Genomic DNA, 72,089 nt, shown 5'->3' on the forward strand with positions numbered 1-72,089 from the left:
TACGGCAGTTTATAATTTGGTAAATATCGAATTATCATATCGAAATTAAAATTTTTATTATTCGGTATTCGATATTTTAATATTTGGTTTATGTTTAAAAACAAAATTGGTATTAGGTATGGTATTTGATATTTTAAAATAAAATACCGATACCGTACCGAAATATATATTATATTACACAATACATATTTTATTAATTATAACATAAGTATAAGAAATCTAAAATTTTAGTTTCCTTTATTCTTTAAGTTCATCAATTAACTCTAAGCAAGTAACAAAATATTTCTCTAAGTTTTCTCTCTTTAGGTTGGTATATGCTGGTTTTGGACAAAACTTTTGTCAACAAACGTTTTTAGTTTTGTACTTTTGAGTACTTTAATTAAGAATATTACCGTCTATGACTCTATGCACTAGTTAGTATTCAAACCGAATAAACCGAAATCGAAAGGAGAAAAATCGAACCATACCGAATTTAATTAGGTACGGTATTGGTATAGCATTTTACGAAACCGAATACCGAACCGAAATGTCTAAATACCTTACCATACCGACCGACCAGAGGCGGCTCAACAACACTTGGGGCCTAAAGCCAAATTTTAATTGGAGGCCCTTCAATAATAATTTTAATAGATATTCTTATTTAGGATGTATTTTATAACTTTTTGAGGTGCAAAATTATTAATTAGTTTTCTATAATCGATTTCTTCTAATCGGTTTGTGACTTGTTCATCTAAAAACACTCCCCTATAGTTTCGAATTTAGTTTTTCTATTGTTTGTGAAAAGTTTATCAAGATCTCTTTTTTAGATTGTATATTTCAACTCTTCTCCTTTTTTTTTAGAATAACAAGATTTATATTTTCTAGTTGTCATATTCAAATTTTAATAAATATTTAAAAAAATATACCTATGAAGTAAAAATAACAAATATAACAAATATAAGATAAAAAAAGATACTGAAAAGTTAGAATGAAAAAACTAGATTCAAGAAATATGAAGACTTAATTCCAAATTTCGTAATGTTGCTTCAAATATTTCTCGCAAACTTTAAACGTGAGAAAGAACATAGAATGAGACACAATTTAGTATAAGGAAAGTAATTTTAACTATATTTTTAAGAAGCAACATAAATTATCGGAAGTTTTGAATAACAAATAGTTCATCTTAGAAAAAGTAAGACAAAGTATGTAAATTGATGGAAAAGATGAAATGAAAGATTGTAGCTCTTGCCTAAACCAAGAAAGAGAATGTAAAGGCTTAACCCGTCACTTATTCACATAGCTAAAATGTTGGTTTTTCTTTTATAAGAAAATTTTCATTTTCTTCTAAATAGTACTCAATATTTTTCAAATCATAAATAAAATATAAGCCTATTATTATAGAAAATGGGGCCCCAAAATTTGGGGCCTAAAGCAACAGCTTTAGCTGCTTTATGGTTAAGCCGGCACTGCGACCGACGAACACCCCTGCTTCTAACATAGTCTGGTGATTCTTAACACGTATTAAGAGTTGATTCGTCCACATGGTGAGTCCATTTCTTTACCAATAACTTTTGGAATATTCTCTAATGTATATTCGAAAAGTGGTAAAAAGCTTTTGTGGGAATTAAAAGCGTTTCTGATACGTATCATTCCCCTGCGAACATGCCCCTTGCTTTCACTTTGCACTCATTCTTCCTCAAATTCATGGTCTACACGTATCATTCACTCTTGGTTTCAAACCGCAATTGACCTCGTGATAGAAGATCTTTACCGTCATTTCAATGTTTGCTTGGCCCATATAGCCCCAATTGTGTGGAGGGTCGTGCCATGCTTCTGTTTATTATCGAACTTGACTTTGGTAAATTTCACTCTTCGTCACCTTCGTTATTTTTATTCTCCTAAATTTTTCTGTGCTGGTGTGTTATACTTAACAACCGTGTAAAACGTGTTGTCGTCGACCCCGAAAATGACTATCATCGTGGGTGGTACAGAAGGTTCGTGGTCATACCTACTCGTGAGTTGATTTAATACGGCGATCATCCATTCCCTGAGAGTGGAACTTTGTCCATAAGTTTTATTATCACCTCTGAAGCATCATTTTTCTCTTATTTGTTGTTTTCTTGTTTTATATCATCTTTCTTGTACCATAGCTACTACATAGATAATTGGAGAGCACTACTAGAAATCAGGTGATTTTCGTCTAAGACTTTCCGACCGAAATCGGTCGGAAAAAATACCGACTGAAATCAGTCGGAAATAAGAGTATTTGGTCGCAAAAGTCAACAAAAATTTTCTGACAGCAAAAAAATAAAAATTTTGATAGATTTCGGTCGGAAATTGGTCAAATATTTGATCATACTTGTATATAATGTACAAAAATAATTATTTATTAAAATTTTTCCAAATTTCCGACCGAAATCGGTCAGAAATTGGTCAAATATTTGGTCATACTTGTATATAATGTATAAAAATAATTATTTATTAAATTTTTTCCAAATTTCCGACCGAAATTGGTCAAATATTTGGTCATACTTGTATATAATGTACAAAAATAATTATTTATTAAAATTTTTCCAAATTTTCGACCGAAATCGGTCGGAAATTGGTCAAATATTTGGTCATACTTGTATATAATGTACACAAATAATTATATAGTAAAATTTTTCAGAATTTCCAACCGATTTCGGTCGGAAAGTTTGAAGTTTTTGTTTCCCGCCCAAGACAAAAATTATATATATTTAATTAACCAACCTAAATAATTATAATTCAATATTTCCGACCGAATTCAGTCGGAAAAACGCTTTTATACAAATTAAAATATAAAATTAATAATATTAGTGCGTGTAAATAATAAAGATCTTTTAAATAAACAATATTTAATACTTATTTGATATATATATATATATATATATATATATATATATATATATACACACACACACACACACACACACACTATACTATACTATACTATACTATATAGACATCTTAATATAGCTAATGTTATATCGGATATAGCTTATCTACTATACACATAGTATATATATATATATATATATATATATATATATATATATATATACAAAAGAAAGATGCAAAGCAAAAACGATAAAAAGCAAAAACAAAAATGATAACTAGTAAATAGGTCTGACACTGAAACGCAAAATAGTAAGACACGACATTGCCTCTAGCTAGCTTAGACAAAAACCCTACCAGACTAGTCTCACAACGGTACGAAATAAGACAAGACTCAACTACCTCCTAACCTAGAACCCTAATACTATACTATACTATATATACTATATCTCTCTCTCTCTCTCTCTCTCTATATATATATATATATATATATATATATATCGAATATAGCTTATATATATATACTATACTATACTATATATATATATATATATATATATATATATATATATATATAGACATCTTAATATAGCTAATGTTATATCGAATATAGCTTATATGCTATACACTTAGTATATATATATATATATTATACTATACTATACTATATATATACATAGACATCTTAATATAGCTAATGTTATATCGAATATAGCTTATATGCTATACACTTAGTGTATATATATATATATATATATATATATATATATAGACATCTTAATATAGCTAATGTTATATCGAATATAACTTATATGTTATACACTTAGTATATATACTACATTATACTATATATATATATATATATATATATATATATATTATACTATACTATATATTTGTGTGTGTAAATAATAAAGAGCTTTTAAATAAACAATATTTAATACTTATATAGCTTATATATATATATATACACATCTTAATATAGCTAATGTTATATCGAATATAGCATATATACTATACACTTAGTATATATATTATACTATACTATATATTTGTGTGTGTAAATAATAAAGAGATTTTAAATAAATAATATTTAATAAATAAATAATATATATATATATATATATATATATATATATATATATATATATATATATATATATATATATATATATATATATATATATAATATATTACTTATAATAAATAATAAGTAGTTAACTAATTATTAAATATAACTAAACATTTCCGACCGATTTCGATCGAAAATTTTCAATTTAGATCTATCAGGGCCGGGCTTCTTCCCCATTTCCCCATTTTCTCTATCTCTCTTACATTTCTCATCTTCTTCTCTCCAGTTGCATTTCCACCCAAAACCACACCCAAAATCAACTCTTGTCTCCCTCCTCACCCAAAATCAAAGCCCCTCATCGTCTCCCTCCCCTCCCTCGCTACTGTTCGGCCGCCGGCTGCCACCACTGCTTCCTCCGCCACCACCATCCACTACTTTTAGCACCCAAAATCAAACTCCCTCTCTTCTCTTTCAAGGTTAGTTATCCACATTTTTTAATTTAAGTAATTTTAATTCTTCTATTGTATAAACTAGCGTTTAGTTAATAATTAATTAGATTTAGGGTTTACTCCTATTGATTATGTTTATGCTAGCATTATCTATGTTAGAATATTATTATTATGCTAGGGTTAGATAATTTTATAGCTTTCAATTATATTGATTATGATTATGCTAGGGTTTAATTCTTTCAATTATTTGTTTTATTAGTTTAATTATGATTTATGATTAATGCTAGCGTTTAATTCTCTTAATTTAACTAATTTTAATTATGATTAATTCTAGGGTTAGCTAATTTTATTTTATTTAATTATATTTCCCTTTAATTTTATATTGATTATGATTATGCTAGGTTTTAATTCTTTCAATTATTTATTCTATTAGTTTAATTATGATTTATGATTAATGCTAGAGTTTAATTCTTTTAATTTAACTAATTTTAATTATGATTAATGCTAGGGTTAGCTAATTTTATTTTATTTAATTATATTTCCCTTTATTTCATTTATTTCATGTAATGGTGTATTTCATAACGTAGTTGTTGGTGAAAGTAGTAGGTCGGTGGGGAATAACGTTCAACATCCTAGATACCATGAAATGGTTGCGGATGCTTTTGGGATGCACTTCGATTTTAAAACCCATAAAAGTGTTGAACAACCTCCTAACGAAGAGGCAAAATATTTTTATGAACAATTAGAGGCCGTTAGTCGTCCACTAAGGGAAGAGAATAGCTACTCTTATTTATTTAATGTAATTGCTATGTTGCAGGTTCATTCCTAATCATCAAGTTACAAAGATAATCCCTGATATTCTTGGCAGGTTGTATAATGCACCCTATCCGACTTGGAGTGACTTTCCAGAGGATCTCGTGCAATAAATATTCAACCAATTTAAGGTTTTAATACAATTCGTATCTATTTAAGCATTATATTAATAATATTTTTATCTAACATTACATACTTTATTTGCTGATTAAGTGTGCTTGGGAGGACCGGTATAACCGTGAAATTTGTGCAAATTAGGAGTAAAAATACCGTAAGAGACTCTAATTCCTTCTGCTCCGGTCGAAAGGTTAACAAGAAGCCTTCATGGGTTCTACTGGATTTATGGGAGGATCTGCAGAGGTAACACGTTTTATTATATTTGTAGGAAAAAAATATGGGATGAAGATGAGTCATGATGAGTTCTTCATGGAGACTCACATCCGGAAGAAGAAGGCACCGACAGATCCAACTAGATGGGTTGAGAACCGGGCGAAGACTAGACATGTAAGTTTCATAACTACTATAAATGTTTATAATATTATATAGTTAGTAATTTTCTATCTTATAAATAAAGGGTCGCTACAAGATTAATGTGGAGGAGTACACTCAGAGCTTGCCACCGAATGAGTAAGGCGAGCTACCGCCCATTTCATACGAAAAAGCGCAGAGGATATAGTTGGATGTTGTCGATGGTCCTAAAAAGGGAATAGCATACGGTCTTCCAGATAAATCATTTCGGCACTACAGGGCTGGATTGCAAAGTACAGGGATTTCCGCCCAAGGCGAGGCGATTGATAGGTCAACTATATCATCTATGGAACAGAAGATCGCAAAGATGACAGCAGAGCTTGAAGAGACAAAGGCTAGAGAAAAAAAAGAGAGATGAACAATTTGGTACCCTTCAAGTTCAGCTAGAAAGGAGGGACGAATAATTTAATCTCCTTCAAGGTCAGCTGGCCAATCTTCTTGCTAGTGGTGCTTTCCCCATTCCCCGGTCTCGTGAGCCTTCCCCATGTGCCGACGATGAAAGTTCTAGGAGTAAAGATGGAGATGATGCTGGATAAAAAACTCATTGAATGGTGTGTATTGCTAAACAAAGTATTGAACTTGTCAATATTTAGTTGAGACTAGTTTTGAATGATGATTATATTGTTATTTTGTTATTGAATATTTTAGCAGTTGTTGTTGTGGTTGTTATTAGTTGTTGTTGTTGTTAGATAATGGTTATTAGTGTTAGTTAATAGTTTTTGTTAGTTAATTATTATTGTTGTTGTTGTTGTTAGTATATTTATTATTGTTGATTAATTATGGTTGAATGGCCGCAATGTAATGCTGCCATTATAGGATGGATATTGGTTATAATTGGCAGGTGGTGTAGCTCAAAAATAGGCATTTTCTGCCCAGTTTTTACCCAGATTTTTGGCCGAATTTGGTCGGAAATTATGAATTTATATTTATTTTTTAAAATAAATTAACAATTTATTACAATTTACAACTAATTATTTAATTAAATAAAATTATTATTTTTTAAAATTTCCGACCGAATTCGGTCGGAAAATGAAAATTAGAAAAATAAAAAAATTAATAGTTTCCGACCAATTTCGGTCGGAAATTTGAAAATTAAAAAAAAAATTATTTGTTTCCGACCGATTTCGGTCGAAAATTAAAGTTTGACAGTCAGTCAACGCTTTGATGTTTCCGAACGAATTCGGTCGAAAATTTCCGACCGATTTTGGTCGGTACACGTTTGCGACCATCGTTTTCTCGACCAATTAAAATCGGTCGGAATTCGGTCGGAAATAGCGGATGGAATTAAACTATTTATTAGTAGTGGAGGTCTCGTAATTCACCGGTTAGGTGGAAGCCATGTTGTTTTCCGCCTGTATGGAGCAAAGGAATTGGAAATACATCTCCAAAGTTTCTGGAGGAAAGCTAAGAAGCCTAGTGAGTTTTCAAGATATGTGATATCTGCTCGTATGCTTTCCCGTATAAAATATTATCTGTAATGCCCGTTGTTGTAGGACTTGGGTCACGGAGAACTTAATCTAGAGTTTTGCTTGATAAACTGTCACGACCCAAAATCCCACCTTAAGGATCGTGATGATACTTAGCCTCTAAGACTAGGAAATCCTAACACATAATGAGATTAACAGAGTTAAAACAATTTAAATCATTAATAGAAACTGATAAAACATTACTGTGATGACCCAAAAGGTCATCTTATGCTTTAGAATTTGAATCTGCACTCTTAAGCCTTAAAAATCTCATTTTTACCCTCTTCGATTTGCGTGCGCTGTCCGGACAGGTTTCCGGAAAGTTTTTATGTTGAAAACTAATAAAAATAAGAATTTTTGCCTTAAAAGTTGATTTTAGTTGACTTCGGTCAATATTTTTGGTAAACGGGTCCGGTCCGTGCTTTGACGGTCCCTGTAGGTCCGTATCGAATTATGGGACCTGGGCGTATGCCCGAAATCGAATTCGGAGGTCCCTAACTTCAGTTATGAATTTTTGATGAAAATTATTTGTTTTTAAGAATTGATTGATATTTTGCATTGTTAGTATCGGATCCGTATTTTGGTTCCGGAGCCCGGTACAGGTTCATTATGATATTTAAGACTTGTCAGTGAAATTTAGTGAGAAACAGAGTTGATTTTACGTGATTCGGACGTCTAGTTGAGAAAATAGAAATTTTAAAGTGTTCTTGAGAATTTTATTTGATTTGGTGCTTAAATTCGTAGTTCTAGGTGTTATTTTGGCAATCTGATCACGCGAGCAGGTCCGTATGATATTTTTAGACTTATGTGCATGTTTGGTTTGAAGCCCCGAGGGCTCGAGTGAGTTTCGGATAGGCTACGGGGTGATTTGCACTTAGCAAATCTGAGATTTTTGCTGCAGCAGCTGTTCTGGTGTGCCCTTCTTCGCGTTCGCATAGGTAGTGTCGCGAACGCAAAAAGTAAATGGGGGCGGGGGAATTTTCTTCTTCGCGAACACGAAGCGTTGGGGGTGGTACCCTTCGCGAACGCGATCTGTCTCACACGAACGCGATAGTTTAAGGGACCTGGGGGAGGGGGTCATGTTCTTCTACGCGAACGCGTCCACTGGGTCGCGAACACGAAGGCTTGGGGGGAGCTGCCTTACGCGAACGCGTAGAAAGACTCGCGAACGCAAAGGCCTTAGGCCGCTGTGCATCACGATCGTGACAGGCCTTTCGCGAACGCGATGAAGGCCTATCCAGTGATTTAAAACAGACTCCAAACACGGGTTTAAGCCATTTCTTCTACATTTTTCAAGAACCAAATGGGTAGAGGCGATTTTCAAGAGTCATTTTCTTCCCCAAAGTGTTGGTAAGTGATTCTAAACCATTTTCTTTCAATTACCCATTACATTTTATGAATTATCAACCTAAAATCTAGAGTTTTTATGGTAGAATTAGGGGTTAGGGTAGAAACTAGGGAATTTAAAAATTTGAGGATTTAGACCCCAATTTGAGGTCGGATTCCAAAACTAATTACATATTCGGGTTCGGGGGTGAATGGGTAAAAAGATTTTGGTCCGAACCTCGGGTTTTGACCAAGCGGGCCCGGGGTCAATTTTTTGACTTTTTAGAGGAAAATTTGGGAAATTTAATTTATAAAATATAATTAATTTCTTTAGCAATATTTGATATTATTGAGTCATTTTTGAATAGATACGAGTGGTTTGGAGGTAAATTCCAAAGGAAAAGCTGTGATTGAGAATTAAGTGGCCTTCGGAGCGAGGTAAGTGTCGTGTCTAACTTTGGCTTGAGGGAATAGGTATTATGTGTTCATTTGCTACGTGTTCTGTTATTAAATACGATGTATAGGTGAGGTGACGAGCATCTATGCATCGTTGTCGAGTCATAGCATGCGAGTGAAATTCTATTCTTGTCTATTTTGTAGCCTTAAATTCTACTATCCATGCTTAGCGGGCTATTTGAAATGTTGGGTGACTCATATCTGGTTTCACTGAGATTTGGTAACTTTCGAATAATTATTCAAGGTTGAGATTACATTGTACTATTGATTATGGGTAAAATACTGGTTTCGTTGTGATACTCTTATCTATCCATGTTTATTGATTCTGTGATTGGTGAGGAGGAGTGTAAAGCACGGAAGGTGATGCCGTGCATGCATTATTCATATTGTGAGGAAGAGTGTAAATCACGAAAGGTGATGCCGTGTCGTTCTATTTATTTATTTGGATGAGGTTGAGAGTAAAAGCACGAAGGGTGATGCCGTGCCGTTCTATTTATTTATTTGGTGAGGTTGAGAGTAAAAGCACGAAGGGTGATGCCGTGCAGTTTTCCTTTGCTGTTTTAATTGCTCAATTCGTTTAAGGATTTTCTGTTTAATTCTGTCTTTTCATTATTCTCATTCTTTATGTTGTATTCCCCCATTGTATGTCCCCTTCCCATTATTTCTGCGTTATTGCTTTATTTACTGTTGTTGCCACTAGCATGATTATACTGTTTAGGTTATATGTAGGTGTCTTGTCAAGGCCTCGTCACTACTTCGCCGAGGTTAGGCTCAACACTTACCTGTACATGGGGTCGGTTGTACTGATGCTACACTTTGCACTTTCTGTGCAGATTTTGATACCGGCTCAGGTTGATCGAGATTTGCTATTGGTTCGCTGTCCGGAGACTCAAGGTAGATCTGTCAGCGTTCACAGACCTTGAAGTCCCCATCTATCTTTTATGTCCTACTGTTTTCTTTCATGCAGACAGTTGTATTTCTTTCAAGCTATTACTTGTAGTAGATTCTAGAATGCTCGTGAATTGTGACTCCAGATCCAGGTGGTAGTAGTTAATACAATTTTATGATATTCCGCACTTATTATATTTCATCTTGGTTAATTATTGTTAATTACTGAATGGGAATAAGGAATTGGTTTAATGATTCTCTAACGTTGGTTTGCCTAGCAAGTAAAATGTTAGGCGCCATCACGGTCCCGTTGGTGGAAAATTTTGGGTCGTGACAGTTGGTATCAGAGCACTAGGTTGCTTAGGTCTCACGATTCACGAGCAAGCTTATTAGAGTCTGGAGGATCGGCACGGAGACGTCTGTGCTTATCTTCCAGAGGCTATGAAGTTTAGGAACAAGTTTCACTTCTATTCTTCTATGTCGTGCGATTTTGCTTTCTCAATACTAATTGAACTCTTCTACTCTTATTCTCTCGTAGATGGCGAGAACACGTACCGCTTCCTCCGATGAGCAGCAGCCAGAGCCTCTAGTGACAGCTCCTACGCGGGGCAGAGGTCGAGGCCGAGGCCGTGCCAGAGGGCGAGGCAGGGGCAGGGCTCAGCCTAGGTCCCGAGCAGCAGCCCCAGCAGTGGAGCCTCAGATAGAGCTTGACGAGAGGTTCCAGTCCAGACTGTTCCTGCTGGACCAGCTCAGATTCCGGAGGGGTTTCATTGCTACCCTAGTACTTCAGGATGCTTTGGTCCGTTTGGTGGGCCTTATGGAAAGTGTAGCCCAGACTGGCGCATTTCCCATGGAACCTGCAGTCTTTCAGGCTAGAGGAGGAGCCCAGACTCCCACCACTCCCGCTCCAAATCAGATAGCTCCCCAGTATCAGGATCCAGCAGCTCAGCCAGTCGGATTAGTTCAGCCGATTATTGTGGCACATGTCAGAGATGGGCCAGCTATGTCTTTCGAGGCTTTATGGAGATTGGTAGGTTTATCAATCTCTTTCATATTCACTTCAGTGGTGCTCCTTCAGAGGATCCCCAGGAGTATCTTGACAACTGTCATGAGGTTTTACGGAACATGGGTATAGTGGAGACCAATGTGGTCGATTTTGCTGCATTTCAGATGACTAGATCCGCCAAGAAATGGTGGAGAGATTATATGTTGACCAGACCAGCTGGGTCGCCTGCTCTTACTTGGGACCAGTTCTCTCAGCTCTTCATAGAGAAGTTTCTGCCTATCATATTGAGAGAGGAGCGTCGCCGTCAGTTTAAGTGTCTTCAGTAGGGCAGTATAACTGTTACTCAGTATGAGACCCGTTTTGTGGATTTGGCTCGTCATGCTATTCTTCTGCTTCCCACCAAGAGAGAGAGGGTAAGGAGATTTATTGATGGACTTGCTCAGCCTATCAGATTGCAGATGGCTAAGGAGACTGGGAGTGAGATTTCTTTTCAGGCGGCTTCTAATGTCGCCAGATGAGTCGAACTGGTTCTTACTCAGGGAGGTCAGGGGTCTGACAAAAGACCTAGTCATTCCGGTGAGTTCAGCGGTGCCTCACCTAGAAGCAGGAGTACGTTTGGTAGAGGCCTTCCTCCCAGGCCATTTCATTCAGCGCTCCAGGCATCCCACGGTGCCTCAGGTGGTCATGGCGCTCAAATGCATTATTCCGACCAGCTAGCCTACAGTGCACCACCAGCTCCTATTAGTGCACCTCCACTCCAGAGTTATCAAGGTAGTCATTCAGGTTGACAGGGTCAGTTTCAGGTTCAGCAGTCACAGCAGCCGAAGTTATGTTATACTTGTGGTGATCCGAGGCACATTGCTAGATTTTGCCCTCGAGCAACGGGCAGCTCACAACATCAGAGTTCATGTGCCATGGTCTCGGCACCAGTTGCTGCACCATCTGCTCAGCCAGCCAGAGGCAGGGGTTAGGCAGCCAAAGGTAGAGGCCAGACTATTAGAGGTGGAGGTCAGGCCGTTAGAGATGGAGACCAGCCAGTTAGAGGCCGTCCCAGTGATGTAGTTCAGGGTGGTGGGGCCCTGCCCCGGTGTTATGCTTTCTCAGCCAGGCCTGAGGCTGAGTCATCTCACGCTGTTATCACAGGTGCTGTTTCAGTTTTCAATAGAGATGCTTCAGTTCTATTTGATCCGGGATCTACTTAAAACTATGTGTCATCCTATTTTGCTTCCTATTTGGTTGTGCCCCGTGATTCTTTGAGTGTTCCTGTGTATGTGTCCACACCAGTGGGAGATGCTATTGTTGTAGATCGTGTTTATCGTTCGTGTGTGGTCACCATTGGGAGTCTTGAGACTCGTGTAGATCTCCTACTTCTCAACATGTTGATTTTGATGCCATACTGGGTATGGATTGGCTGTCACCTTATCATGCTATATTAGATTGTCACGCCAAGACAGTGACCTTAGCCTTGCAGGGGTTGCCTCGATTAGAGTGGAGAGGAAATCTTGGCCATTCTGCCAGCAGGGTTATTTCTTTTGTGAAGGCTCGGCATATGGTCGAGAAGGGGTTTCTAGCTTATTTGGCTTATGTCCGCGATTCTAGTGCTGAGGTACCTTCCATAGATTCAGTGCCGGTTGTTCGTGAGTTTCTAGAGGTGTTTTCTGCAGACCTGCCGGGGATGCCACCCGACTGGGATATTGATTTCTACATTGATTTGGCTTCGGGCACTCAGTCTATTTCCATTCTGCCATATCGCATGGCCCCGCCAGAGTTGAAAGAATTGAAGGAGCAGTTGCAAGATTTGCTTGATAAGGACTTCATTAGACCTAGTGTCTCGCCCTGGGGTGCACCTGTATTATTTGTAAAGAAGAAAGATGGATCGATGAGGATGTGTATAGATTATCGAAAGTTGAACAAAGTCACAATCAAGAACAAGTATCCATTGCCGAGGATTGATGATTTATTAGATCAGCTTCAGGGTGCCAAGGTGTTTTCAAAGATTGATTTGAGATCTGGCTACCATCAGTTGAGGATTAGGGCATCCGATGTTCCTAAGATAGCTTTTCGGACTCAGTATGGGCATTATGAGTTTCTAGTGATGTCATTTGGGCTGACAAATGCCCCAGCAGCATTCATGGATTTGATGAACCGGGTGTTCAAACCCTACTTGGATTCCTTTATGGTTGTGTTTATTGATGATATCCTGATCTACTCCCACAGTCGAGAGGAGCATGAGCAGTACCTTCGGATCATTTTTCAGACTCTGAAAGGTAGCCATTTATATGCTAAGTTCTCAAAATGCCAATTCTGGTTGAGTTCAGTTGCTTTCTTGGGTCACGTTGTATCAGCAGAGGGTATTCATGTGGATCCTAAGAAGATTGAGGCAGTCCAGAACTGGCCTAGACCCATCTCAGCTACAGAGATCCGTAGTTTTCTGGGTTTGGCGGGCTATTACCGTCGATTTGTGGAGGGGTTTTCACCCATAGCAGCCCCATTAACCAGATTGACCCAGAAGGGTGCCCCGTTCAGGTGGTTAGACAAGTATGAAGCGAGCTTTCATAAGCTCAAGACAACTTTGACTACGGCACCGGTATTGGTGTTACCCACAGGTTCAGGATCTTATACAGTATATTGTGATGCATCTCATATTGGTATGGGTGCGGTATTGATGCATGGTGGCAAGGTTATTGCATATGCTTCACGGCAGCTGAAGGTTCACGAGAAGAATTACCCTGTTCATGATCTAGAGCTGGTAGCCATTGTTCACGTGCTGAATATTTGGGGGCACTATCTTTATGGCGTGCCATGTGAGGTATTCACCGATCATCGGAGCTTGCAGTATTTGTTCAAGCAGAAGGAACTCAATTTGAGGCAGAGGAGGTGGCTGGAGCTATTGAAAGACTATGATATCACCATATTGTATCATCTCGGGAAGGCCAACGTGGTGGCCGACGCTTTGAATAGAAAGTCAGTCAGTATGGGTAGCCTTGCATATAATCCAGTTGGTGAGAGACCGCTTGCATTGGATGTTCAGGCCTTGGCCAACCAGTTCGTGAGGTTAGATTTTTCTGAGCCCAGCCGTGTTCTAGCTTGTACAGTCGCTCGGTCTTCTTTGTTTGAGCGCATCAGATATCGGCAGGATGACGATCTGTATTTACTTATCCTTAGAGACAGTGCAGCATGGGGGTGCCAAGCAGGTTACTATTGGAGATGACGGAGGTTTGAGGGTTCAGGGCCGTATTTGTGTGCCTAATGTGGATGGACTTCGTGAGTTGATCCTTGAGGAGTCCCACAGTTCCCAGTATTCTATTCATCCGGGCGCCACCAAGATGTATCAGGACTTGAGGCAACATTATTGGTAGAGGCGAATGAAGAAGGACATAGTTGCCTATGTAGCTTGGTGCCTAAATTGCCAGCCGGTAAAGTGTGAGCATCAGAGACCTGGTGGTTTACTTCAGAGGTTAGATATTCCTGAGTGGAAGTGGGAGCGTATCACTATGGATTTTGTTGTTGGACTCCCACGGACTCAGAGGAAGTTCGATGCAGTTTGGGTTATTGTGGACAGGCTGACTAAGTCAGCGCACTTCATTCTTGTGGTAGTTACTTATTCCTCGTAGCGGTTAGCAGAGATTTATATTCAGGAGATTATCCGTCTTCACGGTGTGCCCGTGTCTATCATTTCTGATTGAGGTGCGTAGTTTACCTCGCACTTTTGGAGGGTAGTACGCGTGAGTTGGGTACGCGGGTTCAGTTGAGCACAGCATTACATCCTCAAATGGACGGGCAATCCGAGTGTACTAATCAGATCTTGTAGGATATGCTTTGCGCTTGTGTTATAGACTTTAGAGGATCGTGGGATCAGTTATTGCCCCTTGTAGAGTTCGCCTACAACAACAGCTACCAGTTGAGCATTCAGATGGCTCCCTATGAGGCATTATATGGTAGGCGGTGTCGGTCGCCAGTTGGGTGGTTCGAGCCGGGAGAGGCTCGGTTGTTGGCCACAGACTTAGTATAGGATGTCGTGGATAAGGTCAAAATTATTCAGGATCGAGTTCGCACAGCTTAGTCCAAGCAAAAGAGTTATGCCGACCGTAGAGTTCGTGATGTTGCATTCATGGTCAAAGAGAGAGTGTTACTTCGGGTATCACCCATGAAGGGTGTAATAAGGTTCGGAAAGAAGGGCAAGTTGAGCCTTAGGTATATCGGACCTTTTGAGATTCTGGAGAGAGTGGGAGAGGTGGCTTACAGGCTTGCGTTGCCACCTAGTTTAGCAGTTGTTCATCCGGTATTCCATGTGTCCGTGCTTCAAAAGTATCACGGCGATCCGTCCCATGTGTTAGACTTCAGCTCTGTCTAGTTGGACAAGTATTTGACTTACGAGGAGGAGCCGGTGGCAATTCTAGCCCGGCAAGTTTACCAGTTGAGATCAAAGAGTTACCCTTCAGTTCGAGTGCAGTAGAGAGGTCAGCCTATTGAGGCAGCTACTTGGGAGTCCGAGTCCGATATGCGGAGTAGATATCCCCACCTTTTCACCAGCCCAGGTACTTTTCTATGTTCGTTCGAGGACAAACGATTGTTTTAGAGGTGAAGAATGTGATGACCCAAAAGGTCATCTTATGCTTTAGAACTCGAATCTGCGCTTTTAAGCCTTAAAAAACTCATTTTTACCCTCCTCAATTTGCGTGCACAGTCCGGGAACGTTTCCGAAAAGCTTTTATGTTGAAAACTAATGAAAATAAGAATTTTTACCTTAAAAGTTGATTTTAGTTGACTTCGGTCAACATTTTTGGTAAACGAACCCGGATCCGTACTTTGACGGTCTCGGTAGGTCCGTATCGAATTATGGGACCTGGGCGTATGCCCGGAATCGAATTCGGAGGTCCCTAGCTTGAGTTATGAATTTTTGATGAAAATTAAAAGTTTGAAAATTATTTGATTTTAAGAATTGATTGATATTTTGCATTGTTAGTATCGGGTTCGTATTTTGGTTTCGAATCCCGGTACAGGTTCATTATGATATTTAAGACTTGTCAGTGAAATTTTGTGAGAAACGGAGTTGATTTGACGTGATTCGGACGTCCAGATGAGAAAATAAAAATTTTAAAGTGTTCTTGAGAATTTTATTTGATTTGGTGCTAAATTCGTAGTTCTAGATGTTATTTTGGCGATTTGATCACGCGAGCAGGTCCGTATGATATTTTTAGACTTATGTGCATCTTTGGTTTGGAGCCCCGAGGGCTCAAGTGAGTTTCGGATAGGCTACGGGGTGACTTGCACTTAGAAAATCTGAGATTTTTTCTGCAGCAACTGTTCTGGTGTGCCCTTCTTCGTGTTCGCATAGGTAGTGTCGCGAACGCGAAAGGTAAATGGGGGCAGGGGAATTTTCTTCTTCGCAAACGCGAAGGACTGGTCGCGAACTCGAAGCGTTGGGAGTGGTACCCTTCGCGAACGCGATCTGTCTCACGCGAACGTGATAGTTTAAGGGACCTGGGGGAGGGGGGTCATGTTCTTCTATGCGAACGCGAAGGCTTAGGGAGGAGCTGCCTTATGCGAACAAGTAGAAAGACTCGCAAATGCGAAGGCCTTAGGCCGCTGTGCATCGCGATCGCGATAGGCCTCTCGCAAACGCGATGAAGGCATGTCCAGTGATTTAAAACAGACTCCAAACACGGGTTTAAGCCATTTCTTCAACATTTTTTAAGAACCAAACGGGTAGAGGCGATTTTCAAGAGTCATTTTCTTCCCCAAAGTGTTGGTAAGTGATTCTAAACTATTTTCTTTCAATTACCCATTGCATTTTATGAATTATCAGCCTAAAATCTAGAGTTTTCATGGTAGAATTAGGGGTTAGTGTAGAAACTAAGGATTTCGGAAATTTGAGGATTTAGACCCCAATTTGAGGTCGGATTACAAAACTAATTACATATTCGGGCACGAGGGTGAATGCGTAAAAGGATTTTGGTCTGAACCTCGGGTTTTGACCAAGCGGGCCCGGGGTCGATTTTTCGACTTTTTGGAGAAAAATTTGGGAAATTTAATTTATGAAATATAATTGATTCCTTTAGCAATATTTGATATTATTGAGTCATTTTTGAATAGATACGAATGATTTTAAGGTGAATTCCAAAGAAAAAGCTGTGATTGAGAATTAAGTGGCCTTCGGAGAGAGGTAAGTGTCGTGTCTAACTTTGGCTTGAGGGAATAGGTATTATGTGTTCATTTGCTACGTGTTTGGTTGTTAAATAAGATGTATAGGTGAGGTGACAAGCATCTATGCATCGTTGTCGAGTCATAGCATGCGAGTGAAATTCTATTCTTGTCTATTTTGTAGCCTTAAATTATACTATCTATGCTTAGCGGGTTATTTGAAATGTTGGGTGACTCATATCTAGTTTCACTGAGATTTGGTAACTTTCGAATAATTATTCAAGGTTGATATTACATTGTGCTATTGATTATGGTCAAAATACTGGTTTCTTTATGATACTCTTATCTATCCGTTGTTATTGATTCTGTGATTGGTGAGGAGGAGCGTAAAGCACGAAGGGTGATGTCGTGCATGCATTATTCATATTGTGAGGAAGAGTGTAAAGCACGAAGGGTGATGTCGTGTATATTATGAGAGGTTTAATGCACGAAGGGTGATACCGTGTCATTCTATTTATTTATTTAGGTAAGGTTGAGAGTAAAAGCACAAAGGGTGATGCCGTGCCGTTCTATTTATTTATTTGGTGAGGTTGAGAGTAAAAGAACGAAGGGTGATGCCGTACAGTTTTCCTTTGTTGTTTTAATTGCTCAATTCATTTAAGGATTTTCTTTTTAATTCTGTCTTTTCATTATTCTCATTCTTTATGTTGTATTCCCCCACTGTATGTCCCATTCCCATTATTTATGCGTTATTTCTTTATTTACTGTTGTTGCCACTAGCATGATTATACTGTTCAGGTTATATGTGGGTGTCTTGTCCTAGCCTCGTCACTACTTCGATGAGGTTAGGCTCGACACTTACCACTACATGGGGTCGGTTGTACTGATGCTACACTCTGCACTTTCTTTGCAGATTTTGATACCGGCTCAGGTTGATCGAGATTTGCTATCTATCTGTTTGATTGGGATCTGATGTCCTGCTGAATTACTGCCACTTCTTCACTTCTCCACTGTTTTCTTTTTCTTGCTGGTTTACATACTGGTATTCAGGACACTATGGCTCGAGAGGTTGAGATGGGTACTTCTTATGAGCTAGTTGTGGAGATAGCCCGCAGGATTGAGGGTGTACGTCAGCGGAGCCGAGAGAAGATTATTAGAGATAAACGGTTTAGGCACTCTAGAGAGTTCAGAGGTGCTCCGTCTGGGGGCAGAGGTCAGTTCGTGAGATGGCACTCCAACAGGGCCCCATATCCAGCACCACCACCTCCTCGAGGAGCTCCAGTGCGACCTTATCTCAGTGCTATACCAGAGAGTTCTTACCGCCCACCAGCTATTCAGGGCCTCCCAGTGGGTATTCAGTTCTTCAGGGCCAGACACTTAGTCAGCAGCCCATCGCACCGAAGAGTTGTTACGAGTGCGGGGATCCCAGTCACATGCAGAGGTTTTGCCCCAGGCTTTGGGGTAGACCAGTACAGCAGGGTCAGCAGCCTATGATTACCGGACCAGTTGCTCCACCAGTAATCCGTCCACCAAGAGGTGGAGGACAGGTGGGTAGGGGTCGCCCTAGAGGTGGAGGTCATCCAGGCGGAGGCCAGCCAATTGGCGCTCCAGCTCGGTTCTATGCTTTTCCGGCTAGACCAGCTGCAGAGGCCTCAGATGCTGTGATTATAAGTATTATTTCTGTTTGCGGCAAGGATGCCTCAGTATTATTTGATCCAGGATCCACGTATTCATACGTGTCATCTCTATTTGCTCCATTCCTGGGTGTTTCTCATGAGTCCACTCGTGTAGGCGATTCTATTATTATGAACCGGATCTACCGGTCTTGTATTATTACATTATGTGGTTATGAAACTAGAGTAGATCTCTTATTACTCGAGATGACCGATTTTGAAATTATTCTGGGTATGGACTGGTTATCTCCATATCATGCTATTCTAGATTGACATGCCAAAACTTTTACCTTGGCTATTCCATCTTTGCCTAGGATGGAGTGGAAGGGTTCGTCGGTCAGTTCATTTAATCGGGTTATTTCTTTTATAAAGTCTCTACACATGGTTGAGAAGGGTTGTTTATCTTATCTAGCTTATGTTCGGGATACCACCGCAGAGACTCCGGCTATTGATTCAGTGCCTGTAGTTCAGAAGTTCTCCGATGTATTTCCTTCATATCTTCCAGGTATGCCACCTGATCATGATATTGATTTCTGTATTGACTTGGCTCCAGATACTCAGCCTATATCTATTCCACTATATCGCATGGCTCCGAAATAATTGAAAGAGTTGAAAGAACAGCTTGAGGAGTTACTAGCCAAAGGGTTCGTCAGACCGAGTGTATCGCCTTGGGGTGCACCAGTATTTCGTACCAGCTTTGTAAACTCTAATTTTTAAATGCTCATGGTTTGTACTACCAGTCTTTGGGGATTCTTTGTGTAAAAGTTCAGTTATATTATCATTATTTCTCTCAGTAGATCTCATCTGAAATTGGATTATTGTTAAATTGGCTTACCTAGCGGGTTGGTTTAGGTGCCATCATGACTAGTAAGATTTTGGGTCGTGACAGTAAGTATTAAGACTAACCTCGGTGGAGTAGTGACGAGGTTCAAGTCGAGACACTCACTAGACAAATAACCTGTGCAGGATATCCATATGGAACTAACAACAGAAAGCATAATCAATAAATGGAAACTAGAGTAAGCACGGGATAACGTGACAAATTAACCAAAACAAATAAAACACGAAGTGAAATCAATTAAGGCAAACAATGACATGTTCTAATCATCAAGCCATTCCTACACAAGATTTACAACAAGAATCACCTCGATGTACCACACATCATAATCCAAAATCACAAGTCACCCTTATGACGCCGCGTGAGCTTCACATTTTAAAACAATTTTCCTGAAATAGCTTCACGCACATAAGCCCCCTTATATTGCCGCGTGTGCATCACAATGAAGTATTTCCCCTTACTAGCAACACGCGCATAAGCCCCCTTATCTCGCCGCATGCATATCAAAAAACACACCACCGTTATGTCGCCGCATGCGCATCTCATTCACAATACAACAATCAACCCGTACCACACATGCACATGTACCACAACATCACTAACAGCAATACCAATGCCATAACAACATATAGCCCACGGCTCAACAATAACGTGTACAAGAATCACAACAATAACACTAGGGTACGGGGAATGAATCAACAATGAAATGTGCTTCATAAGATAACAACTACAATTCAAGGAATATTAATAGCCTACGGGTCTAATCCGGTCAATTACTACACGTATGTCGGTGTACACACTCGTCACCTTATGTACCCGTCATTCCACATAATACAAATAATGCAATTAGACAAAATCCCAAGGGAAAGTTTCCCCCACACAAAGTTAGGCAAGATACTTATCTCAATTAAGCCAATTTAACACTCAAAAATAGCTTTTCCTTCAAAATTCACATCCGCTCAGCTCAAATCTAGCCAAAACTGACTTAATAAGATCAAACAATGCAAGAGAAACCATTTGCGATTAATAAATTTAAGATCTTTACAAAATTTCTCCAAAAGTTAGCAAAAGTCAACCCCCATGTCCGCCCGGTCAAAACTCGAGTCAAAGGATAGATCTCGGCTACCTATAACCCCACGAGTCCATATATGTGTTTGGTTTTCAAATCCGAGTCCAATTCGACTCTGAAATCTCAATTTTTTTATTTTTCAAAACATAGTCAAAAATCCAAATAAATTCTCTTCAAATCTCATGATTTAGATATAAAATCTCATAAATAATCATGTTATATAATAAAAATGAGTAAAACTCACTTACCCAATAGCTTTGTATGAAAATCTCCTAAAATCACCTCCTACCGAGTTTAGGACTCAAAAATGTGATAAATGAGACTAAGTCCGGAAATCCCAACCTTTTGTTCAGCTGCGGATATCGCAAATGCGACCTGAGATTTGAAAATGTGAACCCTCGCAAATATGACACAAGTATTGCAAAAGTGAATCATCTCAGCCTACATAGATGTCGCAATTGGAACATGGGCTTCGCAATTGAGATTGCAGCCTGCCCGCAAAAGCGACCAAGTGGTCGCAAATGCGACCTGCCCATGCCCAGTGTCATCATCGCAATTGCAATTAAGGCATCACATTTGCGACAGCTGAATCCTCCCTACACACATCGCAATTGCGATGCTGGTGCTCGAAATTGCGATAACTGCAACACCAACACACCACCAACCTAAAACAAGTCCAAACCAATCTGAAACACGTTCGAAACTCACCCAAGCCCCCGGGGCTCCATATCAAACATCCACACAAATCTAAAAATATTATACGAACTTGCTCGTACGGTGCTCAAAAAAACTGAAATAACATCTGAAATCACAAAATAGACAACAAAACACATGAAAATTACAACGAAACTCAAGAATCGCTAAATTCACAACCAAACGTCTGATTCCTACCAAACCAACTCGGAGTGACACCAAACTTTGCAGATAAGTTCAAATTGAAAAAACGGACAGATTTCAAGTCCCAAAACTAAAATTCGAATCGGATAGACCTAAAGTCAAACTTAGGAAATTTCTAAACCTCCAAATTACCAACTTTCGGTAAAAAGATCCAAATCAACTTAGGAACCTCCGAACCCAATTCCGTCCATACGCCTAAGTCCAAAATCACCTTACGAACCTATTAGAATCATCAAAACACTGTTTCGGGGTTTTGATTTTCACAAAAATCAAACTTCGGTTAATATTTCCAACTTAAGCTTCCAAACTAAGAATCAATGGTTCCAAAAAATCCAAAACCTCCCCGAAATGCAACTGACCATCCCCACAAGTCATAAAACGTCAAATACACATACGTGAAGCTTCAAAAGGGATAATGGGTCTCAACTACACAAAACAACCGGTCGGGCCATTATATTTTTTCCCTCTTAAAAAACATTCGTCCTCGGACGAGTATAGATACAAACTTTAAGTGCCAAAAAGATGAGGATAGCGTATCCACATATCATGCTCGGCCTCCCAAGTCTCCTCCTCGACCGGTTGATCTCTCCATTGAACCTTCAGCGATGCAATGTACTTCGACCTCAACTTCTGAACCTGCCTGTCCAAAATAGTCACCGGCTCCTCAACATAGGTCAAATCCTTGTCCAATTGCACTGAGCTGAAATCTAGCACATGTTATGCATCACCATAATACTTTCGGAGCATAGAAACATGGAACACCGAGTGAACTCCTGATAAGCTATGCGGCAATGCAAGTCTTTAAGCCACCTCACCCACTCTCTCAAGAATCTCAAAAGGACCAATGAACCGAGGGCTCAACTTGTCCTTCTTCCCGAACCTCATCACACCCTTCATGGGTGAAACTATGAGTAGAACCCTCTCTCCCACCATGATTTCCACATCACGAGCCCTCCAATCAGTGTAACTCTTCTACCTAGACTGCGTTGTACTAAGCCGATCCTGAATCAACTTCACCTTCTCCAAGTAATCTCGAACCAACTCGGTGCCCAATAACTAAGCCTCCCCAAGCTCAAACCAACCAACTGGAGAACGACAACGCCTCTCATATAAGGCCTCGTATGGAGCTATTTGGATGCTCGACTGATAGTTGTTATTATAGGCGAACTCTGCTAGTGGTAGAAATTGATTCCATGAACCCCCAACATTAATAACACATGCACATAGCATGTCCTACAATATCTAAATAGTGCGCTCGGACTGCCCGTTTATCTTTCAATGAAATATCGTACTCAGCCCGGTCTGTGTACCCAACTCACATTGTGCGGCTCTCCAAATATGCGATGTGAACTGTGTGCCTCGATCCGAGATAATAGACACTGACACACCATGAAGGCAAAAAATCTCACGAAGATAAATCTGAGCCAGTTGCTCTGAAGAGTAGGTAGTCATGACTGGAATGAAGTGTGTAGTCTTTGTCAGTCTGTCCACAATGACCCACACTATATCAAATCTCCTCAAGGTCCACGGAAGTCCAACTACAAAATCCATAGTAATACGCTCCCACTTCCACTCTGGAATATCAAGCCTCTGAAGCAAACCACCCGGTCTCTGATGCTCATACTTAACTTGCTGATAGTTCAAACACCAAGCCACATACTCACAATATCCTTCTTCATTATTCTCCACCATTAGTGTTGCTTCAAATCATGGTACATCTTCACGGCGCCCGAATGAATGGAATACCATGAAATATGGGCCTCCTTAAGACTCAGCTCCCACAGTCTATCAACATTGAGCACACAAATCTGACCATGCAGCATCAATACCCCATCATCCCCAATAGTCACCTCCTTGGCATCACCGTACTGCATCGTGTCCTTAGGGACAAGTAAGTGGGGATCATCATACTGTCGCGCCTTGATGCGCTCAAACAAAGATGACCGTGAGACCATGCAAGCAGGAACTCAACTAGGCTCCAAAACATCCAACCTCATGAACCTGCCAAAGCCTGAACATCCAAAGCTAACGGTCTCCCCGGATGGAATAAAAGCAAGACTCCCCATGATCTCAGCCTTCCTACTCAAAGCATCGGGCACCACATTGGCCTTCCCGGGATGAAAAAGAATAGTGAATATCATAGTCCTTTTGTAGCTCTAAACACCTCTATTGCCTCAAGTTCAGATCCTTTTGCTTGAATAAGCAATGTAGACTTTTATGATTCGTGAACATATCACAAGACATGTCATAGATATAGTGCCTCCAAATCTTCAGCACGTGAACAATGGTTGCCAAGTGTAAATCGTGCATTGGGTAGTTCTTCTCAAAGGGCTTCAACTGACGTGAAGCATAAGCAATTATTATACCCTCCTACATCAACACGGACTCAATACCAATCTGTGAAGCCTCACAATAGACTATATAAGAACTTGATGCCGAAGGCAAAACCAGAACTGGAGTTGTAGTCAAGGCAGTCTTGAGCTTCTAAAAGCTCTCTTCACACTCGTCAGACCACCTGAATGGGGCATCCTTCTGAGTCAGTCTAGTCAAATGGGTTGCAATGGATGAAAATCCCTCTATGAAATGGCGATAATACCCAACCAACCCAAGGAAACTACGGATCTCAATAGCGATAGAAGGCCTGGGCCAACTTTGAACTGCCTTAATCTTATTCGGATCTACCTTAATCCACTCACTGGACACCACGTGGCCTAAGAATGTCACTGAATCAAGCCAAAATTCACACTTGGAGAATTTAGCATATAGCTTCTTCTTCCTCAATATCTAGAGCACTATCCTCAAGTGCTACTCATGATCCTTCTGGCTGCAAGAATACACCAATATATGTCAATGAACATGATGATAAAGGAATTAAGATATAGCTAGAACATATTGTTCATCAAGTGCATTAAGGCTGTTGGGGCATTTGTTAGCCCAAATGACATCATCGAAAACTCATAGTGACCATAGCAAGTCCGGAAAACTGTCTTGGGAATATCTAAAGCACAGATCTTCAGCTGATGGTACCCCGATCTCAGGTCAATATTTGAGAATACCCTAGCACCCTGAAGTTAATCAAACAAATCATCAATATGCAGTGGCGGGTACTTGTTCTTGACTGTAACCTTGTCCAACTACCTGTATCAATGCATATCCTCATAGAGTCGTCTTTATTTCTTCACAAATAGAACTAGAGCACCCCCAAAGTAAAACACTCGGCCTGATGAAATCCTTATCAAGCAACTCTCGAAGTTATTTGTTTAATTCCTTCAACTCCACTGGTGTTATGCAATATGGTGGAATAGAAATGGGCTGAGTGCCCGACACCAAGTCAATACCAAAATCAATATCCTTATTGGGTGGCATGCTCGGTAGGTCTGCTGCAAACACATATGGAAACTCTCTCACTATCGGGGTTGACTCAATGGTAGGAGTATCAGCACTTACATCCCTCACAAAGGCTAAGTATGCCAAGCACCCCTTCTCAACCATCCATCGTGCCTTCATAAAGGACACCACCATACTAGGAACATGACCCAATGTACCTCTCTACTCCAACCTCGGCAATCTCGACATAGCCAACATCACGGTCTTAGCATGACAATCCAGAATAGCGTGATATGGAGAAAACTAATCCATGACCAAAATCACGTCAAAGTACACTATATTGAGTAACAGAAGGTCAACCTCCGATAGTGACCAAACACGATCGATAGACACTGTCTACCATAATAGAATCCCTAACAAGCATAGATACATAAACAGGGGTACTCAAAGAATTATGAGACATATCCAAATATGAAGCAAAGTAATATGAAACATACGCGTAAGTGGAACCGGATCAAATAAACCTAATGTATCTCTATGACAAACGAGAACAATACTTGTGATGACAGCATCTGATGCAACAGCCTCAGACCTGTCAGGGAAAGCATAGCAACGGGCCTGGCCTCCCCTCTAGGATGTCTTCTACCTGTCTGTCCTCCACTCCTAGCTGGTTGTGCAGGTGGAGTAGCAAGTGGAGCATCAACTAGAGCCTGAGTACCCTGCGGAGGCCCACCCCTCTAAAGCCTGGGGTAATCTCTCACTATGTGCCTAGTATCACCACACTCAAAATAACCCCTCTGAGGGTATGGCTGCTAGTACTGAGTCTGGCCCGAACAGCTAGAATAATCATTGTAGGCACCCCATACAGGAGGTGCACTGGAAGATGGCTGTTAAAATTGAGTACTCTGAGGTCCCTGAATAGCTGGAGCACTGCAAGTAACCTGAAGTGCAGACTGAACTGGTCGACTGACATAACCTTTGCTATGATGAGCTGAAACTGTAGAGCAGGAACCACTAAACCCTCCAAAATCTCGAGGCTTCTTGGCCTCCCTATCCCCTCTCTCCTGGTCGCGGACACGCTCCAAGCTTCTAGTGATCTCCACAACCTGCTGGAATGGAGTATCAGTCTCCAATTCCCGTGCCATCCCAAATCTAAGACCATAACTAAGTCCCTCAATAAATCTGCGGACTTTCTCTCTAACAGTAGAAACCAAAGCTGGTGCATGACGACATAACTCACTAAACCTCGTGGCATACTTGGACACTATCATAGTCCCCTAGCGCAACTGCTCGAACTCGATGAACAACGCATCCCTAAGAGTCTATGGAAAGCGCTACCTCAAAAATAGATCAGTGAACTAAGCCCAAGTAGGTTGCGCTGTGCCAGCTGGCCTACTCTCCTCATAAGCCTGCCACAATCTATATGCCGATCCCCTTAGCTGGAAAGTGGTAAGGTCAACCCCGCTCACCTCCACAATGCCCATAGTGCACAGACTATGGTGACCTTGGTCTAGAAAACCATGTGCATCCTCAGAAGATACGCCTTTAAAAGTAGGAGGAAAATACTTCTTGAACCTCTCTAGCCTCTTCTGCTCATCCTCTGATGCCACTGGCCTGACCTCATGCTGAACTGCGATCATGGGTTGTACCGGTATGATACACGGAGCCTGATCAACACGAGTCTGCTGCTTTGGAGTACGAGCGGCAGGAGCCTGAGCTTTTCCCCCTGCCTGAGAAGTAGTTGGTTCAACCAGAATTAATCCCACATGAGCCAAAGTACCAATCATGCTCAGGAAATACGCCAAAGTCTCCTGAAGTCCAGTGGTAGCAACTTGTGCCTCGGGTGCCTGCTCCTAATCGGAGCTACTCGTGGCTCCTTAGTCGCGGCCCTAGCACGGTCGCTCACTGCAGCACATGCTCCGCCTCGGCCTCAGCCTCTACCCTGTCCTCTAGCAACACCGGCACCGGGGGAAGCATCGTCAGTAACTGATGATGCTCGTGCTCTCACTATCTGTGAGAGAATAGAAAGACAAAGACTCAGATACTGAAATCAACAAATCAGTATGATAAGGAATGAAAGATGTGAAATTTCCTAATAGTTCTATAGCCTCTCAAAGGTAAGTACAAACATCTCTGTACCGATCTGCAAGACTCTACTACACTTGAATATGACGCGCAGAACCTATGAACCTAGAGCTTTGATACCAACTTGTCACGACCCCAAAATCCCACATTAAGGATCGTGATGCCACCTAGTTTCTAAGACTAGGTAAGTCTAACACATGATGAGATTAACAGAGTTAAAATAACTTAAATCATTAAATAGAAACTGATAAAACATAACATTGACGAAAATTTATCAACAGTCATACATCCCAAAATAGGTAGCACGGAGTCATAAGCTATACGAGGAGTACTCAAGAAATCTCAAAATACATCACTATTTTGGAATACAAATAATAGCAATAAGGGAAAACAACATAAGGTGACTCTAAAGCCTAAGAGGGAGAACAACAGGTATACCTTGAAGTATTCAATATATCTGACAATACACAATAGTGATCGGCTCGATCCGAGGAACCTGGATATGCACAAAAATATGCAGAACCGTAGTATGAGTACACCACAAATGGTATCCATTAAGTATCAAGACTAACCTCGGTGGAGTAGTGACAAGGTTCAAGTTGAGATACTCACTAGACATATAACATGTGCAAGATATCAATATGGAACTAACAACGGAAATCATAATCAATAAATGGCAACAAGAGTAAGCACGGGATAACATGACAAATTAACCAAAACAAGTAAAACACGAAGTGAAATTAATTAAGGCAAACTACGACATGTTCTAGTCATTAAGCAGTTCCAACACAAGATTTAAAACAAGAATCACCTCGATGTACGACACATCATAATCACAAATCACAAGTCACCCTTATACCACCACGTGAGCTGCACATTTTAAAATATTTTTCCTGAAATAGCTTCACGCGCAAAAGCCCCTTATCTCGCCGTGTGTGCATCACAATGAAGTATTTTTCCCTTACTAGCAACACGCGCATATGCCCCCTTATCTCGCTGCATGCGTATCAATAAACGCAGCACCCTTATGTCGCCGCATGTGCATCTCATTAACAATACAACAATAAACCCGCACCACACGTGCCCATGTACCACAACAACATATAGCCCACGGCTCAACAACAACATGTACAAGAATCATAGCAATAATATAAGGGTACGGGGAATGAATCAGCAATGAAATGTGCTTCATAAAATAATAACTTCAATTCAAGTCATATTAATAGCTTACGGGTCTAATCCTGTCAATTACCATACATATGTCTGTGTACACACTCGTCGCCTTATGTACACGTCGTTACACATAATACAAATAATGCAATTAGACCAAATCCTAAGGGGAAGTTTTCCCCACACAAAGTTAGGCAAGACACTTATCTCAATTAGGCTAAATCAACATTCAAAAATAGCTTTTTCCTTTAAATTTCACCTCCGCTCGACTCAAATATAGAAAAAAACGACTTAATAAGATCAAACAAAGCAAGAGAAACCAATTTCGATTAATAAAGTTAAGATCTTTACATAATTTCCCCAAAAGTCAACAAAAGCCAACCCCGGGACCACCCGATCAAAACCATAGTCAAAAGGTAGATCTCGATTATCCATAACCCCACGAATCCATATATTTGTTTGTTTTTCAAATATGAGTCCAAGTTGACTCTCAAATCTCCAATTTTTATTTTTCAACATATAGTCAAAATTCTCAAAAACTCTCTTCAAATCTCATGATTTAGATGTTAAATCTCATAAATAATTATGTTATATAATCACAAAGAGTTAAAATTGCTTACCCAATAGATTTGTATGAAAATCTCCTCCAAAAATTGCATCCCACCGAGTTTAGGGCTCGCAAATATGATAAATGATTTTTTATTCATATGTGGATGCTGCAAATACGACCTGGGGTTTGCAAATGCGACTTGGGGTTCGTAAATGCGGTACAGGGATCACAAAAGCGAACCCTGTCAGCCCAAACAGATGTCGCAATTGCGACATGGGCTTCACAATTGCGATTGCAGCATGTCGCAAAAATGACCAAGTGGTCGCAAATGCGACCTGCCCATGCCCAATATCTTCTTGGCAATTGCGATCAAGGCATCGCATTTTCTACCCCTGAAGCCTCCCTGCCCACTTCACAATTTCGATGTTGGTGCTCGCAATTGCGATAACTACAGCACAATTACACCAGTAACCCGAAACAAGTCCAAATCAATCTGAAACACATCCGAAACTCACCCGAGCCCCTAGGGTGATGACGTCCAGATCCACTCCTCAAAGAGTAAGAGGATATAGTCGCATGCAATATAATTTACCCAACTATGAGTTGGGTTCGAATCTTATAGATAATAATATGTAGATGATTAGGCAAGTAAGACAATTATCGCTTATTATGCTAAGCCAAACACTAATAAAGGGTTTTGAAAAAATATTATAACTAATGAAAAAATGTAAATTAACCTAAAAAGCAAGTAAAATGATCAATGGTTACAAGTATGGATACACAGAAAATTACACTCAAGTAACGATCTAATATATTTTACGATTTTACAAATATGTGCAAGTTTATGTTAATAGCCTCGGATAATAATTATATATTAGCTTCTTCTGAAATCTAACAAGACTTCCTAATTGAATTATCCCTAAAACAATTAAGAGATTAAGTGCTCCCGAATGTGGATACAAGTAGTTCAATCTTATCCTTAGGTAGAATCTATAAACTGAGGGTTAACACTTCAAGTTCTTGTTAATTGATCTTTTCCAACCCCAACCTTTTCCAAGATTAATTCGAAGTTAATGGGCGAGTCCTAGGGTTATCTAATCCCTTTGAAAACATTAAAGAACAAGAATATTTAAAGAAACAATTAACTCTTCAATATTAATAGAAATCATTCAATACATAAGCACAACAAGATATTTAATCCAAACTTTAATAATGAATATTCTCATAAACAAGATTCAAGTATTGGAATAAATACTACACGCTTAGATATACAATACAAATCAAGAAATTGAAGAAATGAGTAAAAATGGGTAAGAATCTCATCCAAAGTCTTCAAATCTTCAACTCCCAAGTGTGTGTACAAGAACCCTAGCTCCAAGCTTGTATTTTATACAAAGATATGCCAAAGATTGCAAAAAGAATCTCTTCCGAAATGATCTAAGTCGTGTATTTATGGGTTTGGGATAGAGTAAATGTGAAATACCACGTCTGTCTAGTGTTGAAGCCCGTTGGCCGCACCTACAGAACAATCCTCGTAGGTGTGGTTCCGTAGATGCATAAATCCTCTCACAGATGCGAAGCCATGTGGGAAATTAATATTCCGCAGAAGCAGACTCTGAAGTGCAGAAGTGCTCAGACAGGTGCACACAAATAAGCGCATAAGCGCCTTCGCAGATGCGGGAAAACACGCATATGCAATCTAAGTGTAGCAGCTCCCATTCCGCAGATGCGGACGGATACTCGCAGATGCGAGTCCGCAGAAGCGGTAACTGTTCCGCAGTGTTCTGCAGGTGCGAAACCACTAGAGCCAGTATTTGCACTTCTTCAACTATTTTTGCTCAACTCCACTTCATTTGATCTCAACTATCTTCATGACTACTTTTACCTAAAAATCTAGCAATACACACCATAAAGAACCTCATATTATAATTAAATGATACAAAAACTAAAGCAAAAGGGACTAAAATAAGTGGTAAAATCACCACTTATCAAAACTCAGCATTTTCAACTTTGAAACTCAATTTCTAATTTTTTACAGAATGTGCCGAAACGCCCTCGAGTCACCCGGAACCCCATCAAAGCATGCATACAAGTCCAAAAGTATCATACGAACCTATCATAATCGTGAAAATACTGATCCGAGGTCGTTTACCAAAAACGTTGACCGTGGTCAACTTTAGCCTTATTTTAAGTCAAAATTCACATTTTTATCACAATTTCGCATATAAACTTTTCGAAAAATGACACGGACCATGCATGCAAGTTATAAATCATCAAATAAAACTACGAGAGGTCTCGGAACATAGAAAAATAGCTAGTACTCAAAAGAACCTATCAGGTCGTCACATTCTCAACCTCTAAGAGACATGTTCGTCCTCGAACAGATATAGAAATGTATCTGTACTGGTAAAAGGTATGGGTATCGACTCTGCATATCAGACTCGGACTCCAATGTAGCCTCCTTTATCGACTGGCCTCTCCAATGCACTTTCACAAAACAAAAACTCTAAGATCTGAACTGTCAAACCTACCGGTCTACAATAGCAACCAGCTCTTCCTCATAGGTCAAATTCTCATGAAGCTGCTGAAGTCTAAAACATGTGACGTATCTTCATGGTACTTCCGAATCATGGAAATGTGAAACACAAGATTTACCCCTACTAGGCTAGGAAGCAATGCAAGCCTATAAGCAACATCCCCAACTCTCCACAAGATCTCAAATGGGCCAATAAACCTTGGGCTAAACTTTCCCTTCTTCCCAATCTCTGAGTCAACCCACCCTATTGCCTCAAATTAAGGTCCTTCTATTTTAACAGGTGCTGGAGACTCTGATGGTCCGTATAGACCTCACATGGAATGTCGTAGAGATAGAACCTCCAAATCTTGAGCGTGTGGATAATGGCTGCCAACTCCAAATCATGCATAGGGTAATTCTTCTCATGAACCTTCAACTGATGAGATACGTAGGCAATCACCCTATCGTCCTGCATCAATACTGCTCCAAGTCCAATCTGCGATGCATCACAATACATAATGTAAGATCTTGATCCTGTAGGCAACACCAATATCGGGTTAGTAGTCAATGTAGTCTTGAGCTTCTGAAAGCTCTCCTCACACTCGTCGGACCATCTGAAAAGAGAACCCTTCTAGGTCAACTTCGTCAATGGGGCTGAGATAGATGAAAACCCCTCCATGAACCGGCAATAATAACCCGCCAAACCCAAGAAGCTCCGCATCACTGTAGCTGAAGTAGGTCTAGGCTAGCTCTAAATTGCCTCAATCTTCTTAGGATCCACTGTGATACCCTCGAAAACACAACATGACCCAAAAAGGAAACCAAGTCTAACCATAACTCACACTTCGAAAACTTGGTATATTACTGATGATCCTTCGATGTATGAAGTAAAATCCGTAGGTGCTGCTCATGCTCTTCTCGACTGCGAGAGTAAACCGGAATATCGGCAAAGACAATCACAAAAAAATCCTATTAAGGCTTGAAAACTTGGTTCATCAAGTCCATAAAGGCTACTCGAGCATTAATCAAGCCAAACGACATCATCAAGAGCTTGTAATGTCCATATCGAGTTCGAAAAGCTGTCTTAGGGACATCTGATTCTCTAATCTTCACATGATGGTAGTTGGATCTCAAATCAATGTTGGAAAACACCTTGGCACCCTGAAGCTAGTCAAATAAATCATCAATCCTTGGCAATGTATATGTGTTATTGATAGTGACCTTGTTCAACTGCCGATAATCTATACACATCCTCATCGATCCGTCATTTTCCTTAACAAACAGAACTAGCGCACCCCAAGGTGAAACGCTCGGTCTAATGAATCCCTTGTCAAGCAACTCCTGCAACTAATCCTTAAATTGTTTCAACTGAGCTGGAGCCATATGGTACATTGGAATAAAAATAGGCTGAGTATCGGGAACCAAATCAATGCAAAAGTCGAAATCCCTATCGGGTGGCACACCCGACAAATCTGTAGGAAATACCTCGAGAAACTCACTCACAACCATTATCGAATTCATAGAAGGAACCTCCGCACTAGAATCACAGATATAATCCAAATACGCCAAACATACCTTCTCGACCCTACATTGAGCCTTCAAATATGAGACTACCCTACTAGTGGAGGGACCAAGAGTCCCTCTCCACTATAATCTAGGCAACCCCCGGCATGTCTAAAGTCACGATCTTGGCATGACAAACAAAAATAACGTGATACGGGGACAACCAATCCATACCAAGAATAACCTCAAAATCACCATATCCAACAACAGAATATCAACTATGATATCATAACCATTAAGAGTGAGTATACAAGACTTATACACCCGATCAACTACTATAGAATCTTCCACCGGTGTAGACATAGAAACATGAACATCAAGAGAATCACGAGGAATACTCCAATGTGAAGCAAAATATGAAGACACATAAGAATATGTAGAAACTAGATCAAACAACACTGAAGCATCTCTATGACAGACTGAGATAGTACCTTTAATAACTGCATCGGATGACTCTGCCTCAAGTCTAGCTGCAAATGCATAACAACAAAAATAAGCCCCACCAACATGTCCTCCACCTCTGGGATGACCTATCACTGACTGACCTCTACCTCTAATTGTATAACCTCCACCTCGGGTTGCCTGACCCCCGCCTCTTGCTGGCTGAGGGGGTGGTGGAGCAATCGGTGCTGAAACCATAGCATGAGTACCCTGTTGTGGCATGATGCCCCTCAATCTAGGACAGTATCTCCTGATATGACCTGCATCTTTGCACTAAAAGAAACCCCCCGGCTCGCGTAACTATTGAGTCTGAAACTGTCCCTGATGACCCGAATGACCACTGTAGTAACTCTGTAGCTGTGGTGCACTAATGGGAGCTGAAGGTGCACTAAATACTGGCTGCTCGGAACGAGACACATATGCACCGTGACCACCTGAAGAACCACGAAATAGCTGAAGTGTTGACTGAACTGTTCTGATAGGATGGCCTTTACCAAATGATCCCCTGCCTCCAGACGATGAACCACTGAAACCGCCGAAATGATGAGGCCTCTTCTCAGATGTTGCCTCTATACTCTGCCATGAATCCTCTCGATCCATCTAGCAATCTCCACAACCCGAGTAAAAGAAATATCATCATCGGTCTCTCTGGTCATCTGTAGCCTGATGCCATAGGTAATGCCATCTATAAATCCCCCCATCCTCTCTCTCTCAGTAGGGATCTGGATAGATGCATGGCATGATAAATCCACAAATTTGGTCCCATACTGAGTAACAATCATGATACCATGTTGAAGGTGCTCAAACTGACTATGGAAGTCCTCTCTCTAAGTGAAGGGACGAACTTCTCTAAGAAGAACTGTGAGAACTGAGCCCATGTGAGAGGAGGTGAACCTGCTGCTAGCCTTGAACATACACTTTCTACCACCTCTTGAGAGAACCATGCATCTGAAACATTATGAAATTAACTCTGTTGGATTCCACTATACACATGTTGTGCAATATCTCATGGCAATGGTCTAATAAATCCTGGGGTCCTCAAAAGATGCACCACTAAAGTGAGGGAGAAACAACTTGGTAAACTTGTCCAAACTCTTCAGCCCCTCAGCTGACATCGCGTGTCTCTCCTCGGGTTGTGTAAAAATAACAGGATGAACTGCCCCAACTGCTAGAACTACTGGAGTCTGATACACATGAGACATCTGCTCTAGAGTATGAATAGCATGAGTATGGGCTCCTCCCCCAGCCTGGTAAATGCCTGGTGCAGCAGGAAATACACCGACCTGTGCCATACTCTCTATCAAGCCAAGCATACGGACCAAGGAGTCCTGAAGCACTGGGGTATCAATGAACACCTCTGGGACCTGAGCTGGTCCAACTGGCTCGGTTAGAACAGGGATCTCGTCATCCTACTCCATCTGAGATTCAACAACATGTGCCACTATACGTGCTCTAGGCTGAGCTCCGCCTTTGTATCTAGCTCTACCTCGGCCTTGGCCCCTACCCCTGGTAGTGGCTTCAACCTGGGGCTCTGGCTCCTAATCAGCTACAGATGACATACGTGACCTCACTATCTGTGAGAGAATAAGAGTAGAATGATTCAAACTCAATAATTGAATAAAGTCATACGATAGATAAAGAAAGAAAGTGAAATTTCCTAAAGCTTTATAGCCTCTAGAAGATAAGCATAGACGTCGCCATACCGATTCTCAAGACTCTACTAAGCTTTCTCATGACTCGTGAGACTTAGGCAACCTAGGGCTCGGATACCAACTTGTCACGACCCAAAATTCCAACCAAGGGGTCGCGATGGTGCCTAACCTCTGCTTGCTAGGAAAGTCAATATTAGCTAAACAATTAATCAATTTAACAATTTTAAAAGCAGATTTTTAAGAAAATAAGTCTGAAATACTCAAACATATGATAGAATCCATAAACATCATTGTCTAGTATAATCCCAAAAACTGGTGTCACAAGTGCATGAGCTACTAAAAGTACTACAAACAGGGTCTGGAAAAAAAATACAAACGTCTGAAATGAAATAAATAGTAAAACATTAATAAAGGGGACTGATAAGTGTGGATTTTAATCACTTATTAGCACCTTCTTGTCCGAAAGTACTAATTATTTTCTCCGAATCTAATGAAAATGGTTGAATTGTAGGTGTGGTGGAGAATATAAGTTCAATGAAGAAAAATGACTCAAAAAGGAGATGTTCTAGCCAAGTTCAGCATAGAGGAGAAGTGCTGAGAAAAGTGTGATCCGCAGAATTACACATGTGGCCGCAAAAGCAAGTGCGGGCCGCAAAACAAAGAATGTGGCCGCAGAAGAAGAATTGAAGCTTCAGGAACTTTTGACAAAAGTTTGGTCCGCAGATTAAATTGTGCGGTCTCACTTGGTCCATAAAACAGGTTCACACTGACAAGTTTGAAAGATCAGAGAATGAGGAATTGAACAAGTCTGAAACCTCCTCAAAGGCGGTCTGCAGAAATTAAAGTACGGCCACAGAAGCTGATGTGCGGTAAGACAAGCTGATATGCGGCCGCAGAAGCTGAAGTGCGATCGCAGAACTCCTCCGACTGAAAGCACAAGCAACATCAATCCAGCAAAGTGCAAACCGCAAAAGTTGATGTGCGACCGCAGAACCCTCCGAAGGGCATTTTTGTCAGAGATTTTGGGAGCCCTATAAATAAGACTTTATGACATTTTTAGGGCATCTTTTTATTGTAGTAGCTAGGAGTTTGGTATTTTTAGCTATTTGGAGCAAGTTTGAACTACAATTGGAGAGAATTATCTACTCTTTCATTTATTTTTAGTTTTATGTCTTTAATTTCTTCTTATTTTCATCGTTTGATGACTTTTAACATGAGTAGCTAGATTTTTATCTAAGGTTTTGATCCAACCCTAGTATGTAAATCTTATGGGTTATTAATATTATGCTTTCTATTGATTGAGTTAGTGTTATTTAGCCTTGTTTATGCTTTAAAGTTAGAATTGATTGTTGCAAATATTGATTCATGCCATTTTGACTTTGTTCTTACTTGAGAAAGAGGAATTTAGTCTAGAAAAACTTGGGTAACAAGAAATTGAACTAGTTGAGTTACTGATTAGTTTAATTAATAGATTTGAACTAGATATAGGGATAATCTAACTTGGAATCATATTCAATTGCACTTCTAGCTACCCATTCGGACTTGAGAGAGCTAAATTAGGCATAATCACTCCTTAACCAAGAGGTATTTAGTGAGTACTTGACTATTGAGAGTCATAAGAATCTCGATCTACCAAGCAAGCATAAATTTATTTTACCCATTATGTTTATACCTAGGTTAAGATTACCACCCTAGGGTTTTCTCTATTTGATAAAACTTCGAAAACATTCTGATTATTACTTGTTTGCTAGCTTACTCATAGCTCTTAGTAGTTTAATTAGTGAAATTGATACCCAACTTTGTTTGAAAGTTAAATTTAGTTATTTCAAGTTACTCACTTAAGTGTTTACCTTAACACCCAATATAAACTCCTTGAGGTTTGACCCCGACTCGCACTGGGTTTTATTATTATAACGACCGTTTCATATTCCCTTATTTGGGGTGTAAATTGGACGTGATCATTTTTTGGTGCCGTTGCCGGGCATTTACGGTGTTAGATATATACTTGAGTTTGTTTCTTGAGTATCGTTTTTTACTTTCGTGGTTCTAACTTGTTGAAGCGATTTTAGTTTTCTAATGGCAAACAACGAACTTGGAAACGTACCATTGGGAGAGGTGGATGGCGAAGAGGAACAACTTGATGAAATGACCCAAGTTCCCTACAAAACCGTTGAAGACGTGGGCAACAAGACAATGTGCCTCCGCCTCTCCCACCTCCACCACCACCACAACCCCAAGCGTCTCAACACCGTAATTTTCCCACTGAAGGGTATGCAAGTGCCATAGTCCCCCCTCGTATTAGCATGAGCAACTTTCAAATCTACAATGTGTGCTCACTTTTCTCGTGCAATGAGGTTATTTCACCGGGGCGCCGCATCAAAATTCTTACAAGCATTTGAAAGGTTTTGAGGATGCGTGTTGGGGAAGCAAATAAATAAATGTTTCAAAAGATGCATTGCGATTAAGGCTTTTTTCCTTCTCACGAAGGGGTAAGGCTTTGGTTTGATTGGAACGCTAGTCTAATCATTCTATTAATACATGGGATGAATTGGCGGTAAAGTTTATCTCTAAGTTCTTCTCTCCCGGGCATATGGCAACTCTACGAGATGAAATATTAGCCTTCAAGCAAGAGCCCAATGAACCTTTGCATGAGATTTCGGAGCGGTATCGGACTATGGTGAAGGAGTGCTCGAACAATTATATGACCGACAAGATGATCCAACAAAATTTTTACCGTGTTATTAATACCACGAATCAATGTGTGGTCAATCAATTGGCCGGAGGCAATTTCATGACAACACCTTATGCGGAGGCATGTGAGATTCTTGATGAGATGGAGGAAACCTCTTCGGCTTGGCAGTCTCGAGCCAATGTTCCTCAAGGTGATCCAAAAATAATTCACCCTCATAAAGAAATGCAATACCATGGGCGAGATATTGCTGAATTGACCACCACCATGACTCAACTTGCTAAGTCTCAACTTCATCAAACTCAAGATCCTAATCAAGTTCATGTCATGGAGTGTTTTGGCCAACAAGAAGTGGACTAAAGGTCCCTAATTTCAACCTCGAGTAGAGACTTATGCACAAGATGATGGTGGTTATGATCAAGATGACTCCTATCAAGAGCAAGAAGAGGAGGTTCAATTTGTGAATAATTACCAAGGGAAACTGAGCAATTTCCAAGGCTCTAATCAAAATCAATGGTGCTATCAAAATAACCAAGGCAATTGGGGTTCTAATAATCAAGGAAATTGGAATAACAACAACAATTAAGGGAATTGGGGAGGTAATAACCAAGGAAATTAGGGGAACAGTAACAATCATGCAAATCAGAGTTCGGGTTTCCAAATCCCCCCAATATACCAACAACCAAGCAACCCGCCTCCCTATCCTTCCCATGGTTCAAGTTCCTCAAGCAATGAAATGGGTTATATTGAGAACATATTCAAGTAAATGATAGAAAAGAATGCGGATTCGGATGCTCAACTTGCCTCACATACCACATCGATTCGGAATCTTGAAGTTCAAATGAGGCAAATCTCTCAAGCTCTTAATACTCGTCCAAAGGGTGTATTACCAAGTGATACGGTAGTGAACCCAAAGGGTGGTAAAAATATGGGACATGCCATGGTGGTTATCACAAGAAGTGGAAGAGGGAAAAATGCACCCACCTCAAATAAAAAGCAAGTTGGAGATGATGACCAAATGTTCCAAGAGGAGGAAGTCCCACAAAATGATGTTCAAGTACATGATGAAGTTCAGAATGATATTGATGATAGTGTGGAAGAGACCCAAAAGGAGGTGAACCCGTCTAGGAGCACATCATTAACATGCCAGATCCAGTGGTGCAAAAGGCTAAGGCACCCTTACCAAAGCCTCCACCTCCTTACCCTCAAAGGCTCGCTAAGCAAATGGTGAGAATCAATTCAAGAAGTTTATTCAAATGGTGAAAGGTCTCTCTATTAATGTGACATTGGTAGAAGCTTTGGAAAAAATACCCGGTTATGCCAAGTTTATGAAAGATCTTGTGACCAATAAGATATCGATGAACTTTAAAATGATCAAGGTCACTCATCAAGTTAGTTCTATTGTTCATTCCTGGCTCCTAAGTTGGAGTATCCCGACGCTTTCATAATTTTTTGTACTATTGGAAGTGCCGATTTTGCTAAAGATTTATGTGATCTTGGGGCGAGTATCAATTTGATGTCCTATTCGGTGTTCAAGACTTTGGAAATTGGGAAATCAAGACCCACATCTATGAGGTTACAAATGGCCAATCGCATAATGAAAAGATTGTTGCATGTAATTAAAGATGTATTGGTCCACGTTTATAAATGTATTCTTCCGACGGACTTTGTGATTCTTGATTGTGAGTTTGATTAAAAAGTGCCTATCATTCTTGGAAGACCGTTCCTTGCTACATGTAAGACCCTTTGTGATGTTAAAGCTGGGGAACTCACATTTCGGGTTAGTGATGAACAAGTGGTAATTCATATGTGCAAGTCTATGCGTCAACCAAATAGCAATGAGGTGTGCTCTTTTGTGGATTTGGTGACCGATGTCATTGTTGATGATACTAGTGCCACAATCAATATTTGTGATGTGTTGGAAGCTATTTTGCTCAACTTTGATAATGATGAGATGGATGGGTTCATGAAATATGTGAACTCTTTGCAGGGAATTGGATCTTACAACTATGCACCCCGAAAGTTAATATTGGCTCATGAGAATAGGAATACTCCTCCTACAAAGCCTTCAATTGAAAAGCCACCAACCTTGGAGTTGAAGTCATTGCCACCCCATCTTCGATATAAATTTCTTGCCCTTGTTCTACTTTACCGGTTATTCTTACCTCTTGTTTGACTAACGTGCAGGTCGATTCTACATTGTCGGTCTTATAAAGGAGGAAGAAAGCTATTGGGTGGACTTTGGCGGACATTCGAGGTATAAGCCTCGCATTTTGCATGCATAAGATCAAGTTGGAGGATGGTGCTAAACTATCTATTGAACATCAAAGAAGACTCAATGAGGCTATGCAAGTGGTGGTCAAAAAAGAGATTATCAAATGGGCGAATGACGGGGTTGTCTATCCCATTTTCGATAGTTTATGGACTTCTCTGGTTCAATGTGTCCCAAAGAAGGGGGCATGAAGGTTGTTACCAATGATAAGAATGAGTTGATAACTACAAGAACGGTCATCGATTGGATAGTTTGTATGGATTATCAAAAGCTCAACAAAGTCACAAGGAAGGACCATTTTCCTCTCCCTTTTATTGATCAAATGCTTGATAGGTTGGACGACCATGCTTTCTATTGCTTTCTTGATGGTTACTCGGGATACAACTAAATTCTTAGTGCACCTAAAGACCAAGATAAAACCACCTTTACATGACCATATGGTACCTTTGCTTCCAAGCGGATGCCTTTTGGATTGTGCAATGCACTGGCAACTTTTCAACGGTGTATGATGGTTATTTTTACAGACATGGTGGAATACTACCTTGAGGTCTTCATGGATTATTTTTTGGTTGTTGGAGATTCATTTGATGATTTTCTTGCTAATTTGAACAAGGTGTTGGCTAGATGTGAGGAAACAAATTTGGCACTCAATTGGGAGAAATGTCATCTCATGGTTGAGGAAGGCATTGTCCTTGACCATAAGATTTCAAAGAATGATATTGAAGTGGATAAGGCGAAGATTGAAGTTATTTCTAAGCTTTCACCTCCTACCTTGGTAAAAAGATTGTGGTATCTCTTGGGCTATGCGGGATTCTACCAGAGATTTATCAAAGACTTTTCTAAAATGGTTAACCTTTTATGCAAACTCCTCAAGAAGGATGCCAAGTTCCATTTCAATGATGATTGTATGAGAGCTTTTGAACAATTGAAGCTCAAGTTGACAAAAACTCCTATCATTACATCTCCAAATTAGAGTTTACCATTTGATCTCATATGTGATGCAAGTGATGTAGCGGTTGGGCTGTTTTGGATCAACATATAAAAAAACTTTTCCACCCGGTATATTATGCTAGTAAGACCATAAATAGTCCCCAAGTCAACTATACCATTACGGAGAAGGAGCTACTTGCCATTGTATTTGCTATTGAGAAGTTTTGTCCGTACTTGATGGGTGCCAAAGTTATTGTGCACAGGGATCATGTGGCACTTCGCTATCTTATGATCAAAAAGGAATCTAAAGCTCGTTTAATGAGATAGGTGCTTGTGTTATAAGAGTTTGATATTGACATCCAAGACAAGAAGGGAAGTGAAAATCAGATGGCGGACCACTTGTCTCGTTTGGAGGAGGAGGGGAGGTCACATGATGGCTTGAGATCAATGATTCTTTCCCGATGAGCAACTTGTGGACTTTCAATGAAAGAGGTACCATGGTTTGCGGATTTGGAAAATTTCCTTGTGAGCGATATCATTCTGGAAGAGTTAACTTCAAACCAAAGGAAGAATATCATAGGGATTGCAAAGACTACTATTGGGATTACCCATACCTTTTTCGAATTTTCACGGATGAGTGATTAGAAGATGTGTCCCGGATGAGGAACAAATTGATATTTGTGTGGCTTGCCATTCGTCTCCTTATGGCGGTCATCGTGGTGGATCAAGAATGGCGGCTAAAGTCCTAAGTTGTGGTTTCTATTGGCCTACTCTTTACAAAGATGCAAGTGATTTGGTAAGAAGATGTGATGAATGTCAACTGGCCAGTGGAATTTCAAAGAAACAATAGATGCTCCTTACAACCATATTGGAGATTCAATATCTTCGATGTTTGGGGCATTGACTTCATGCGCCTTTTTGTGAGTTCTTGTGGTAACACTTACATTTTGGTCGTCGTGGATTATGTGTCAAATTGGGTTGAAGTCGTTGCTTTACCCAATAATGAGGCTAGAAGTGTAGTGTCTTTCTTGAAAAGGAACATTTTCACAAGGTTTTAGACTTCGCGGGCAATCTTAAGTGATGGAGGGTCGCACTTTTGTAAGGCTTTTGACACTTTGTTTGGAAAGTATGATGTCACTCACAAAGTGAAAAACCCTATCATCCACAAGCAAGTGGTCAAGTAGAAGTTTCCAACCGAAAGATAAAGAGTATCTTTCCAAGACGGTGAATACAAATCGGTCGGATTGGTCTAAGATGCTTGATGATGCTCTATGGGCATATAGAATGGCTTACAAAATAGCTATCGAAATGTCCTTATCGGTTGGTGTTTGGAAAATCTTGTCATCTTCCGGTGGAATTAGAGCACAAGGCAATGTGGGTCTTGAAGAAACTAAATCTTGATTGGGATATAGCTTCTAACTTACAAGTTGCACATTTGAATGAATTGGATGAATTTGGTACCATGCTTATGAGAGTTCATCCTTGTACAAATAAAAGATGAATTACCTCCATGACAAGTATTTTGGAACAAGGAATTCAAGGCCAGTGAGTATTGTTGTTCAACTCAAGAATGATAATGTTTCTCGGGAAGCTTTAGTCGAAGTGGAGTGGTCCATTTGAAATTGTGGGTATGATACCCTTTGGTGCTTTGGACATGAAGAGCAAGAACAATGAAATATTTCGAATCAATGGTCACCGAGTGAAGCATTATTTGGGAAAAGTCGGTGAAAGCTATGTGGTGGCAGTCCTTAACTTCAATTGAGGATGGTAAGAAATTTCGTCGTACCACGACGTTAAATAATGCGCTTCTTGGGAGGCAACCAAAGTTCTTTTCCTTTTTCTCTTTTCGTTTAGATGTTGTTTATTGTTTTTAACCAGATTTGAAGTGTGATGCAGTAATCATTTTTAGGTATTGAGAGATGGCTGAAGATGTGGCATTGCGAGAAAATCTGTGGACCGCACTTTTATTTGTGCTGCCGCGGAAGAGGAAATGCGGGCAGCAAGAATTTGACTGTGCTCCCAGATTCTGACTACGGACCGCGTATGCAAAGGCAACCCAAGTGCTAAAATGAGGATCCTCTAAACTTTTCTCTCAATAGTGCAGATCCAATTTTGTGCCAATGACATAATTTTGCAGCCGCATGAGAGCACTTTTAGAAAGTTCACTGAAAATAGGTTGACAAAAGTGCGACTGCACTTGAAAAAGTGCGGATCACACAACTCTATGCTCTCCACCGCCCAAGTAACAGAGTGCGGACTGCAGTTGGAATTTTTTGGTCTCACTCGATCTCTGTCTCTCTCTCTCTGGCCCGAACTACACACTAGTATAAATAGAACAGTAGGTCATCATTTTACACTTTTGACCATTTCACCCACTAACGGAGATTTTACTGGAGATCTATTTGCACGCACAGCTGACCATACAGTAATTCACATTCCAATCATTCTAATTGCACTAGCACAATCTGGTATGCATCACTTCGATCTTGTTACTTTTCTTTTTAATTTGCTTTTGATTTTTAAACTTTTTTCTAGGTCATCTATGATACATACCTTATCTGTTCCATGTGGGGTAACTTAGGAATGGGGTATTTGTAAAATCATGCTTAGAATGGGTTAGTATTGTTGCTTTAATGACTTTGATCTGTTACCTAGTTAGATTGAATGAAATGGCATAACTTAGGTATTAACTGAACTTTGTACTTAACTGTTCTTGATTGTGCGGACCACAATTGAAATTTTATGGTCCACAATTGGTGGTTTTGGTAGCCTGGTTGATTATCCAAGTTTTGTAGCCGCAATTTCATTATGTGGATCGCAGTAGGAATTTTGCGGCTGCAAAGAGAGGTCTGCACTATCCTTCAGAGAACTTATACTTTAGGACCTGGTACTTTTACTCAAGTGCATACTCCACTTATAATGTGTGGATCGCAGTTGGATTTTTGCAGCTGCAAAAACGTGTCTGCACTGTCCTTTAGAGACTTCTCTCTGAAGGTATGATTCCTCAGTGCAGAAGTGTGGTCGCACTTGGAATTTTGCAGACCGCACTTTCACTCTATGGACCGCAAGTGGAATTATGCCGACCGCACTTCCCCCTACTGCTACTGTGACTCATAACTACCTTGTACCTCAAGTCAATGACTTGAATAACTACTGACAATTCTCCTTGTGTGTCAACATGCAATGGTACGATCAAGAGGAAAAGAGGAGGCATCAAAATATTGCGGTAACTAAGGAAAATGCAGAGGTAGAGGTGCCTTTCCACCCAGTGTAAAAAAGATGATGGACAAGAAGCAAACAGCCGGTGGGGGGAGGGGTCGAAGCCTATCAGATTCTAATTCTTATGTCTCGTCTAGGGAAGCCTCTGAAGGTAATTCATTGTCTCAGTATGAAGAGCGCAATGAGGAGAAGTCTCAACCACAGTGGCAGTCTGAGCCCCAAGCTAAGTCTTCCACATCTCGGGGCACATCACAGAGCACAGCTAGCACTAGCCATAAGTCAAATGCAGGTGCACCAGACTCTGATTCCAATTATGGCCCCAATGATGGAAAAAGGGGAAAGGTTGGAAGGGATGGCATAGGAAGGACCAAGAAGAAGGTGGTCTGGGAAGATCGGTTATTGAGCTACAGTGCATTTTAGACTTCAAGAAGGGATGGAAAGAGAGGTCACTGACTCATGAAAGGCAATTCCTCACCAAAGACCTAGACAAGTACAATCTGGCAGTCCTTGAATTGTTTACAAAAAGAAAAGGCTAGATGCAGTTCACTGAGGAGCTGGTTGATATCAAAGAGCATCTTGTCTAGAAGTTCTATGCCAACACTGTGTACATTGTAAAAGGGACCAAGGTCACCAAGGTGCGCAACCTCAAGGTGAAATTAGATCAAAGAAGTTTGAATGCCTACTTGGGACTTGAGGATGTTAAGCCAAAGTAGTACTAGCCAAACTAGATGATAAGGAAGAGGTCCGACCGTGGCTTTCTAAGATCCTTGCACCTGGGCCTATCCCTCGTTGGATAGGTGTCGGAGTGATAATCTCCTGTAAGACCTTGAGCTTTGAGGCAAAGGGGTGGCAGACATTTGTTTGTGCAAGATTTTACCCGTGCCAAAATGAGAACAACCCACCTCTAAAGAGATCAGTATTTATGGATTATATCATGGCTGGGTACCCAATTAATATGGGTGCCTTGATGTCGGCCAATATCACTATGGTAGCACAACAGGGAAACACTTCCTACCCTACCCCAGCACCATCACAGAATATTTGACAGATGCCAAAGTGTAGTCTAGACATTTGACACTAATATTAAGCCAATCGACCCCTTTTATCTGTACAAGTTCTAGACCCCAGGAACCCAAAGTCAAAAAAGAATAGACAACCTATCTGTCTTTCAGTTATTTGCACACATGATGCGGTTCTATTTGGACCTTGTGGCGGAATTCAGCGAGATGGTACTTGGGATGTCAAATGGTTGATTGCACCTTGGTTAAGGTCTTTCCTGTCAGAGGTATATTGTGCTATATGTTTCTCTATGGTTATGGTCATATACTTCGTGTGGTTTTTGTTGATTTGCGTATGGTTGTTGATTTGAGCATTATGGCTCGGGGTATTTTATGCGGACCGGTGTTTGGACTGGGTCACACACTGCGGCAGAGTTATGTTGGGATATGATCCTTTGTGTTAGATTTATGTGTCTTGGTTCTACTATGTGTGATGGGTTCCTAGCATTGCGCTTGTGGTGGTATCTATTAAACTTACGGGACGGTCCTCTCATTTGAGTCATTTTCCAATTTTGAGTGCATTTGAGTTGTTGCTTATTGGTGCACGGATTGCACGGTTTGTGGCCTTAGGTTGTACTGGTGTAGCATGTCAATAGAGCAGCTGTAATTGATGGGATGAGGTCATTGGTCCTGGACTGGGTGTTATCGGGTTTGATTATGGTATGTTTGGAAGAGTAATGTCACTAGTCTACTTAGAACTTAGGCTATGGTTTTTTATCGCGAGAGAGCTCCATGACTTGTTGTACTGATGGGTGGTTATGAGTTTCCGCATGTTTTTTCCATCATTTGAAGTGTACAAAGGTTTAGAACAAGGTGTTATTTGATGTGGGGTTTGTTACCAGTATCGGATTTGTCATTGAGCAGCTCCTGTGGCCGAAAATTATTGTTGTGAGTATCTGAGTTATGTGGAATATTATGTGATTACATCCTGGGTTATGGTTATGGCTTCATACAACTTGTTCAGACTTATACATTGTATAGATGTAAGAATCGGGTCTTGTAATGGATTTCGAAGATTGGGGATTTGATTTTCAGGTTTATGGGCTAAGGTTAAAGTAAATATATTTAGTTAGGTTGTGTGGTCAGGATTATATGGATTGGGGTGACGTAGGATCACCCACGGGTATGTGTACGGTGAGTTTACACAGTGATTTGAAGGCTTTGGAATGACTCTTGTCACGTTCGAGGACGAACGTATGTTTAAGTGGGAGAGAATGTAACGACCCAACCTATCATTTTGAGCATTTGCATTCCATTCAGCTATTTAATTCTTGAGTAGCTTCATATGATGTATTATGACTTGTGTGAATCATCGGTTTAGTTTTCAGGTGGTTCGAGATTGTTTTGGAAGAATGATTCTCAACTAGGAAGCTTTAAGTTGAAAGAGTTGACCAAGTTTGACTTTTGTGTATTTGACCTCGGATCAAAGTTTTGATGATTCCTTTAGGTCCGGATAGTGATTTTGGACTTGGGCATATGCCAGGATTTGCATTTGGATATTTTTAAAAGGTTTCGACACTATTTGGCAAAAGATGGCAATTTGAAGGTTTGGAAAGTTCATAGGTTTGGCTGAGAGTTGACTTTGATGATATCGGGTTCGGATTGTGGTTCTTGGAGTTGAAATAGGTTCGTCATGTGATTTGGAACTTCTGTGCAAAAATTGAGGTCATTCCGAGTTGATTTGATATGGTTTGGCACGAGTTTTGGAAGTTGAAAGTTCGAAAGTTCATTAAGTTTGATTTGAGGTGCGATTAATGGTTTCGATGTTGTTGTGTGTTATTTTAGGTCTCGAGTAGGTCAGTGTTATATTTTGGGACTTGTTGGTATGTTCGGATGGGGTTCCGAGAGGCTCAGGTGAGTTTCGGATGGGTTTCGGACTATTTTGAGTCATGTTCGTTGAGGAAGGTTTTGGAAGAGGACTGGTGTCATTGCACCTGCAGAAAATTAGGCGCAGGTGCAGAGCTGCGGAAGCGGCTCAGGAGACGCAGAAGCGGAAGTAGAGGACGGGGAGCAGAGTCCGCAAATGCTGAGGATTGGGCGTTGAAGCGAGTCCGCAACTGCGGATATCTGATCGCAGAAGCGAAAAGGCTAGGCTGGGGCAAGATATCGTAGTTGCGGAAGTTATGGCGCATCTGTGGGTGCGCAAAAGCGAGCCGGGTTGCACAGAAGCGGTATGGGTGCAGAAGCGGAGAGTGTCTTTGCACCTGCGATGTCACAGAAATGGATATTCTTCCACAGGTGCGGGAGGTCAGTGTTATGGGCGTTTCGGCAGAAGCGAAGGTTGGGCCACACATGCGGTTTCGAAAAAGCGGGAAATTGGTCGCAGGTGCGACTTACCTGGGCAGATTGTATTTATATTCGAGGATTGGTTCATTTTATCATATTTTGGGATTTAGAGCTCGTTTTTGGGCGATTTTGGGGACGATTTTCACCACACAGATTGGGGTAAGTCTTTTTTACTCGGTTTTGATTATATTTCATGAATCTGTCATCGATTTTGGCATTTGAATTATGAATTTTAAAGAGAAATTGGGGGGTTTTGTCTAAACTTTCGTAAAGTGAATTCTTGAGTTTTGAACATCGATTCGGAGTCGGATTTGAGAGAAATTAGTATGGTTAGACTCGTATTTGAATGGGTTGTCGGAATTTATGAGCTTTGTCAGGTTTTAAGGTGCGACCGCGGGTTTGACCTTTTGGTTGACTTTAAATTTTTTATTAAAGATTCTACCTTTATCGATTGGGTTTGTCTCCTATGGCATTATTTTGATATTTTGAGTAGCATTAAAGATTCTACCTTTCTAGAGCGTTGTTTGGCTTGCTCGGTATTTGTTTCGGCTTGTTTGAGGTAAGTATCTTATCTAAACTTGGTTGAGGCACTAGTTGCCAGAATTATTTGTGATAGCTATGTGCTATGGGTGCGCATATGTGTGGGGTTAGAGCCCATGTGCGAGCACCTGGGTATTTATCCATACTCGGGGTAGTGCTTAGGCTATGATATGCCTAGAATTCACTGTTAAGCTTTAAGCTATAATATTTCTCAGATTTGTAACATTGTTGTGAATTATTTGACCCATATTTGAGGTTACGAAGAGACTAATTCCCTGAATAAACTTGGTATTTTCTAATTCTGTGATGAAATTGCTGATTGAAGTTATGATAGCACACTTTGCACATGTTTACACTTTAGCATGTTATTATACCAGTCCAGGAGCATGAAATCTGATATTTTATCAAACTTACTTTTGTGTGCTATGATTTGGACTGGATGACTATGACCACGCCGGGCAGATTGTGTTGTTATGTCTGTGACCACGCTAGGCGGATTGTATTTTTATGGTTGTGACCACGCCGGACGGATTGTGTTGTTATGCACGTGACCACACCGGGCGAATTGTGTTGTTATGCCTATGACCACACCAGGCGGATTGTGATATAGCTTGTGACCATATCGGGCAGATCCGTTATATTGAGCTTCTGACCACATCAGGCGGATTATGATATTGAAACTATGACCACGCCGGTTGGTAGCACATTGAATTGGTTGTATTTGCGTGTGGATAAGGATCCATCCCCCTAGGGTCACCCTCTTATGTTTCTCTCTTGATGGTGTACACGCAGGTTGTGAGAAACCTTCTCTCTTGATGGTGTATGCGCAGATTGTGAGAAACCGACGGGTTTCTCATTGATGTGAGCTCTAGGAGAGTTGGTTATTGTTATTTGGATCAGGTTGCACGCCGCAACAGGCCTTATTGGCTTATTGTTATTTGGATCGGGTGTGCGCCACAATGGACTGATATTTTCTTAATTGTTTACCTGATTTACTTGCATATCTTCCTTATATGCTAGATTGCCGACTGAGTAGAACACTTTAAAACAAAATATTATGAGTACTAAGGTGGTTTGTGCCTGTGATTTACCTGATTTGATCATATATTTGTTCTATACTTGTTGAATTTATGAATTGCACAGGTGATCAGCGAGTATCATTTATAGTTCTTGCTCTTATTACCTCGCCGGAGTTACTTAGGATACTTATTGAGTACATGGGGTCGGTTGTACTCATACTACACTTCTGCACCTTGCGTGCAGATCTTGGAGTTGATGCTTCTGATTATGGCGGGAGCCGGTGTTGGATATGTACCTGACTTTCGAACATGGCTACCAATTGTTCTTGGTAGTTTAGATTTGAGTTCTGTTTATATATATTTCAAACGGATGTTGTAAATATTATTCCATACCAATTTTTGTAAATTTAAAGTCTTAGTGGCTCATGACTTGTACTACCAGTCCTTGGAGAATTGTATAAAGTTCAGTATTTCACTTTGACTCTTATCTTTATCATTAAATTGTGTTTACTGTTGTTTGTCTTACCTATCGGGTGGGGTTAGGCGTCATCACGACTAGTTGGATTTTTTGGTCGTGACACATATATCATACTAATACTATAGCGGCGTGCAACCGGATCCCACACAATAATACCAATATTCGTTGCGACGAGCAACCCAATCCCCCATATACATATATTCCATCCTTATTTCTTCATGTCAATATCGTTGTAGCGTGCAACCCAATCCACAATATCATATGAAATCACAACAACAACCAAACGCGAGAAAAGTTCACAATGCAACACTAAGAAAACGGACACGCAATATCCAACTAGGTAATACAACTCAACAGAGTAGAATGAGCAGTCCAATATTAATAACTAGTCCACCATATATAATGACAAGGCTTCACAAGGTATATCACACTATCAATCTAAAAGTCACCCAATCCGGTTAAGCAAAGGAAAGTAGAACACGAAACGAGTAAAGATATTTTTCAAGTAAGAACATAAATCAAACGAAGGCATTCAATATAAAGGAAATCATGTGGCACGTAAGAGCATGCATCAAGTGAAAGCATTTAACAAGTAAAAGTATATGGTAAGTAGAAGCATTTGGTAAGTGAAGACATGTAGTAAGTGAAGGCATGTAGCAGGTTAAGGAATCTAACAAGTAGATCATGTAACAATTAGAGGTATGTAACATGTATGGGCTAATACAAGTAAAGGCATGAATTCGAGGAGGACATGTAGTAGAAGTAAATCAAGTAAAAGCGCAGGTGCAACAGTAATAGACAAGGTAAGGACATAGCTATAACTGTAACAAGCCAAAGGAAAATCACAGAGGTAACTATGCAAAGAATTCAAACGGAAAGTATCATACAAAACAGCCAACAATAGTAGAACCAAAGTAAAGGTCATGTAAGTACTTAACGAATGAGTAATCATAACAGATATCCAACTGCCTTTCCTTTTGCACGATAATAACCAACAAACCAATCTCATTTCAAACCGCACGAAATTACACATCATGCCAATATCATGTCAACCGCATGGAAATAACTCTTGTGCCAAACATAGCCCTAAGGCCCCAATCCTTACATATATTATGGATAAAGAAACTCTGGTAGCAAAATAATAACAGATATAAATGGGTGTTCATGAAACTACGGTCAATTAAGTATGCAAACAATCCAAAAATAACACATTATATCCTTTTTAAGATGTCATATGTTCTAACATGATTTCTGATACAGTTAATTGAGTTTATTAGTCATAGAATTAAATAAAGCATAAGTCAAAGAATCACAGGTTCATCAAAGCAGAAAGAAAGCATATAATTTCCCCCTCCCAGGCATGGAAATCCCTGGCACATGCATATACGTTTGTCACCTCGTATATGCATCACTCTCGCATGTAGTAAACAATATCATTTAACAGAAAAAATTCTCTCAACAAAGCTACGCAAGACACTTACCTCAAACAAGCCAAATCGATATACTAGAAGTGTCATCCCACACAAATCGACCTCTGAACGGCTCAAAACTAGCCAAAAGCAACTCAAAATTATCGAATAATGCCATAGGAAGCAAATCCAATGATAAATGTCGAATCTTTAATCAAATACTCAAAGTCAACCTAAAAGTCAACCCCGAGTTCGCACCTCGAAATCCGATAAAACTCACAAATTCTGACAACCCATTCAATTATGAGTCCAACCATACTAATTTCTCTCACATCCGACTTTGAATCGATGTTCAAAACCCAATTATTCATTTTAGGAAAGTTTTGACAAAAAACCCCAATTTCTCTTTTAGATTCATCAATCAAATGCCAAAATCGAAGATAGAATCATGAAATATAATCAAATCTGAGTAAAAAGTACTTACCCCAATCCATATGGTGAAATTCCCCTCCAAAATTGCCCAAATCCGAGCTTCATAACTCAAAATGCGATAAAATGACCAAAACCTTCGAAATAGAGTACTTTATAATCACTGAACAGGGGTACCCTTCGCGAACGCGGATGAAAGATTGCGTCTGCGATGCACGAATTACGCTGCCTCAAAATAACACTACTCATTCACGGCAAATCCCCCGCGAACACGATGATCACCACTACTAGACCTTCGCGAACGTGATGAACAAAGCCTCCAGCTCCTAGCCCCTAGCCCAACACTACGCGAACATGATAACACTGGCGTGAACGCGAACAAGAACCATTCAAACCTCCGCGAACGCGTTTCAACTGTCGCGTCCGCGAAGAACAAATCACCAGCGGACTGAATCATACTTCACGATCGCGTATGGACCTTCGCGATCGCGAAGAACACCAGAGGCATCAGATAACAGCAGAAAACCAGCAATGCATACAACTTCGAAATAGTCCAAAATTAATTTGAAATACACCCGAGCCCCTCGGGACCCCATCCGAACATATCGACAAGTCCCAAAATATAACGCGAACCTACTCGTAGCCTCAAATCACGCATAACAACATCAAAATCACGAATCGCATCTCAAATCAAACTTAATGAACTATTAAACTTTCAACTTTCAAAACTCGTGTCGAACCACATCAAACCAACTCGGAATGACCTTAAATTTTGCACACAAGTTCCAAATGACATAACGAACCTATTTCAACTCCAGGAATCACAATCCAAATCTGATATCATCAAAGTCAACTCCCGGTCAAACTTATGAACTTACCAAATCTTCAAATTGCCAACTTTCGCCATTTGGCGCCAAAACCTTCTAGAAATATCCAAATGCAAATCCGAGCACTCGCCCAAGTCCAAAATTACCATTCGGGCCTAACAGAATCATAAAAACTCCGATTCCGAGGTCAAATACGCCAAAAGTCAAACTTGACCAACTCTTTCTACTTCAAGCTTCTCAAATGAGAATCATCATTCCAAATCAATCATGAACCACTCGAAAAGTAAAGCCGACGATACACGCAAATCATAATACACGATACGAAACTACTCATGACCTCAAACTGTCGAACTGAATGCAAATGCTCAAAACGCGTTACATATTTGAAAGGTATAAAGTAGCTAGCTTATTGGGAAACTTTTTTGCTCTAACCAAATGTAAAAGGGGTTCTAAAGAAATTTCTAGCACTTATTTTATGAGTTTAATGGTCTTCCTGATTTTGGCAGATAGAAGAGTGTTAAAGTCATTTGCTGCCATTGTCTTTCTTTATTTTTATTAATGGAAATGTTTGCTAACTCATAATATATCATTGCGTAGATAAAATAGGAACGAAGGAGAAGGGTTGCGAGCTTTATTATTCGGGCTATCAGCAGCCTACGTGTTTGTCATCAATATGTTATACATAAAGATGATGATGTAAGAATCTGTAAATATTGAGGTAACCAACTGAAGAGCACAATGATGGAAGTTCAAGTGCTTATCTAAGAAAATGGGAATTGTGGAGAAATTGATGAATCCGACCATGGAGCTGAAGTTCACGTCCACGAGTCTTCAACGCAAGCCCCAAAATGTATTATCTATTGCATACTCAAAATTTACATATCTTTATGTATATTATACTCTCTTGTGATTGAGTTGTCAATTTGCTTTATTATCTAAAAAGTTGCTTTTCATTTATTAGGGAAGTTGTTCCTCATGAAAATTTTGCATGATCTTTAATTAACTACTAATAAGTCCTTTGATATATTTAGGGGGGAAACGCCAATATCTTTTTGAATTTAGACCTCCATTAGGGAAGTTGTTTCTCATGAAAATTTTGCATGAACATTAATTAACTACTAGTAAGTCCTTTGAAATATTTAGGGGAAAACACCAATATCTATTTGATTTTAGACCGCTACTTAATAATTACAAGTCATTTTTAGGCTAAGAACACTAATTATCTTCACAAAATTTAATTTTCTTTCAATTCAGTCTAAGCCAAAGGTAAGCCACAATTATTACCTCCTCTAATTGGTTCAATAATTTAGTTCCAGCACCCCCCCCCCCCCCCCCAATTTAGATAACAAGATTGTCAACAATCGAGTTAAATTATAGTAGTTGATATGGATACACGTGCGTTCCAGAAACTAGTGTTTAATATATAAAATATTATCTTTTGAAAGGATAAAAAAGGAAGTTATTAGTGATCCACTTCAACGTTGCATAAACAGACCGACATTGATGACCCAAACGGATATAATGTTATTAAAACTATGAAGTTGTTCATATGAGACGGCGGGAATTGATATCCTCTTTGAAGTATGTTTTTAATATGTTTTAAGAGACTAACATCAATCAATCTCCACGTTATTCCATTCTTTTAAATTGGTCAATCATTTCAGACAACACTCATAAGCATATATCATAAGTAGTCCATGAAGGTCAAATTTCAAGTCTATAAAGTTCATTGGAAGAATCAAATATGCTTGTCAAACCACAGCTTGGCGTATATGCCCAAGTTTTTTAATTTGTCCTATTTTATATATTAGACAAGCATTATGCAACTAAAGAGATAACATTACATTATGTAAAACAAAAGATTAGAGGGTTTTTTTTTTGTTGATAAGTAGAGATTGGAGGCTTTATTGACTTCATATGCACCAAAACAAACCGTTCCTGGGACTGAAATAAATAACTTGAGCTCTAGCTATGATGCATGATGTGACATTCTTGGTGGTTCAGAAAATAAATCCTTTCAGAAACCAGTGCACGAGAACACAAGAGGCGATATCTGACTTCTGTAAAATAAGTAATATTCAACTTCTTTAGAATTTTCATCGATCTCGATCGAAGAGCTGATTCTGGAGCTAACACCCAACCAATGCTTCGATAAAGGTAGATTCGTTTGTCTAGAACATCGATACAGGTTCGAATCAATGGAAAAGTAAGAAATATAACCGTGACAGAACCAGCACTTACGTGTCTCATGTCGGCATCTTAAACATTAATTAAGACCAATTTTTATCAATATGAATATTACTTAGTATTAGTCAGATAATCATACCAGAAAATACTATAATATATGAAGCAAGCAAGAAGCAAAGAGGATTAAGTGCGTTTGGAACTGTCGTATTTATAAAATTATGAAAAGAAAATAGGAACAGGCATGATAATATTTTTTTTCCGCGTGTAGTATATCAGCTATGTTTTTCATTTTCTCTAGCTAACGCTAGGTAGAAAGAAGTTGGAGCATAAAAATTTCATAATCGAGACATACCTTCATTATCTCAAGAATGTCTGGCAATGAGGTGAAGTTTTAATACATGTTTGTTGCACGGAAAACTTAACAAAATTTCAACTCCAGGCGGAAACAGAATTAAAAAACCAGAAAATACATAAATCGGATGCCAAAATACTGACCATCAAAATGAATAGAAAAATATACACAAAGTGTAAAAATTAATCTTACAAAAATTATTATTTCTCTTCTTATTTTTACTATTACTTTGGGTTCAGTGACTATGATACTGATAAGGAAGCAACAAAAATCAGGAAGAAAAATCAGCGACAATTATTCATATTTTTCATTCAACAAATACAAAAGCCAAAGAAAAGACTTGACTATATCTCCCAGTTTGAACTACCTTAAATCCATAATTTACTCAATCTAAGAGATTTTTCTAGCATAATCACATCAGCTACCTTCTAATCTTTCTGACATAGAAAGAGAATGAGAACATGTAAGAGAAACAAAGCAATGAAAAAAGCAAAGAATAGTGACATAGATGATGGAAGGATACCACAGTGACAGAAGAAATTCGGAAAAGAACAGCAAATATTTTATACCAACAATGGACCTTGCAAGAGGAATAATGTAACGACCCGACCGGTCGTTTTGAGCTTTAAGACTCCGTTCAATGGTTTGAGGTCTTGAGCGGTTTCATATTGTGAACTATGACTTGTGTGCATGGTCGGATTTGATTTTCGGATGTTTCGCAATATATTTGGATGAGCGATCCTCAATTTAAAAGCTTAAGTTGAAAATGTACCGAAATTTGACTTTTGTGTAAACGACCCCGTAGCGGTGTTTTGATGGCTCCGACAAGTTTGTATCGCGATTTTGGACTTGGGCGTATGACCGGAATTAAATTCGGAGGTCCGTAAGTTGACTTCTGTTGTTTTGCCGGAAGTTGAGAATTTAAATAAAGGCTTAGAATTTTGATAAGATTGACCTTAGAATTTTGATAAGATTGACCGTAGGTTGACTTCATAGCTATCGTGTTTGGATTTTCTGTTTCGGGACTTGGAATAGGTCTGTTTTGTCATTTGGAACTTGTCCGCAAAGTTTGGCAACATTCCGTTTGATAGGAATCAGACGCGCGGTTGCGTTTTTAGAAGTTCTTGAGTTTCATATAGATTTCATGTGTTTTAGAGGTACGATTCATGATTTCAGATGTTATTTTGATAAATTGATCGCGCGAACAAGTTCGTGTTATATTTTTAGACTTGTGTTGATATTTGGTTTGGAGCCCCGAGGGCTTGGGTGAGTTTCGGACACGTTTTGGAATGTTTGGAAGTGTTTTGAAATTTGCTGGTGTTGATTAGATGCCTCAGGTCTCGCATTTGCGAGATATGGATCGCATTTGCGATAATAGGCTAAGTCTGCTAGGTTCGCATTTGCGAACCTAGTGTTCGCAATTGCGATGGTTGGGTTGGGCAAGCTTTTTCGCATTTGCGATCAGACATGTCGCATTTGCAAGGTGTCTATGGTTCGCATTTGCGACTATAGCAGGGATGTGAGGTGTTTCACTTTTGCGATAATATTCTCGCATTTGCGGGGCTCACAAATGCAAACCCCAAGCATTTGCGGCACCTGTGACTGGACATAAGAGCTGAGGGACGAGATTTCGGTCTCATTTTTTATATTTTGGAACTCTAAACTGGGTAGGAGGTAATTTTAAAGAGGGAATTTTATCTATAATCATTGGGTATGTGATTTTGTTCAATTTTTAACTCTTTTACATGATTATATGTAAGTTTTAACATCAAAATTATGAGAATCAAAGTGAAATTTTGAGAAATTGTCTATGTTTTGAAAAAAAAATGAGAATTTGAGTTTTGAGAGTCGATTTGGACTCGAATTTTGAAACAAAACATATATATGGACTCGTGGGTTATGGATAGTCGGAATCTACCCTTGGACCCGAGTTTTGACCGGGCGGGCCAGAGGTTGACTTTTGTTGATTTTTAAGAAATTGTATAAAGATCATAGGTTTAATTATTGAAATTGATTTCTCTTGCATAATTTGATGTTACTAAGTCGATTATGATTAGATTTATGCTGAGCGGAGGTGAATTGTAAAGGGAAAGTTATTTTAGAATATTGATTGAAGGCTTTTGAGGTAAGTATCTTGCCTAACGTTGTGTGGGGAAAACTCTCTCATAGGGACTGGTTTGTTTGTACTATTTGAATAACGTGAAAGACGTGTAAACGAGGTGACGAGTGTATACACGATTATATGTGAGAATTTGACCGATTTAGACTCTTAGGTTCTTATGTACATAAAGAATAAAGTTTTTTTATCATGTTAAATTCTTCATTGCTAAATTACCCTTACGTGTCTTATTTAAAGTTGATCGGTTCATGTTCTACCCTTTATTGCCAAATGTACTCTTATATGCCTAAATTGAAGTTGTTGTCTCTTTTATTGTCATGTTATCTCTCTTATTGTTGAGTTATTCTTATTTGAAATCATTGTTATATGTTATCTCTCTTATTGTTGAATTACTCTTATTTGATATCGTTGTTACCCACTATCTCTCCCATTGTTGAGTTTTTCTTATTTGAAACCATTATTACTTGTTATGTCTTTCATTGTGAGCTCGTTCTTCCATTCTTTGTGTTTAGTAATTTTTGTGTTGATTTACTCATCGTACTCCCGTGTTATTGTTGTTGTTGTACTCAGTGTTGTTGAGCCGAGGTCTATGTGTCATTGTGGGATTGGAATTGTTTTGAGATAATGTTGTGGCATATGGGTACATGTGGTGCAAGTTGTTATATTGTGTTGTTATGTTTTGGCACACGTGATATTTTTGAGAGGATTGTCGGGGTGTTTGCATATGAGTTGTCCGTGTTATTGTTATTATTGATATTGCACGTGCGGCGTGACAAGACAGGCTATATATGTGGGTTTGCGCATATAGCGAGACAAGGTAGAAATATTATTATGCATGTGTGGCGAGACAAGGCAGACATTTACTTTATTGTTGCACACGCGGGGAGACAAAGAGGCTATGTTGTTACTTTAAATACGCTTACCTCACAGCGTATTTACCTGTTGGCTCCTTGTTGTTAATTGTTATTTCTAGTTCTTAATGCAAGTGTTGTAACATTATTCTTACCATGTTTAGCTTTACATTATTCCATGTTAGTTTTATATTCATGCTTGCACATGTTATAATGTCTAGTAGGTGTCTTGATTGTTCCTTATCACTAGTCCACCGAGGTTAGTCTTGATATTTACTGGGTACCGCTATGGTGTGCTCATGCTACGCTTGCGGCACATTTTTGTGCAGATCCAAGTACCTCGGAGCGTGTTGATCATTAGATAGCTAATCGAGCACTGCTGTGAAGATTTTAAGGTATACCTGCCGTCGCGTTCGCATGCCTCGGAGTCACTTTCTGAAATTTTACTTTGTACGATTTATTTCTATTCCGACACAGCTGTATTTAGAGGTTTCCTAGTGAACTCAGTAGAGCTTATGACTTGTATTACCAGTTTTGGAATGTTATGTATCTACCTTGGATTGTTGGCTTTTTATAGAAATTTATGTTTCATACTTAATAGTTAATAGGTTAAAATCGGTTATTAATTCAATAAGTGTTAGGCTTACCTAATCTTAGAGACTATGTGTCATCACGACTCCCTAGGAGAGATTTTGAAACTTAACAAATAAGCAGAATCCTAAAAATTGAGAATTTGATGAATTACTGAAACCAGCAAAGAGCATCCTTGTGTACCAGCTGTTGAAAAATATACGTCGCTTGTTGATGACACTCCTCTTCATTCTTGTTTTCTCCATTTTCCCAAGTTCTTATTTGGACGGGTGACACGTGTCTATTTGAACATTAATGGTCTAGATTTAATTAGTTGAAACCTGAGATCTTAATCATTATAAAAATAATGGATATATCCATATTTTTTTCTAAACTTTGACATTCTCATTCCCCATTGGCCATAGTTGGCCCCAAAAAAACTCCATCACGAAAGATTGAGCAGCAGATTTCGGACGAGAAATTGAAGATTCTTAACATAGAAATCAAGAGTTTTTAGCAGTGATTGTTAGAGCAAAAATAAACAGAAAATATATATGGAGTCAAACTCTAAAAAAGATCTACCTCACGAAAGTTGTGTTGGTAAATATCATGTAAATATCATTTTTTTTGGCTAATTAAGCAAGAATAATTCATACAACAAAAAGTTTTTGAGATGAACATATATCCATTAATTCTATTTTCTTTTAGATTTTACTGGCTCTAACCCAGTGGTAGATCACACGTGGCCATATGACCTCGTCCATTTACAGCAGATGAATGGCTTAACTCGTTGATGATGCGCTGTATTTAATAAAATAAATTAAATAATCTAGCATGTCGATGGAATCTGCTGCCAAATTTTTGGAGGAAAAATTTCAAAGTTCAGAAATTGAATATGGAAATATGCTCGTAACCTTGGTCAAAATCTTGTTTTAATTAATTAAATCTAAACCATTAATTTTAATATGTACATGTGTCATCCATCCAAGTAAAAACTTGGGGAAAAGGAGAAAATAGAATATGTGGAGGAGTTGGATCCCTGGCTATTCATCTTCAAGGTTAAAAGCCACGTTTCAAGGTTAAAAGCCACGTCTCAATTAAGCACGGTAAAGTCTGAAATACCTTCAAACAAAATTATAAAGATTTTAAGCTGACAGGTCGAAGCTATTATTATATTAAGATATGGGCAGCCAAAGAGTAAGACTGTCAATTGAGACATTGTGGAATAGGTTAAACCTCTCTTACGGTGAATTCATTGTCTTAGGCCCTCAAATACTACATGCACCAAAAAGTATTATACTCTATTATTATATATAATATATAATTTTTATAATTACTATCAGAAAGACAATTCAAAGTTTAATATTTATTAGTTTGGTTGAAGTTCTATAGATGAGTGAGGTTAGTAACAGTAATTGTTTTCCGCATTAGTTAGTATATTTACCTAATTCTTCAATTCTAATTTTTTATCCTAACGTATACTCATTCCTTTTTTATGTTTTATGACGATTTACTCTTTTTTTTCAACTCAATTTTTCTAAATTAGCTATTTTCTTTTGTCAGTTTGATAGATCCATTGATCGATCCATAGATCAAGGTTTTGTGTCTCATTAACTGCATGAAATTTATCAAATAAGTTTTAAAGGTCTCTTAATATAATGTAGCTTTAGGCCACCAACACCATCGAGCTGCCTCTTAAAGAAAAAGAAAAAGAAAAGAACTTGTCCCATTTCTTGTTTTGCTAGAATCTTAAACCAACACTTCTATTAGGGTTGCTTATCGGGCGGATCGGGCGGTTAATTACTCTTAACGGTTTGGCTTAATGGTTATCGGCTTTTAAATGTATTAATCCGCTAGCCACCCGATAAGATATCGGGCGGATTGGTAACGGTTTAGCTCTTATCGGGTGGTTATTGGGCGGTTTATCGGCCTAATTCAATCTATATTGCGTTCATTAATTATTTGTTGACCGCATAGCATACAAATTCAGAATAGAAAATTACACATTGAGTCCAAACATACATGTCTCTTAATGCCTACATAAGAATGATGTAGTGTGTCATGTGTTGTAGAGTGAAAAAAGTTGTGGCACAACACTATTGTTCTTCTATTAAACATAGACACCAGGCATTAGCTTTAAAAAAATAAAAGCAGGGGTGAACCATAGACAACAGCTTAAACAATCTTGTTGTAGGGTGGGAGAATAAGCTAAGCTAAGCCAAGCCTGGGATCTTTTGATGCATAGTATGTAAGGGTTCTGATTATTTAGGAATTAGCCTTAGAACTTAGAGATGGAGTACTGGAAGAAGTGGAAGGGTTTTTGATATTTAATATATATATATATATATATATATATATATATATATATATATATATATATATATATATATATATATTCTTAACGGGTTAATGAATTATCCGTTAAGAAAATTGAATAATCCGCCCCCAAATCGATAAGCCGTTAATAAAAAATTTCAATCCGTTCCCCGTCCGTTAAACCGTTAACCCGATACCAATAAGCCATTAAGCTTCGGTTTCGGTTCGATTTCGGTTTTGAACACCCCTAACTTCTATACTTCGTTTGAAAATACTTATACATTTTTAGCAAACAAGGCCTCTAATAATTTGAATCTGTAAGTATATCCAAAACGATCAAAATGTTCAAAGTATATTGCTGCAAATTGGTAACTTATAAAATAGCATATCTTTCCTTGAATGAGAGAACCTATTGAAACATAAGCACTCGATCTTCATCCTCAGTAACTTAGAAAATGGCTAGACACTCCACTAATCATCTCGAATTAGTCACTCACTGGAGCTGTAAAAAGTATCAAAATAGTGAACTATATGCCAAGCTTTTTACGTGTGTGCTGGTACTCGTTAAAAGATATATTCAAGCATGTTAAAAGAGCCTTGAATAACATGCGCACACATAAACTCCAACCACTAAGAACTTTAATTGAAAAAATATCCAGCCAATTGCAAATATAACAAAGAAAACAATCTGCAGCTCAGATATTCGGGTCAAAAGCAAAGTAAGGTTTAAAACACTGCCTTGATACACTACAAGACCTAAAGACACCTAAGCAACAAAAATATGAAATATCTTTTAACAGATCCAGTCAACCTCACAAAGTTGACTCACATTAACTTTGAGGTGATGCTTTTGCAACCCCACCACTAGGCTGAACAGACTGGGACGCTGGAGTTGTGCCATCAGAAGCATACGCTGGAGGCTGGGCGTAACCACCAGCATAGGCACTGTTGTAAGGTGGTGGCTGCTGTTGGCCATAACTAGGTGGAGCCCCATAAGGTGGGGCACCATAACCAGGCTGAGCTGTTGGAGCACCATAGCCAGAAGCAGGAGGTCGCTGAGTGCCAGAATCAGGCTGCGCATAACCTGATTGAGCAGCTGGCTGTGGATATCCAGGCTGTGCTGGGGGAGGCTGGGCATAACCTCCTTGTGCGCTAGGAGACTGCTGTGGCTGACCATAAGCTGGCTGACTAGGAGAAGGTTTTTGGGCCTGTGGGGCCCCATAGCTCGCAGCATAGCCTGCAGGTGGTGGTGTCCCATACCCACCTTGAGAAGTTGGTGGCATCCCATAGCCTGCCTGAGTAGAGCCCTGAGATGGGTAATTACCTTGTTGACCCGTGGCTGATGACTGAACTGGTGGAGGTGCTTGACTGCCATCGCCTTGTGTACCATATGAAGAATTCTGGCCATCTGATGTTGGGTTTGAGGCATTCCCATAACCAGCTGCAGAGCTATAACCTTGTTGCTGCTCATAACCAGTGCCCTGATAACCAGATTGAGGTGCAGGTGCATGATATCCACCATAGCCATCTTGAGAATAAGCTTGTCCTTGGCTGTAACCCGAGGCTGATTGCTGGTTGTAACCGTAGGCACTATTATCGGTTGAAGCAGCTGTGCCACCAGGAGTTTGTTGCTGCGGTGGTGGGGCCTGCTGGTTGTAGTAATCATAACCACCTCCCTGAGATTGTTGATTTTGGGCAGTAGTCTGATCCCAGCCAGAGGCATATCCAGCAGAGGCAGGTTGAGGAGGGTAGCCAGGGTAAGGTTGTTGAGACGCGTTATATTGGGGGGATGGACCAGGGTATGCGCCAGGCTGAACATATCCATAGCCAGGTTGCTGCATTGGGGCACCAGGAGGGGCCCAGCTTGTAGGAGGTCGGGCCTGATAACCTTGTTGATATCCTCCACCCATTCCTGGATTCCTAGCACGATTCTGCACAAGAATTACTGTCTAAATTAACCAAGAATGATTGATCTAGGAATATAAAGATAATTTGCATATTAACGTAAGTAGGTAACTCACAGCCGGGTAGCATAAACATAGCAGATAAAACAGTAGCAAATACCACAAACATTTAACAATTGATATTATGTATGCATCAAGACAGATGTAGACTTACTGGTTGGGAGGTACAAACTCCTGGCAGATGCCCATCCTCACCCTATTTGAAGTGAAGGATACCAAAGCAGAGAGAAAAAAGTATACGCATTCTATATGTAGGGAAAATAACTCTTAAGATGGCAAGATACCACTATTTTTGAAGAAAGCATTTTAAAAGCCTAGGCAAAATAACACTTAAGATGGCAAGATACCACTATTTTTGAAGATAGCATTAAAAGCCTGTGTGACTTGCCAATAGTAAAAGATGAGTCTGTTCATTATGTCATCAGCAGAGTATTCAAATTATATATTATATTGATAAGGAGTATCCAAATTTATATACCAACTGCATTTTAATAACTAAGTCCTCAAATGATACACAAATTAGACAAGCCATGAACTACAATATCAAGAATAAATGTGTTTTTGCACAGCAGCAGCACCAAATCTTGCAGTTCCAAGACGAACTCTCACTCCTTGCATGGGTTCACATATATACACAGAAAGGTGACAAAAAGTGTGCACCAAAAACAAACAAACAAACAAACAAAAAAGCCAAAAGGAGTGACAATTGATGTCATTTCGTAACACCATCAGGAAACAGACCCCTACATGATACATCATACATGTAGGGCAACAGTTCACTCATTTTTCAACAATAAGACATGTCTTACTGAGACAACAAAGCAGAATCTAATAGTACTGCTAGCAATCAAGGCACACACAGATCTAATATGATAATAGTCCTTTCAGCACTCCTAATCTCGGAGAGTTTGATCTTCATAGCCAATAATTAGCCAAAGGTTTATGGAGATAACAAACAAAACCAGATACTAGCAGCTAATCAATAATAAGGACACAATAGATGGATTTTTCTTCAAAAGAAACCAAACAAAGCACTAGAAATCTAAAGGCACAATAAAGTTATCCTCCGACAGAATACCAACATAAACAGTAGATAATAACACCAAATACTGTTTCTTGCAACACTTCTATGTGGTAAATTCATAAAATATCTCAAGTTAGACACCCAAAAGATATAATGATAATCTCAACATATCTTAGTCTACTCACTTGCATCCTAGCAAAAGCAGGCTCTCATTTACTCCAGAATATGACTAAAGTTATCAATAATTAGGTTGGAGACCATACCAGAACAAAGCTGAGGGAACACCAACACTAAATGGTTTCATGTTGGTGTCACCATTGTCCGATAAATACTAAGCCTACAAATTTTCCAATAATAATATCAGTGATCAGATACAAAATTAACCAGCATAGTTATATGTTGTCCCCTGATATTAACTAAGAATTCAGACCGAGAGTTGTTGCACATCTGAGATTAGAATAGACGCTCAATATTAGGGAAATTTTTACAGACTTCGTTACCTTCAAGGAAAAGACTTCTCCAAAACCTGCGCCTCAAAAAAAGCCAAATATCTAAAGTCCAGCGAGAAATAATTCAATAGACATTGAGGCATGACTATAGTTTTCGATATGCCATTTTAAACCTGATATTGCCTTCGGATAGAAGCCCATTCTCTTGCTCCAGCAACATCCAACTAATTAGAATAAACCAATGGGAAAAATGTAGACACAGATAGGTGCTCTGTCACACTACAGATATATTCTGTGGATAACAAACTATTCATCCATAATGTAATGGGGTTATATTTCAGTGTGGAGTAACATACTCTCAAGGACCTATTTGCAACTAGAAAGCGTATGTCCAGTTAGGAATAAGAGTACTTCCTTCCAAAAATGAAGCACAGCAAGAGCCAATCTCCTTCATCCAGGGATCATTGGAAACGAACTACAATTCCCATTAACTGAAGCTGTAGTCCAAAAAGAAGATTGGCAAAATGATATCTGCAAACACTATGAATTTCCAGCGAGACAAGGACGGATAGGTAATTAACAGCAATATACATACATGAAACTTATAGACAAAAATAATGACTATCCTGATAAATTCAGATTTAGGATCACTCAATTGGTTATTCATGATGCTCTAGCAACAAACGCAATCTGTAATTTTGATGTGTCAGGAAATCCACCACTGCTGAAAAAATTAATACCATAATGCCTTTTCAAGATGTTGATAGAAGAATTTTAAAACTCAGGATCAAGAGAACTACAAAAGCAGCTCTTAGAAGACTAAAGAAATCAAGTGCGGTATCTTCCACAATGCAAAATCCACATACACATTAACAAACTACAGATATATGTCACCAAATAATATACAAACATAAATACTTCTAACATTCAAAAGGAGGTTATGTATCATCTTGACGCCAAAGTCATCTGCCTATCATATTCTCACGATATTAAGTGGAAAGAATAGAAACTGAAGAATATTAACCAGTTACACATACCTCACTAATCACTTCATACACCAGCTGCTTTGCAGCCTCAATCTGTTCACTTGACCCATCAATTTGTACGGTCCTCTCTTGTGACGTATCACCAGGAGGCAAGTGCAAAGGAATCACCTGTGACAAGGTAGGAAAGGTAAGAAAGCTAAACTAAAATCTCGACAAATAATTGCTTTTTTAAGAAAGAAAGGACTGGAATTCTTCATACAACAAAAAACACTATTGCCACCAAAAACTGCAGATCTATTTTGGGAAAGCAATTAAAAGTTACCTGAATACGAGCCCCAGTTCTTGCTTGCATATTTTTTATGGTTTCACCTCCTTTACCAATAACAAGACCAACCTAAAATACATATAAATGGACATGAGACAAGTAGTAGAAAGCTGACCGCAAGATGAACGAACTACAGCACTAAAACTCACCTTGTTGTTAGGGACTTTCATCGAAAATTGTTCTCCTCCTGATTGCTGTCCAGGTAACCTCCGGTTAACTAGACCAGAACCACCCGAATCGGCCTATTTCAAATACATAATGCATAAGTAACACACCGAGGAGGGAAGATATAATATTCGAAAGCATGAGCAAAATTGATATGATTCAACAAAAAGAATTACTAGACTTGACACTGTATAGTAAGACAGATTAGTACTACCTCAGAAAGAACCTCAGTAATTAACTGCTCAGCTTTAGCTATTTGGTCTGGAGTACCCATGAGTTCAACGGCTCTATTTGGAGAATTCGGATCAGCATCCATGTCTCTAGTAACCTGAATCTTGGCTCCAGACTGGAGTTGAAGATACTTGATAGTCTCCCCACCTTTGCCTATAATTACGCCAACTCTGCCATTTGGTATTTCAATCTTCTTGCTTTGCCCGGGATAACCATATGAACTTGTCACCGAAGGAGTAACAATCGGCTTGTCTGCACTCGCAAGAAAACACAAAACATCTAACTCTACAAGATCTTATAATAGACCTGACACTCTATCAACATGATCATCATTAAGCATATAAAAGTATACACTAAAACCAGTAGGTTAAAACAAAAGCCATACTACCTAGAAAACTAATCACATCAGTGGTAGCCAATAAAAACACTATTTTGGTATGGACAAATATGTTTTCCATGAAAAATACCTCTCTGTCCCAATTTATGTGATACTTTTCCCTTTTCGGTCTATCCCCAAGAGAATGACAAGTTTTTATATTTGAAAACAATCTAACTTCAAAATACCCCATTTAGATGATTTACAGCCAACAACTCTACAAGATCTTATAATAGACCTGACTACCTAATCATCGATAAACATATTAAAACTATACACTAAAACCAGTAGATTAAAGCAAAAGCCATGCTACCTAGAAAACACTATTTTGGTATGGACAAATATGTTTTCCATGAAAAGAATGATAGATTTTTATTATTAAAAACTATCTAACCTTAAAATTCCCCGTTTACCCTTAATGGATGATTTATAGCCACACAGATTCCTAAGACTTGTTTTAAATCACAAGCTTCAACAGTCTTTGGAACTTTCTTAAAGTCAGCTTCACATAAAACTGGTTGTCCAGGTGTTTGGTTGGGTATAAAGTGAGAAATGATAATAATACAATGAGCAAAACAGTAATTTCATGGATGGTCACTCAACTTTTATTTTATTGTAATAAAGTCACTAAACTACTTTTCCCCCTATATATTTTCAATGAAAAATAATTTCAGTAAGAAAAACATTTCCTCCCTGTGTATTTTCTCTAGTGATAACAGAGTTGATAATCAATAATCATATTGAAATATACACTTAAACAAAGAGGTTAAATCTAAAACCCTACTACCTTGCTAACTAATCATAACAGTAGTAAGAACGTATGATAACAGTACAATGAGCAGTAGAAAACTGAATTCATTTTCGATTTCAGTAAGAGAAAATATATGTCACTGCAAAAATCTTCTTACAAAACACACAAACCAAACACAAAATCAATGACAGTAAAAAGACAAGTATACCCTTACGTTCATATGAATCAAATCCACCGGCACCAGCACCAGAACCATTATTATCAACTCTAGGCTTTTTAGCTTCAGCACTATTTAACAGCCGAGCAGCAATCTCCTGAGCCTTTTGCTTAGCCAACTGAAAATCATCCATTGGCGGCGGCACGCTATTGTAAGAAGAAGGAGGAGCAGCACCATCAGGAGGAGATACGGAAGAGATCGGGGCAGAAAATCCAGTGGGCCTCCTTGGGCCGGGCGGCGGTGTCGTTTGATCCTCGTACTTCCTCTTGTTGTTACCCGCTTCGGCTGCTGCGTACTGTGCTTCTTCCGCCATTGTTTTTGGGCTCAGATTCGGTTGAAGAAGGAAAGAGGCGGAGGGGAAAGGGTTTTCGAAACCCTAATGTGTGGAAGAAGCAGAAGAGTAGTATGGGTCAAAGAGCGGGTGATTTTTATAGGGATTGACCCACCACTTAATTATTACAGAGTAGGAGTACTAGATATTTTATTTTATTTTCTCTTTTCTTTCCCTTTTCTCGTTTCTTTTTTTCACTTATTTGAAAGAATTTCTTTTTTTTTATCAACATATATATATATATATATATATATATATATATATATATATATATATATACTCCCTCCGTTTCAATTTATGTGAACCTATTTCCTTTTTAGTCCCTGCTAAAAAGAATGACTCATTTCCATATTTGAAAATAATTTACCTTTATGTAATGATTTATAGCCACACAAAATAAACGTGTCTCGTTTTACACCACAAGTTCAAAAGTCTTCTCTCTTTTCTTAAATTTCGTGCACAATCAAATGGGTTCACATAAATTAAAATAGAGGGAGTATTAGCTAACTACTTGACTGTTTGTTACAACAGAAGCATGTGGAGAGATATCAACATCCACAAAAAAAGTGTAGTCTATCGATACATTAGAAATATTACAACCCCGTGTCTTTTTTTCAAAAGTAGTTCCTAGGATGTCTGCCCATATTGCTTCATTGACAAACACCGGAGTAACTATCAAAAAATTTGTTGTTGTTTCTGTCATCTTGCCTGCTTCCTTGGCCAGCTTGTCCGCCATTCTATTAGCTTCTATGTAGCTGTGATTTACTTAAGGATGCCCCAGTGCTGTTAGGAGTGACCTGCATTCACATATAATAGTTTCATAAATCAGGTTACCTTTATTGATACAGTGTATTACCTTAGTTGAATCTATGTTAACTTCAAAAGGCATGAAGTTGTTTGAGACTGCCATTCTTAGTCCCTGCATGGGAGTTGTTAGTTCAGAGTGGATAGAGCTTGTAGAGATGCAAGACATGACTAATTTGGTCATATTGTGAGGAAATCTAAAGGACACCAGAGTGTCTCTAATAAAGGACCATTCTAATCTATCAAAAGCCTTTTCTAAGTCAATTTTGAGGATCTTGTTAGCATTTTTTTCCTTTTATCTTAGTGAAATGGTTGATGTATTCCTGCATAATGATGCATTATCACTAGCTCTTCTATTGGACAAGAAACTGGCTTGGCTGGGGCCAATGATGGTAGGGAGGACAGGCTTGATTCTGTTGACACTTATTTTGGTAATTATTTTGTAGATAGTGTTGCATAGCCCAATAGGTATGGAATCCTTAAGGATTGTGACATTGGCACACTTAGGGATCAAACAGAGATAGGTTGTGTTTACTTCAGGCTTTATTTCTAGGGTATGGAATGTATGATTACATAAATGGGTGATCTTGTTCTCTAGAATATTCCAGTATTTTTGGTAGAAGAAAGGGTAGAGACCATGAGGGCCAGGGGCCTTTGTAGGTTTGAAAGAGAACATAGCCACCTTGATCTCACTACTACTTAATGGAGCATTCAGAGTAGATTGCTCTCTAGTGGACAGGGTATGAGCACCCGTAGTTTTGTGCTCTGCCAGGATGTGGATGAGAATTGGTGCTCAGTGGTAAAAAGAGTGGAGTAATATTGGTAGATAGTGTTTTTTATCTCATGCTGCTTCTCAATCCAATTCCCTACCTCATCCGATAGAGCCATGATTTTGTTCCTTCTTCTCCTATTAAGAGTTGAGGTATGGAAAAATCTAGTATTAGCATCCCCTCCCATCAGCCAGTTAATCCTAGACTTTGTTTTCCAATATACTTCCTCATAATTAAGAACAATGGAATATTCCTCTAGAAGCTAACCCTCTAAATTCTGCAGGAAAGTACTAAAGGGGTAGGCATTAGATTTTGAATGCCCCTAAGTCTGGCAAGAATATGCTTCTTCTTATGGAAGATATTGCCAAACACAATTCTGTTCCAGGTTAACACTTGGGCCTGGAACTGTGCAGTACCCCTTTCTAGGCTACCACTCCCCTCATAGGCTTATTGGACAATGTTAGAGAATGATGGGTGACTACACCACATGGGTTCAAACCTAAAGGGTCTAGATGATGTATTGTAGGCATTTAGCCATAAGCTGACCAACATAGGGTAATAGTCAGAATATGTTATAGGGAGGTGACTTACATTACTAGAAGGGTATTCCTGAATCCAAATCATCATTGGCAAAGCACCTATCCAGTATTTATAGGATTAGTTGACTCATATTTATATACCTCATATTAGTCCAAGTGTATTTACTTCCCTTAAAACCCAAGTCAATTAGCTTGTAATGGTTCAGACAGTGCCAGAACAGGTTAGCTTTTGGGGCAGAGATACAGTTTTCCTCTGCTTATCGCTGGCCCTTAGGACTTCATTGAAGTCCCCACCTACCAGCCAACTACCTCTATAGCCATTAGAAATGGTTCTAAGCTGGTCCCAGAGAGTCCTTCTGCTAGCATAAGTGTTGTTGGCATAAACAACAGTGAAAAGCCATGGGGAGGAAGAGAGAGTTACCTTGATTATGACATTGATGCCTTGAAGAGTGGTGGAGACCTCATCAATATTCAGGATGTCATCTTTCTACATAATAATAATGCCTCATGATAGGCTCACAACAGGGTTCTGGATTTGCCATGTGAAGCCCAGCTCCTGGATCAGGTGCTTGTGCTCAGCTATCCTGGTTTCCAGGAGCACAAGCATGGCAGGTTTGTGCAATTTGACCATCTCAGAGCAGTGTCTCCTAAATTCCCTACTATTAGTATCTCTAGCATTCCAAATGATGAAATTTATTAGTAACCTGGGGTTGGTTTGTGACTTCCTTTTCAGGCATTTGGCTCTCTTCTTCACTGTTAAGCCCTCTTGGTTCTCCATTCAAGAAGAGGTCTGGGTGGTTAACCGGGCCATCACTGGTTTTAGGTTCACATCTGATTCTCCTGAGTTTGGATCTAAGGCTGATCTTAGGCTTACTCTGCATATCACCATGCTTCTTGGGCATAGTTCGATAAGAATTTCTTCCCCAGGTCCTCTGGATTCTATTGTTTCCTCCTATTGCAAGAGCATTACTTTGGTTTTGGGAACTCCAGCCTTGGTATCACTTCCTCTAGTTCTGTGTTGGTTGCCTCTAGGTGTTCGTGGATATTTTCTGACCTTGTCATTGATGATGAGGTCATTGTTCTCGCTGGTGTCCATGGAGAGAAAGGGGATGGGGATCCCCTCCCCTGGGAGACTAATGGGATGAAAGGGAGGATATGGCTTATCTGTTCCATGAGGGAGCTCAACTGGTTTGTTGTCATTGTCTGCTGGCTCTGTGCAAACTGGGTTTGCATGAGTGTTGCCAGCTATAGTTGGTGGCCATAATTCAACAGGGCATGGTTCAGGCTGTCTGAGGGTTTTGGATGGCTACTATGATGGGCATTGCCCCTATTGTGAAGGTCAAGGGAAATGCAACACCATACAGAGCCATCTCCAACCATGAGGTTGGAATGTGATACGTGGGTAGGGGTAGATGATACTAGCATTGGGGTTGGATACTCCCACTAGCTCTGCATATTGTTGTTGTTTGTTGGATTGTTTTGTTTTCTCTCCATTTTTGGTGTCCAAACTGGCAGTGGAGCTATTTTCTCCTATCATACACCCCTTTTATTTTAAGCTAACTCCTTCACCATTAGGTTTCTGTGCATGAAGATTTCTCATCATTTGAGATCTTTGGGAGGCGACAGCGTCAGTCAAATCAACTGAGGGGGAGTGATGATGGAAAATAAGGGGGTTGTGGTATGAGAAGGTGAGTTAAAATGCGTAATTAAATCCCTTCCCCCTGCCCAGTATTGGTAATAGTAGTACTGAAGTTAGAATTAGCCTCGTTAGTGGCCCCCGTGAGTTGACTTATATCAGAGTCAGGTGGTATCAGATTTGGGATTGTATTTTGGGAAGTACGCTTACCTGATATGGGTGCGTGTTTTTTCCTTTGGGCCGTGTGAGAGACAAGAGATGCGTGTGTGTTAGGAGGGCACGTGCCTTGAGTGTGCTCATTGCTTGCCACAAATTGTGACGTGTGTTTCTGGCTTGGGTTATGTGCTAGTGGTCCAGACATTTGAAACTTGGGCCCATTTGGATTTATTTGTCTGTCCCGTTGGGGGATGTTTTGACGAGGCATGTATGGTTTCTATTGGGTCCGTATGATGTCCGTTGGGCCCATTGCTCCACAACCCTAGTGCCGCCCTGTTCCATAGCCCTTGTGTCACCCTCTTCGATGCTACAAAGGACGAAAAACTTACCTGAATCCGGTGGCCGCTTCCCGCTTCCCGCTTTCCGGCCTGCTTTCCATTGCCTCTAGTTGTCTATGTTTTTTGTTTCCTTCCATTCTACATTGTCGTCTTGATCTTTGTGAAAATTCCACCACTTTCCAGTCCTAGTCCCCTTGAGTACTGTGGTTTATCATCGAAGTCTCTGCTATCTTGTGTGCCGCTATTGGCTTTTGATTTGGGCATTTTCTGAACAGATGACCCAGTCGCCCACACCCTTTGCACATGACCCTCTCCCTCATACTCAATTTGTTGCTTGTGCTCCCCAATTAGCACCATCGTTTGGAGGGGTACCTCTATGGGTACTTGGATGTAAATCTGTGCGTATCTGCCTCTTAATGTCACGACCCAAAGTGGTAGAGACGAGATGGCCGACTTTGACACTCACTATAGGTCAATAACAATTGAAATAAAACTAGGATATTTAAATCAATGTGATTTACAGAATTTATTTAATCAGCGAAAATAATCAAATTCCTTCAAATGTATCAATTTTCAATATATTAATTAAATTCCTTTAATTCAGATAAATTCTAATTTATCAATTAAATCTCATTTACAGGAGTAACAATTAATTCCTTCACAAGCAAGAATAATAATTCATTAAATCCCAAAGATTTTTCAATTTACTAATT

At 39.5% G+C, this 72,089-nt stretch overlaps 2 protein-coding genes across 3 annotated transcripts; both read right to left on the bottom strand.

Annotated features, from left to right (window-relative positions):
- Positions 1–26,717: 26,717 nt before the first annotated feature.
- LOC138903150 (uncharacterized) lies at positions 26,718–33,333 on the bottom strand. Its single transcript, XM_070191071.1, has 2 exons — positions 32,845–33,333; positions 26,718–26,798 (listed from the first exon to the last, which is right to left on the bottom strand). The coding sequence occupies exons 1-2, from the start codon at positions 33,331–33,333 to the stop codon at positions 26,718–26,720; spliced, it is 570 nt and encodes a 189-aa protein (XP_070047172.1).
- Positions 33,334–60,931: 27,598 nt separating this feature from the next.
- On the bottom strand, positions 60,932–67,225 carry LOC104107471 (uncharacterized). Of its 2 annotated transcripts, none has more exons than XM_009616288.4 (6): positions 66,794–67,225; positions 65,442–65,710; positions 65,212–65,304; positions 65,060–65,131; positions 64,789–64,905; positions 60,932–62,245 (listed from the first exon to the last, which is right to left on the bottom strand). In XM_009616288.4, exons 1-6 carry the CDS (start codon positions 67,113–67,115, stop codon positions 61,145–61,147), a joined length of 1,974 nt encoding a protein of 657 aa, XP_009614583.1. In that variant the 5' UTR covers positions 67,116–67,225; the 3' UTR covers positions 60,932–61,144. The 2 variants fall into 2 exon arrangements, with proteins under 2 accessions (XP_009614583.1, XP_009614584.1); XM_009616289.4 differs by having other exon boundaries at positions 66,800–67,224.
- Between the last annotated feature and the right edge of the window lie 4,864 nt (positions 67,226–72,089).

The sequence above is a fragment of the Nicotiana tomentosiformis genome, chromosome 12 (genome assembly GCF_000390325.3).
Source record: "Nicotiana tomentosiformis chromosome 12, ASM39032v3, whole genome shotgun sequence".
NCBI classification, from domain to species: Eukaryota; Viridiplantae; Streptophyta; class Magnoliopsida; order Solanales; family Solanaceae; genus Nicotiana; species Nicotiana tomentosiformis.

Excerpts from the sequence above, each read along its gene's own strand:
- LOC104107471 (XM_009616288.4), bottom strand. The coding sequence starts at position 67,115 with ATGGCGGAAGAAGCACAGTACGCAGCAGCCGAAGCGGGTAACAACAAG. Across the intron at positions 65,305-65,441 it reads TTACTGAGGTTCTTTCTGAG|GCCGATTCGGGTGGTTCTGG; the intron begins GTAGTACTAATC and ends TATTTGAAATAG. Across the intron at positions 62,246-64,788 it reads TGTATGAAGTGATTAGTGAG|AATCGTGCTAGGAATCCAGG; the intron begins GTATGTGTAACT and ends ATTCTTGTGCAG.
- LOC138903150 (XM_070191071.1), bottom strand. The coding sequence starts at position 33,333 with ATGCCACAACAGGGTACTCATGCTATGGTTTCAGCACCGATTGCTCCA. Across the intron at positions 26,799-32,844 it reads TGATTTTGAGGTTATTCTTG|ATAGTGAGAGCACGAGCATC; the intron begins GTATGGATTGGT and ends ATTCTCTCACAG.